Source organism: Cornus florida, unplaced genomic scaffold (assembly GCF_030987335.1).
Source record: "Cornus florida cultivar Cherokee Brave unplaced genomic scaffold, ASM3098733v1 CherokeeBrave_3.0.0_Hap2_Chr11, whole genome shotgun sequence".
Lineage (NCBI taxonomy): Eukaryota > Viridiplantae > Streptophyta > Magnoliopsida > Cornales > Cornaceae > Cornus > Cornus florida.
Genome location: NW_026775581.1, coordinates 78,779,049 through 78,845,216, shown reverse-complemented (window position 1 = coordinate 78,845,216; position 66,168 = coordinate 78,779,049). Strand labels below are relative to the sequence as shown.

The 66,168-nt window shown below is 35.1% G+C and overlaps 3 protein-coding genes and 3 pseudogenes across 3 annotated transcripts; 1 reads left to right on the top strand and 5 right to left on the bottom strand.

Moving 5' to 3' along the window:
* Positions 1–23,659: 23,659 nt before the first annotated feature.
* On the bottom strand, positions 23,660–26,114 carry LOC132281361 (probable polygalacturonase At3g15720). Its single transcript, XM_059783072.1, has 10 exons — positions 26,083–26,114; positions 25,903–25,972; positions 25,572–25,712; positions 25,204–25,509; positions 25,067–25,096; positions 24,713–24,920; positions 24,528–24,609; positions 24,264–24,372; positions 23,999–24,118; positions 23,660–23,890 (listed from the first exon to the last, which is right to left on the bottom strand). Exons 1-10 carry the CDS (start codon positions 26,112–26,114, stop codon positions 23,660–23,662), a joined length of 1,329 nt encoding a protein of 442 aa, XP_059639055.1.
* A 4,275-nt stretch (positions 26,115–30,389) lies between these two features.
* On the top strand, positions 30,390–32,896 carry LOC132286584 (protein BUNDLE SHEATH DEFECTIVE 2, chloroplastic-like). Its single transcript, XM_059788943.1, has 5 exons — positions 30,390–30,534; positions 30,618–30,688; positions 30,918–30,981; positions 32,104–32,200; positions 32,498–32,896. The coding sequence occupies exons 1-5, from the start codon at positions 30,477–30,479 to the stop codon at positions 32,574–32,576; spliced, it is 369 nt and encodes a 122-aa protein (XP_059644926.1). The 5' UTR covers positions 30,390–30,476; the 3' UTR covers positions 32,577–32,896.
* A 94-nt stretch (positions 32,897–32,990) lies between these two features.
* LOC132286582 (probable carboxylesterase 17) lies at positions 32,991–34,221 on the bottom strand (annotated as a pseudogene).
* Positions 34,222–35,162: 941 nt separating this feature from the next.
* Positions 35,163–38,662, bottom strand: LOC132281360 (probable carboxylesterase 7; annotated as a pseudogene).
* A 285-nt stretch (positions 38,663–38,947) lies between these two features.
* Positions 38,948–40,266, bottom strand: LOC132286583 (probable carboxylesterase 17). Its single transcript, XM_059788942.1, has one exon. The coding sequence runs from the start codon at positions 40,119–40,121 to the stop codon at positions 39,189–39,191; it is 933 nt and encodes a 310-aa protein (XP_059644925.1). The 5' UTR covers positions 40,122–40,266; the 3' UTR covers positions 38,948–39,188.
* Positions 40,267–58,854: 18,588 nt separating this feature from the next.
* Positions 58,855–59,717, bottom strand: LOC132281359 (probable carboxylesterase 17; annotated as a pseudogene).
* Between the last annotated feature and the right edge of the window lie 6,451 nt (positions 59,718–66,168).

Genomic DNA, 66,168 nt, shown 5'->3' with positions numbered 1-66,168 from the left:
TTTAAAATTTTGGTGACTGAATGCCTGCCAACTAGCCAAAATTATAACTTGGAAAAAAGGTGACATTACATATAGACAGCGTGTGGGTATAATTGGCCTCAACTATTGTCAAGATCGATATCAAATGGTGTATGGAAGTTGTTAAAATGAGGGGATTCTCTTCCAATCCCAAGGGGTTAGATTACCAGGAAGCGGTCCAATAAAGTGTTTTCTGTAAATCAAAAGGTTTGAAAACACAAAGTGTCTTAAGACAAATTTATCAACACTTGAGGCATGAAACTAGTCGCATCTCCAACTGAATTGGAAATATTCATTCAATAGATGTATGCCTAAGGTTGATATTTTGATAATGAATTTCTCTGCCGAATTGATGACACATTTGGAGAGACCAGAGTTTGACACAAATATAAAAAGTTCAATATCATAATTGTCAAAATAAGGATAAAGAAAATGGAAAATACCTTGAAAAGTGAATCTTCATGGTAGTGAGTGAGATTTCCATCAATACATTGAGACAGCTTAGTCCAGGGATCGTTGTCCTCCAAAACTGACAGCATCTGAAACATATAGGCATTGCGTAATTGGTGGAACAAGCAAGGCATAAGCACCACAATGTGTACCAACAGAGGGATGACACCATAATTCTTTGTGCAAGTTCCTATAGCTGTTGCCAAAAGGCATATTTGGATTTCTTAACTGTGGGAAATGTGGTTTAATGAGCAAATTTTGATGGAAACAGAATGAGGGTTTGTTGAAAAAACTAGGCAGGTGTGGCAAAGTGTCTTCTATACATGGGAAGCGAGAACTCAAAGTAATGATGCAAGCAAACAAACAGAAAGGTTTGAGCTTCAAGGTTTTGTGTCGGTTGAGATCAAGGTTTTGAACAGTAATGACTGTCTTGGCTACAATGTAGGTATCACAAAGTTGCAAAAGCATGGCTTTATCAGTAATGTAACTAACAAAAACGACATTACTACATTGCTTTAGGACAACACATACTTTAAGGAAAAAGCCATTGCGAGACTCGCCTTTTGTTAGGTCACATTCTGTTTAATTTTATGTTTATTTATTCCTGATAATTTTAGGCTTTTATTAACCATGTATGAAAGTATATATCGTGATCTAAGCTTGAAAGAGTTTTATCAATTATAATCGGTTAATCTGGTAGTTATTTTGTGTTATTTGATATATAGAACTTCAATAAAATCCATAACATAAACACATTCTTATAGAACTCACAAGTGGTGTGGTCATGAAGGGAGAACATGATCAAAAGACAATTCACTTTTATGGTTTCCTGAAGGACATTATCGTGTTAAATTATTCTGAGGGGTTGGGTACTACTAACGTAGGTCACAATCCTGTGCAATTTGGTAGAACCAAACATATTAAGGCAGACATAAAATTTAATGAGAAGTTAAATAAGTTCAACACCAACTTGCTGATGTGCCAACTGACGAGGTGACAAGTACAGTTTTTCATTTTATTCAAAGCAAGCTGGACACACATGGCATTGCATCAGATTGAAGGGAAGTGTTGAGAAGTATATATTAACTAATGTGAATCACATGTCACTAGGGGCATTTTCCCTAATTCTTATTAGGTTAATATGATATAAATAATATTACTCTGTGAGAGAGAGACAGAGAGAGAGAGAGAGCCTTCACTGGCAACTCGCTTGGTAAGGCCTTTGGGGGTACTCTCCTTTAGGTATCTGGTTCGAGTCTCACCAAAAGTGGTTTGTGGATGATTGCGTGCATCTGGAGTTTGCAAACTGTCCAAGAGTCCAAAGTGGCTACCGGGTGGGTTGATTCTTCGATACCCCCCACACAGAGAGAGAGAGAGAGAGAGAGAGTAATCTATTGCTCTTCCTTTCCCTCAATCTCTCCTCTTCCTTCTTCCTCATCATCTTTCAATTTGATCATCTATGCATATTTCCATATCTTGGTTGAACAATTCGCTAACAATTCTTATTCAGCTTTGCTTCAATAAAGAGAGAGGCTGTCCTTTAATGGTTCGAACTAAATGAATGCGAAGGTCCGAAGTTCCACGAGATCAGGTAAAAGCTTTATGCCTTGATTTTCCCCAGAAGCTTATTCTTACTCGTTAATTCATTCCCAAAAATTTCAACCATTAATTTTTACTAATTTATTTTTATATAGCCAAATGATAATCCATACATGCAGTATCAGAATTGTATAATGCAGTTGATCATAAAAAAATAAAATAAAATAAAAATTGAATAAATCTGATACTTACATGTTCCACCAAGGATCGATGTTTGTCGTACTGAGCATTTTCAGGACTTGCATTTCTGGTAAGGGCCGGTTGGCCAGTCAGTAGTTCCATAAGAACTACTCCAAAGGCATAGACATCACTCTTAATTGTCACACACCCATCTCGAATATATCTGGTTTTCAGGAGTAACATAAAAGCTCCCTTATACACAGGATGATACTGATAAAATTACATCACAGGATATGAAGCGATAATTTTCTTTAATTAACAAAAGATTATTTAGAATTTTAGATAAAAGAAATGAAGTAGATTACGCACTCAGGAGCAAGATAACCAAAAGTTCCAACAATTCTAGATGCTGCTGTCCCAACTTCTGGTGAATGCTCTAGCAACTTTACCAGTCCAAAATCAGCAATCTGTTTAAAGAAATTAAATGTAAATAACAAACAGGAAGACGTTTTCTACAGTTTTTTTCTGACAAATACTACTGGAAAGGGCTCACAATCTGTGTGTTATGATGGCTAATTCAAGTGGAAAACCAGCAATCATACAGCCTGAATAATGCTAAATTCAACCCTAAAAAGACAAACATGGAAACGGAATGGCTAATACTTAAAAAATAGGATATGGACATGGCATAGACAGTAATATACAAACATAAATTTTTATGCATATTTTATCTATGATAATTAAGATCTTTATTAGTTTTCTAATTCTTATGTTAAGAAAAATATAATGTGAAAGGTTAAGTAATAGAAATTTCTTAAAAAATATTATAAATTTATTCACATTGCTGCTCTCCTACTATAATTTTTGCCATTATAATTTCATTATTATCATATAATAGAAAAACTCGTTTGCATATAGCTTCTGACTAACGCTTTCTATGCAGTTCATGTACAATGTCAAATTAACTTAAAAGAGGAAAGGTTAGAACACTTTGGGTTTGTCCATCTTGTTTCTAAATTGTTGAACATGATTCCTTTTAGGATGTGTTTGTACTATATACTCCAATTGTGAGCCACCCTATTACAGTATCTAGATCTTGCCTTCTCTCTTGAATCATTCACATAGCAACCCTATATTCCATAATACCGCAGTACGCATCCAACCTACAGGATTCCAGCTTCGTTTACCGTTGGAAGTTCTTGGCTGCTATACATTTGCCCTATTAACATTTGTAATGCAGAAAAGTTACCAAAAAAGCAGACAAATCTATTGTTACCAATTGATCATGATGAGAAAAGGCCATACACGGTTTGGTTAGTAGCATAAAAACACCACTATGGATGCATTAGAAAAGGGTCACCCAATTCAAATTGGATGCACTACATGATCAAGAAAGGCTTAGGTTAATGTAATTATAAAACAATGATGGCCTAGGAATAAGCAAAAATATGGTTGAATAAAAGAATGTTGAGCTGATCTCAAGTAGTTTATAACGGTATATATGGGTTAAGTTGATATTTTCTAGCATAAGATGCATTTGATTCCTTGTTTGGTCAAATATGACCATATTTAACTGATAGAAGTCATATCTTATACACGATGAGCTTCAGAACACATATTTAGTACCATTCAAAAAGGCCTTGTTCAAACAATACGTTTCCTGCAAAACATATTGGTTCAGTAATAAGCCATTCGTGTGTGTGTGTGTGTATATATAGGAAAGATAGGAACTGAGAAAGCCCTAATGTTTTTGTCTAAAAGCCACATGATTTCATCTGGGTTGGAGTAGTCTACCAAAGATAGAGAGGAAGGAAGAATATAGCATGGCTGGATTTTTTGGGCTTCCTGGAATATGAGCAATATTTCTTATTTGGCAGACTACAAGTCCAAATAGAAGGTTTCTCATCTTTATTCATCAGAAGCCTTTATTTTCATGCCTCCACAACTAGAAAAACAAAATTCATTTCAAATAAATATTTCCGGAGATCTTCCAGTAACTACAGTTCAGTTTTCATGCTTTACCCTTATGCCTTTCATCCCATAGGCTCTTATATTGAACAATCCAATATTTTCCACACCAACAGTAAGTTCTTACACTATACATTCTGAAATAATTTTGTTTCATAGAGTCAGAAACCCAAACTACAATCATGTTTCATATTCAAGCAATCTTGCAATGTATCACTAACTAGTCCAACTGTGGCGTTAGATATCCTGTTTGAACTAATAAAGAATGAATATATATATATATATCTTGACATTTGATATGATGTCAAATATGCAATTCACCAGTTTCATGCACCCTATCGTGTTAACGTCTGTTTTTGTCTTGTTCTTTTTTTCCCACAAGATTTGTTTTAAATCTCCTAAGCATTTAATTTGTTGAATATCACAGATATTGACAGAGAGCAAGTTGCCTCAACCAATCCAAGTTGTGCCGGAGCCTGATGATACAAAGACCAACAAACAATACTCCAAACCATAATGGTACTTCATCATGAAATACGAGCATTTGGAAGTGTGTTTCCAAGTGTATGTCCAACTTACGTGGGGTGCTGGGAGAGGAAGATCACAAACAAGCCAAAGCTTTGTTAATATTTTGCACAAAGTCGATAGTAGCAAAAGAGCTCCATGTTATATTTACCATACAGATATTAAGCATCGGCAAATGAAACTAGTGAGGGGTGATGATCCAATTCATACAGCATATTATTGGAACTTCATATAAGAAACTCTAAAGATGCAAAATACAGATAATTTGCTAACTTAATTTCTTCTATCTGGCAGACAATATTAAAGATTCAACTTATATGCTTCAGAAACTAATAGGGGTTGAGCCAAAGAAACTTTACAAGTGACACAGAGAATCGCACCTTTGCATGAAAGCTAGAATCTAAAAGAATATTGCTTGTCTTCACATCTCGATGAACATAGTATGGTCTGGTGTGCACATGTATATACTCAAGACCTTTTGCAGCATCAAGGGCAATCTGAACTCGTGTAGTCCAAGTAAGAGGTTTATAACCTGTGGATGTATCAAATATTAGCACGTAAGGAATAGCTACGATCATAATCATCATTTTTAAAAGATGTGACCAGTAGAAAAGAAAGGAAAGGAAAAAAGAAAAAGAAAAATGTGTGGCCCCTTCATATCATTATTTCTTTCACATATTTATTGATTTGGGGAGGGGGAGTAAGGGTTCTGTCCTCTAAGTAACCATTCTCAAAAAAATGCATTGGAAAACCGATTTCCTTGCAACAAGTGCATTGAATTTAACAGAACACTTCTTATTTCTTCAATTCCTAAAACAACAAACATTACATTAGGACATATATAGAGCAAATCATACTACAGCCTCTCGTATTGCTTTATTCAGTGATGTAATATGATTTAATGATACAACTTCCACTGGCAGTAAACAGTCCCTTAAACTACCAGCACATGGTTTTCAATAGCTTAGATGGAATAGAACCTCATGCTACATTTGGTATGCAGGAATGGAATGGAATGCCCATTTCACCATTTTGGACCCTTTCTTTTGTTTGGTAAGAAAAATTAAAGTTGGAATGACCATTCCAAGTTCCAGATCATTCCCTCAAAAACCATTCCAGGTCATTCCAAGAGAGAGAGAGAGGGAAAAGGGATTCAATGGCAGTAGGGAAAGTATCTAGTAATCTAAAAAGAGAGGAAAAAAAAATATATATATATATATATATATATATGTGTGGCCAACTTTTACTAATTATAGGGGTGGAGAGAGACTGATCCATCAGCCATTCTCATTAAAATTTCGGGTTTCTGACAAGCACAAGCCAGCCAAAGCATCGTGACAACAGCAGAGAGGTTGGGCAATAAGTCCTTTGAGAATTGAACGACAAATTCAATAGATTCGTGCCAAAAAATTCCATATATTTATAAAAGGTCTATTTGGATTGCTTCTCAAAAAGCAGTTTTCAAGAAATCTGAAAACATTTCTCAACTAAATGAAAACACTGTTCTCTGAAATTTGTGTTCTTTTAACTCAATTTTTCAGAAAATAATTTCAGAACACTGCCAACAAAAATTTCAAACTGTTCTATGGTTTTCCATTCTCTTAAAAGATAAAAGTGTTCCTGAAAAACTGAACCGAAGTGGGCCATAGTTACCTGAACCAGCAAGCTAGTCTGAAGTTTGAAACATGAACAATTTTTTAAAGGCCTGACAATTAGATTTGTGCTCCAAAGAATCTCCTAAAATAAGGCAGATATCTGAGGAAAGTGGGTGTGGAGGTTCCCACTGGCCCATTTCAGTACCCGCTTCCTGATCCAAGCATCAACCTCCCCATCCAGTCCAGTTCAGAAATTTGGCATGAACCTATGTTCTAGTGAGCAATTTCACCCAAAAAGAAAAAGGAAGACAACCGCCTTATTTAAAATTTTTATAATTTGTTTCCAAACTTCTACTCTACCGTGCAAAAATATAGAGGTAGCGCAAATTCTCTAAAAGAATTTCCAGATAAACCCTTCCATAGTGAAAAAGCAGTCTCAGTAGAATGGCTAATATCAAAATTACTAATTAGCCATACTATTTGCAAGATATTGCAGTAAAAACCATTGATAAGTCAATAAATTCAAACCTTTTACTGAAGGATTGTGAAGATGATCACTCAATGCACCATTTTGGGCAAATTCATACACAAGAAAGAGGGATTCTCCACCAGCTGCATATCCAATAAGTTCGATCTGTTTTTTTTTTTTTTTTTTAAAAAAAAACAAGAATATTAGTTTGTCAGAAAAATAGACTAATGATGAGCATAAGAAACCAAAGGCAATCAAGAGTTTTACATTGATCAACAGCTGTATGAGGCATGACTGGAAAAAGAAACATAAATGATTCAAAATAACATGTGACATAAGATAACTTGTACCAAGTTTGTATGATGAACATTGCAGAGAATATTTAGCTCTGACAAGAACTCCTTGGAATTTGTGTTTTTCATCTGTTTGATGGCAACATCCTGCATTAACATATAAAAAGTTATGAATGGATAATATTTTTTATACAAATTAAAAGATCAGCAAATGAAACTAGTTCCTCATACTCACAGTTCCTCTTAGTTTTCCCAGGTAGACAGATCCATATGATCCCTGGCCAATCTTCAAAGACATACTGAAGTTGGAAGTTGCATCGCAAACTTCATTGTAAGGGAAGACAATTGTTTTATCAGAATAAATTGAGGATACCATGCTTTCTTCAGATTCTGCAAAAGGTTCTCTCAAGAAGCGATTGCTTAGTACCCGAACAAGTATTCAATATATTTCACTTAAGAGACTAGCTTCGCTTTTCAAATGGAATTTTCTATATCTAAAATTTTCCAGCAGAGAAATGTTTTCACCTGTATGGAAAGAGGATGAATTGAAATAATCAGGAAAACAATGTTTTGCCCTCATGTATGCTTTTGATTGCCCAATGTCCTTTCTCTTATAGTAAAATATCCATGATATAGTAACTATAGATGATAGCAATAAAACAACAGCTGCCAGGACAATCCCAACAATAATATGGATTTGAGATTTTGATTTCCTTTTGGCCTTTGGATCTGCAGGGTAGGGAACTGAATGGAAACACGATTAGTTGTTCCTATCAGTAGGGGGAAAAACATTAAAAAAAATTATAGTAGAAAATTTTCATTCCTCACAAAAACATGAAAATAAAAGAATGTTTAAACATGAGCAACAACGAGGTGTGACTGTAATATATTAATTTGCATAAACAAACAAAATGCTTAAGAATGTCGTCTATTTGTCCAACCATCCAATAAAACCTTTTCAAAACAATGAAAAATATTCATTAACATTCACGATCTCTAAAATGTGGACCTTTCAAACATCTGGCATTGCAATGGTCAAATACCGTTTTCAGAACTAACATTATCAATAATGTGTGTGTGTGTGTAAGAGAGAGAGAGAGAGAGAGAGAGAGAGAGAGAGAGCCAAAACACTTACTGTAGTCCTCTCTATTTATATTCCTATACTCGCAAGATAATGTTACCACCTTACCCCTTTAAACATATATTACTTCTCAATAGTTGTGTGCCAGCATCCTGAGTTATATGGGGCAGAGGACTCTTTATTGTAGGTGAGGCAGGTACTCACTCTACATGACGTGTTGACGTACCATGACAAAAAAGAAGAAGCCAATATCTGTTCTTATGGTGTGAATCAATTGGTATTGTAACCAAAACATATATAAGAGACAAACTAAGAGGAAGTGAACATACTGAGCCGGCCATCTAAATGGCAACAAGCCAATGAAAAATAATTCAATTATGCAATTCTTTGGTTGCAATAGTAGCACAGAGAATCAGCACCGACAACAGTACTTCTAAGTTTCAACCTAGTTCGTCCAAAATAAGTCAGAGCAATGTAATGAAAATACCATATCAAAACTAAGAAAAGGAGTCAGGTCACTGTAGTCACTGGTGATTCAAAGAGATAATTACCAAATGATTATAGATTGACAAAGAAGTACAATCTTAACAAGACTAGACAGAAAAAACAGAGATGACAATCATTTTTCAGAAGATAGATTGAAGAAATTCATGATATGCATTGTAAAGCAAAAACAAGCAGATTTCCCTATTCAAATTAACAAGTTTGACATATTAGCCTTTTTTTCTGCTATTACTCTACTATCTCTAGATGCATCCATAACATATTCCTTTGTCATTTATTGCTATGTTTTTAAAAATATTATTTCAGTTGACTATAATATAGAAGTGCACTTTAGAGACAAAAGATAATCATTCCAAGCAAAGGAGCAAGTGTAAGAAACATCAGAGAGGTGCACAAGGACTTTATATGATGGTCTGGCACATCCAAAGATATCAAAGACATAGAAATACCAAAATAGAGATAAATAAGAAGGAAAAAGAAAGAAGAAAGAATAACTCTGACACTCACCTTTACTGTCAAGCAAGATGAGGTTTTTAAGGCCTCCTGTTCATAAATAATGCCCATGCAAAGAAAAAATAAATAATTAGACATAGAGTTGCAATCTTACAGAAAAGTTACCATGACATTGTTTTTGAAATATATTAAAAGTTTCAAGATTATTCTTTTTTGATGTTTCAAAACAGTTGCCATTTGCCAATTAAGAATCATAGAACTAGGAAAATGTGATGAAACTAAAACTCATTATGCAGCTTAGACTGCATCAATTTTAAAAATAACATAATAGAACATATAGCGAAAAAAAAAAATCCCTGGTGCTTGCCTATGTGTTAGGTATACCATACAGGTACATTTTCTAAAAATAATGTATGTGTTTAATGAGTTCATCATTCTGCAGCTATTGCCTCAAAGTTCAATACTTAAATGAGTGCTCAATCTTCACAAACACAATGCAAGTAATTTAAAGGAAAAAACAGTGACCTAAGATGGCAGATATATACAATACGACATTGATTTCTCCTACCTGATTCAGGGATGAGTATTACGTCTCCAGCATAAATAATCCCTGGATTCATCAACTTATTCAGTACTGTCGTCTTGTTGACATCAGAATTAAATCTAGAACAGATTTTAAAAAGTGTATCCCCACTTTCGATTCTATATGTTACAACATTTACATTTTTTGAACAACCACACAACAGATCTAAAGTTATGTTTTGTGATACAATCAGTGTTTTATCGGGTTTCTGCATCACAAATGATCCGAATTTCAATGAAATCCGGTCCCATGTATCCCCAGGTTGAACCATATAGTCCATGTGCCAAGTGAACTCATTGTGATCAGCCAGGCAACCACAATTTACCGAGATCACAAAACCATCAACTGTTCTTTTAACTAAACTTGAATTAATACGGAATAGAGAAGCTGTTTCTTCAAGGCTTATTGGGGCATTGGGGACATAGTAAAGCGAAGCCCTACACGATTTGGTTAATGACACATTGCAGGGCATAGGATGCACAGTAAAACAATGGCTAAAACATGCAAGAAAGATAAAAATCACAAAAATCACCATATGTTTTTTATTTAGTACAAACCACATCTTCAGTAGTGGCTGCTGAGAAAATGATGGAAAATGAAAAGAAGAGAAAATTGAAAAATCCAATTTACTAATGTTTTTGGGTATTTTAGAAACAACAACAAAATTACATTTCCTTGAAACAAGTTTTTGTCTTGCATTGAGTTTCTTTCATGCTAACGAATTAAACAGCAGAGAAAACAATCTTTAAAATTACTTTCCCTCCATTTTCAGTTCCATCCCCAGCTCTCCCAGTACCCAAACAGGAAATAACAAAGATTTGGAAACCAATAATAACAGTAGAAGTATTGTCTATACTATTATCACCAACCTAATTACACAATAAAAGCAAAGATAAACAAGTAAACTTATAAACATCCAAATTCACCAAATATTAGTGCAAAAACTAAGTAATAACAAAGATGAAACGAAGAAAACAGAATACTAACAATAAAAACAACGAAGGCCCAGTATTTTACGATATAACAAAATAATGGAAAGCTATTCTAAAGACAATTCAGATCAATTTAATGTTTTCATAAAGCATTTGCAGTGATTGCAAAAGAAAAAATAAAAAAAACATATATTAAATCAAAATAAGAATAGTATAATAGAGAAAGAGTAATGAATGAAACTGAAATTTTGAGAAATTGATAGGGTTGTGAGAAGGAATGGAATGAGCGAGTGAGTAAGAGAGAAGCAGAGAATGAAGTTTTGTGGAGTTTGATGGGAAGAGGGAAAACCCTGGAATTGGACAAATAGCAGTGTAAGAGAGAGAGAGAGAGCATTGATATTTGATGGTGAGGTGAGAGAAGACAGAGAGAGAATCCAACAAAGTAGGGATTGTGTTTGTAGAAGAAATATTGCTTTTGGGTCGGCCATTTGGAGGCCATGGCTTTGGCTAGACAATATATACAATCACATATATACATACCAGTGCCGGCTTTGTTTGTCTTTTCAAATATTTGGAGCTAATGTTTTCTCCGGTTTTGGCAACATAGTCAAGACTGATGTCACATTACACGCGATTTACGGACTATTTTTATTTTTATTTTTTTGTTTTGTTTTGTAGGTGCCATTTAGGGGTGTAACTTGGGCTTAGTTCTTCTAACCTGAGCCCAAGTCCAGCTCGACTTTTCACGAACTTACGCAATTATTTTTAAAGGGTTGGATCTGAGTTACAAAATCTCAATTCAAATTTAATTAGAGTTAGGTTTGGGTTGAAGTGCTTGCAATTCGAACACCAATTCTAATATTATTTTCATATATATATTTTATTTTAAATACTTCATATATGATATTCACCCTTTTTTTTTTTTTTTTTCAACATCCTTTGTTTAAATCTTGATTTATTGTGTATTAACATTTTAGAAAATTAAATTTATAAGAATTTGTTTGTAATTTATTAAAAATTTACAATAAATTTTTAAATTTTTTTGTGTTTAGGAGTAATTTAATCTAAAACTAACTCAACATCACATTAAAATTTTAATGTGAGATCGGTCATATTGATAACCCGAATTAACAGACTTTTTAATCCAAAATCTCAGTTCAAGTTGCCAATCCGAATTTAAAAATAGATGTATGGGTTGAGCTTTGGTTGAATAGTTAGGATTGAAGATCGGGTTATGGTTGAACATTTCATATGTCGGATTGGGTTAAAATTGTACATTCAACCCATCCGAACTGCAGCCCTAATAGATAATGGTAGAGTCAGTCCAGCACCCTCATCATCCATGGTACATGCAATGCCCCCATCCCACTATCCACTGTCCCACCCTATGAAGCACGGACACTCCTCTAAGGGGTCCGTACTAGTGTCGGACACTTTTCGAACACGGATACGAGTGTTCGAGGCTTGAACACGTGTCCGACATTTCTGTGAAGTGTTCAGAAATTATTTTTTATTGGACAAGGCTCAGACACTTGGAGGACACGAGATGGACACGGCTCGGACACGCAAGGGACACGGCGGGGTATATTTTGTAATTTTCTTAAAGATAAATGTGGTACCTAATATAATTTACTAATTTTAAAAGTTTAAAAGTAAAATTTTGAAAAAATAAAAAAACAACTACAGACAACTAAGTATTACACATAAAATTTATTTTCTCTCACTTCCTTTCTCAGTCTCTCCTCTTTTTCAATTCTCTCTACATGAACAAGACTTTTTTTTAAAAAAATTACATGAACAAGACTTTGTGAAAGACTATAAGTATATATGTTTATTCATATACATATTTAGTCTATTATAACTATGTCTTTTCTGTACATCTTCGTTTGGAATTTGGAGCAACTTTATTTTTTATTTATTTTCTGTTTTGTCTTGTCTATGTTTTTCTTATAACAAAGATGAAATTATTGAAATTGGTTCTGTTATTTGTTGTTGTTTTATTTGCAATTTTGTATTTATATATACCTGTTTGTTGTTAAGAAAATAAATGTGCAAGGTTTTAGTAATTATATATTGAATCTATATATATATATTATTTTATAGGCATATCTTTTTCGTGTCCGTGTCCTATTTTTTTGAAATTTGTCGTGTCGCCGTATCCGTGTCGTGTCGTACCCATGTCCCTTGTATGTGTCCGTGCATTATGAGTCCCACCAAACAGCTATCATGTTTTCGCTACCTACTGTAACTTATGGGCATTGTTGCTTTCAAATAAAATTCATGTTATGCACTAATTTTATATATTAAATAATATATATATATATATATATATATATATATATAATAAATAATCTATTATATAAAAGTGTGAATTATTTTTTGAAACAAATATTTAAGATTTATTATATTTTTTAATTAATTTTATATAACATTAATAAATTAATACACAATGATATTTATAGTATTATATACCATATCTATATTATAATATATGTAAATATTATATTATAATTAATTTATAATATTTTAATAAATTATTTATTTTATTACATATAAGATATATTATTAAAAAAAATTCATTTATTATAATATAATATATGTTAAATATATTATATATCGCATAATAATGTTACACATGCATACATAACGGATATACATGTGTTTATATAAATAATTGGCCGGTGAGAGCATTTTTGTCTTAGTATATCTTATTTTTGTACTTATGTTTCGGTGTTATTAGGATTTGTGATTTTAATAATTGGAAATTGCATTGTATTATCATACATTGGATATTATTAATATTTGTGAAATAATTGAATTGCATACAATTGTTCATATTTTGAAGCTTTTTGATACTAATTAATGAAAAGATTAAAAATAAAATAATTTTTTTAAAAATATTTTGTATATCTTATAGGCAAATATGTATTTTTAAACATTGTTATTGTTTTCAACGTTTGGTTAAGTGTCTAATGCAAGCTAGGGCTGTAAGTTGGGCAGACCCAGCCCAGCCCCAACCCAACCTCAACCCGAATCGGGTTGGGTTGGGTCAGCCCGAATTGTACCCAAAATGGGTTGTGGTAATAACCCAAACCGAATATTTTCGGGGTTGAGTGATAATAACCCGGACCGAATATTTTCAGGCGGGTTGGGTCGGGTTGAGTTATTTTTATTTTTATTTATATAAATTTCTTTTTTTTTTCAGAAATTTATATATATTATATATGTATATTACATATATTTGATTATATTATTATTAAAAATATATATATTTTTAGGGCAAATCATTTCAGCCTCCCTAATCGCCTTCATCTCTTTTCTGGTTCTCAACTTTGAAATTGCCCTCCCTCTCTCTCTCTGTGCAACTGCAAACTACAAAATCAACAAGAATCAGAAGTTCAAAACCCATATATTTAAGTTTATCCATCTGTCTGCAAGAATCAAAAGTTTCCATCGCCCGCTGTTCCAGTTTGGGTTCGCCGTTCACAAGCTTCAGTTGCTGTCTCTCAACTCTCAAGCTTGCCCCCCTCTCTTTCCAACTGTTAACTTGTATGTATGGGTTTTGTTTTAATTTTGGAAGTGACGGCGGCGGATCAACGGCTGAGGGCGAGGGATGGCGGCGGCAACGGCGACGGCGGTAAAGAGAGAAAGAAGAGAATGAGAGAGAAAGGAAAAAAAATATTTTTTATTTTTTATTTTTGGGTTTTGGGTTGGGTTCGGGTTAAGCCCAAGACCAACCTGAATATGTCTGGGTTTTGACAAAACCCAACCCAAATATGTACCTGATTTGTGAATTTTAAGTCCCAATTTCAAAATTTTTGGGATGGGCTTGGTTTGGGCTAGGTTAGCCCACCCAAGTTGTAACCCTAATGCAAGCTCCCAACCGTTGCCAACAGTTCCATGACACACCATCAAAATCAGAACATTTGCTCTGTGTCAAACGATGCCTGAATTTCACTCACATCTCTTCTTCAAGGTTTGATGATTTAGGACTGAGTGGTGGACCTCATAACTCACCTTCGCTCATTGTCTAAATTCAAACTTTTACGTAGCACTCCATTCGTCCCATATTATCAGTCCATCTTATAAGTCACAGTTCCCAAGATGAACTTTTAATATGGGACAGAGATAATAATATTTTCCAAATATGATTCACTTTATAAATATAGAGGTCACCAATAGGTGTAAACTATAGGTATTTAATTGATAATTTTTTAAAAATTGATTGAAATATATTTATTAATTAAAGAGTGGTGTTACATGAACGATTAAATAAGAGACTTCTTGTGCCATTGTCCACAGGACTCGCACATACACACAAGACTCTAGAAAATCTTCTTTACACTTGGAATATCATGTCATTGTTGTCATTGTCATCAATCAGTTATATCTTGTCATATAAATAAAAATACATCATTTTAGTGACTCGTGTCAGTATTTAGTTAGTGAGAGTGATACCATTTATATCGGCATTTCTGGTGCATTAAATTTTTTTCCAAAGATACCCACCTTATTTTTAACTTGGTTCAATATTTATGACTTGCCATATTAATTTTTTTTTTAATTTTTTTTTTTATTTTAAGCAATACATCACAATGTTCTAGTTCTACTACTATTTCCTCCTCTCTTACAAGGGAGGTTGAGGGTTTGAAAAAAAAAAAAAAAATTTGTTTGAATGTCCTTGTTTTAAAAAATAATGATATGTAGTTTAAAAGTCAAACTAATTCGAGTATTTTATGTGAGTATAACTTCACATTATAATGATAGCAGTCTCACTCACACATAAACAACCAAAATTGTCCAACTAAACTCTATTTGAAAATTGTTCGCGCACTCAATAAGTTTAATGGGTAATGGAAAGATTAGTTAAGGCCTTATAGGCTTGTGGCTATCTATTTAACTATCCATTAACAACTTGTTTTTTCGGGTGGTTACCAAAAAAAAAAAAAAAATGGTCAATGATTGTCAATAATTCCTGGTGACTATCAACATCAAAAATTTATTTTACTACACATTATTTAGTATAATGGTCTAAGTTACACAATCTTTCGTAACGAATATCGCTCTCACGTCTTGCGTGCGTTCTTACTCAATTTTTCATTATTTGTGATTTAATTTTATTGTTTTTGCGCTCCTGTTTTTGAATTTGCTTTCGCTCTCGCTCCCGCTTTATATGATTTAGATAATGATAAAAATTTTAAATAATAAGTGTGTGCGGAGTTGACAGGTTCAAGTTCGAAACAGTCACATTGACCACGATAATGTCAAAAGTTAATTTCTATCTCAAATATTTCCAGTATAAGATGTAAACAAAATAATGTCCTTTTAGTACACGAGACTATCATATAAGAGAAGATTTATTTAGAGGAATCACAAGCACTCAAAAGTAAATAAAATCATTCTCGGACAAATAAACTAATGCAAGTATGCAACATTCTTTGATTTAAAAAATAAAAATAAAAAATAAAAAAGCGACATTCTAAATCCAACAACAACAATGAGATACATGTAACAAATATATATGAGAAAGCCTAAAAATTCAGAACTAATTAATTGGCTCTTTCAGATTGGTCTCGACGTTCATACTTCCTTGCCCAAACATGCTTCCCATTGATCCTGAATTTTGCTATGAATCCACCTTTCAGGATCCTGTCAATGGTTGACACAGAATGAACCACCATTCGAGCAAACAAGGGTTGCTCAGCAGTGATGGTCATCTCAACCTTGTCAACACAATCTCCGAAAGAACCCACGAAAAGCTCCCTAACCTCTTTTTCCGAGACCGGGTAACCTCGTGAAAAGGTCAAGAAAATGGTCCTGTCATCCACAGGAACATTAATGTTAGTTGACCATCCCCACAGCCCTCCCAAAGGAAGACGATAATTAGGAGGCTGGGGGACAATAGTTAAACTCCCAAAGGTTGGATGAGGAAATCCCGGGACAACCAGAGGCTGTCCCGGGATTTCCAGGGGTGTTCCATCCAGAACCTGCTTTAAAATGTCCGTAAAAATAAGGGCACAGACATTGTTAAGAAAGGTCTTTATCCCACTTACTGCCGTAAACTTGTTCTGGAAAAAAATTTGCAAGGAAATGTGTTTTCCCATGGTTATACTAGTGTGAGGCATGCCACCATTATGAGCGGAGGGAGGTGTCCGGGACTCGAGAGACCTCAGGCATGACTCTGCTTCATTAGCTAGGGCATTCACCGTTGAATCAGACAGACGCAGGATTCTCATAGTGATGTGTGGGAAATTCGTCTCCTCAAACCATAGCCATAGAGCCATGACCAAGAGAGACTGTGATGGATCTCTTTTGATGTTGATGACCAGCCTTGTGAAGATCTCTCTATCAATGGAATGGAAGGCATGGAGGTCTTCAAGTGAAATTGAAGGCATTGTTTTGCTAGTACTATGTAACTGTGTGGGGTTTGTATAGAGTACGTACTAAAACCGTCTTATATAATCCAGGGGTCTTCAATATATGGAAAGCAATCAATAAGTAGATAAATTAGGCATAAACACCAATGTTGGCTAGTGTTTACCCCAAAAAAAATTTTTTAATTTTTTTTAAGTATGTAAAAACAAAACATATTAATTTTATTAGGGGAGAAAAGAAAATTCAAGACAGAATTAAAGAAATATTTAATCTCTCACATAATTAATTTGCCACGCCGTTTTCTTTTAGTATTATAATTATATTTTCCTTTTCTGTCATGAAAATGACAAACTATATATTATAGTCTTAATTTAAAATTTTTTATTTTTTATTTTTTTCTTTTCTGAACACTTCATAATTTATCATCAAACAAATAGATTCTTCAATAACACGTGTACCGGATAATGACCTTGAAAATTTTCTGAGAATGTCCCAAAGGAAATTTGAACTGTCTTAAACCTCCAAAATGTAAAATGACCACCTTCCTATTAATTTTTAATTTTTGGTTGGGGTTAAGTATTCTTGTTTAATGCAATAACAAGAAGAGTAAAAAATGAACTGAGGATAGTCATAATTGATTTAATAACTTTAGTCTCAAAATTGAAGCTGTTTATTCAACAAAGTTTGAAGGTAACATCTAGAGAGAGCACATCAGAGCTTTAAATAACTGTCTGTCAACTAGATGCTCTCTTTAAATGTCCTATCTATGGATAAACTTCACTAGCTAATTGTCTAAAAAAAATCCAACCATGCTTTGTAAAAAAACATAAAATCCAACCATGCTCAGCTTTGTAAAACTTGGTAAACCATTTGTGTTTGCTCTATTTATAAAACTCAAAATAAAAACCTCAAAATATGCTTGTTCTTATCCATTCCCATGGATTGTAAAAAACCTCAATTAATTGGAATAAGATTTGATGGGTGATTATCTTATTTACTATGTTCAAGTTTCTTCAACCCTTTTTTTTTTTTTTTTTAATTTGCATTTGACAAAAAAATTAACCTATTTAAAAATTAATTTTAGTGATTTAGCACTTCGAGCCTCAATGTCACGCGCGGTTGGTTCAAGTCTCAAAATATCACTTTTTGAAATACCAAATATTAAGACAATCTCGAATCTTTGCCTTTTGTCAATCTAATTTTTACGACCTCTTAAAGTGGACTAGATAATGCATTGCTGTCCATTTTAATATCAAAGGTCTCTATTTTGAAAGTACCACTAAATTAGAGACAATTTTACCTTTTTAATACAACACCCCCTACCAAAAAAGGGAAAAATAGCTGGCATGAGTGACGTTCAAATTATGTAAAATTAGACTAATAGAATAACCATGCACTGTTTTTATCTTTAAATTTTAGAAAAGCAGTTTATTTAGATGATATATATATTATAATAATAATAATTAATAAAACTATTCAATACTATGTCATTAAGGAGAACAAGTCAGCATTTTCCTCTACAAGATAATATCAAATTTTATCTTGATATCATTAATTAGAACACCAGAAGCATCATTATCTATTTATCCTGGCTAAATGGTTTAGTTTTGGCATCAAATCCTTAATATTTGCAGATGTAATCAAGGTGGTCCATATCAATTCTTGAGCACCAAAATTGAGGTTCGATTGTTACTGACTTCTCACCTCTCATTTTGCATTTGTTTTTTTAGGATATATGTAACAACTCACACAATATTATCTACTTTTAATTCCTCCGAATAAGAGACTTCTCAAGGGTCACCCATCTTGGTACTACTCCAGGTTAAGCATGCTTAACTTTTAGAGTTTTGATAGGTTCACTAATCCAGATTAAACACGCTTAACTCTAGAATTTTGGTAGGTTCACGGCTATCACTGTAGCGTAGTCAGAAATTTCCTTATGTGGGGGCAATCTTTAATAGCAATAAAATATATATATATATATATATATATAATTTAAACCAAAACAATATATGTAAAATTTAAAACATTGATTCATAATATTTCTATTTAGTACATTCAATTTTTCAGATTATTATTACTGTTTTAAAATTGAGTTCATGCAATTAAATATACTAAAAAAAAAAATCATATTAAATAAATCAATAATAAGATATGAAAAAGAAAAAAACACAATTACCTAAGTGTCATAATATATCACATATGTAAAAATAATTTTTAAAAAAAATCCATGATAACCAAATCCAACCTTGTAAGTTATAACCAGATAACCTAAGTGAATATGTGATTTCATTGATTTGGGTTGCAAATTAAAAAAAAAAAATCGATCGAAGTCTTATTTAGAGAATAATAATTAGTAACACAATTACACAAACTAAATTTTGAAAGACTTACAAGTCCTAAAATAATTTTGATTGTAATAACTAATAATTTTTCTAATTAAAATTATAATATCAAAGAACTATAACTCCTAAAATAATTTTGATTACCTATCTACCGCATTGCAGTACAACTGACTGAGTCTTGTTTATTGGTAAATGGTTGCTCCGCTTGCTTTGTTTGGATTGTGGAAAATATTGAAAACTAAAGATATGATGGAAACAATCCATTTGTTTGTGGTAAAGTCGAAAGTGTAATAGAATCTCTTGATGAAAGTGGGAAAGAATATAGTATTTTGGAAAAGTGGAAAAAAATATCATATTTTATGGGAAAGTGATAAATTGATAGATATATTATATATATTTACAATTGTATTATCATTATTTTTTTTTGGAGTAAAACTGGACTTTTGGTTATATATATATAGTATATATATGTGCACTGTCAAATTTTATAGGAGACAATTATACAAATATAAAAATCTTTTCATTTAAAATTTAAAAATATTAAAAGTTCAGTAGGGGCAGTTGCCTCCACTTGTCCCTCTATGGCTACGCCACTGATCACGGCTTAACTCTGGAGTTTTGGTGGGTTTACGGTCATCATGACTTTAAAACGCGTTGTGTGCTGAATCTATATACTCCATCCGTCCCATTTTACATGTTGGTTTGCCCCATCCACACCTAGACGATGTGTGATTGTACACCTGTAACTCGCCGAGTGTGGTAGCCTACTAGTGCCACCTACACACGCTCACACATATTTGCTTGCAAGGTCACCACAATCACTCTCCATTTGGGCGCATTGGGGTCCAATGTCCTCGTTGGCCACACTTCCGGCCGGGTTAGGCTCTGATACCATTTGTAACAACCCTCACCTTAACCAGACATAATATTGTTCGTTTTTTGCTCCCTCGGACCAGAGATTTCCCAGGGGGTCACCCATTCTGGTACTACTCCAGGTGGGTTCACAGTCATCACGGATTTAAAACGTGTTGTGTCATAGAAAGGTGTTGAATTTACATATAACACATGCTTCATCCACACCTAAGGGATGTGGGATTGTGCACCTATAACTCTCCCAATGTGATAGCTTACTGGTGCCACTTGCATACGCTCATACACACCGGGCCACAAGGTCGCCATGAGAACGCTAAAATGTATAACAAGGTATATATATATTGCCAAGGTAAAGGGTTTGTATTAATCCCCTTGTTACTTCTCTGGCCTTTTGAGGTTTTCCATAAAAAGAAAACAGAGGAGAAAAAAGATAATTGGATGGATCAGTTATAGATTACAATATTATAGATAGTGATAAATTAGATTTAATGGTAAAAATAAAGATTAAATACCAAAAAACTCCCTCATAATATACAAAATGTACAATTACCCTTCTATTGTTTAGAAAACCCCTTTACTTTTTTCAATTTATGCAAATAAGGACCAATCATAATTTTGGCAATAAAATTACTAAATTAACTTTACTTTATCATCAACAAAAAAATGAAAAAATATCTCAATTCTCTTCGTCTCTCTCTTCGATGTATCTCTTTTCAATCTCAATTCTCATGTCTCACAATCTTTCCTGTATAGGTACACTTTAGTCACGCACCCACCAACCTTAATAAACCCAACTATTTATAAAAGAATGAGACAATACTGCTTAATTAGTAAGGAATAACATGTTGTATTCGTGCACAAAGTTAAATTTTAAAGAAGGAATATGTAAGTGTAAAAATTTGTAGATAAAAACTCAACAAGTCCAAACAAATGAAAATACAAGAAGTAAATTTCTATCTAATTTTCCCTCAATTTTTTATATATCCTTTTTTTTTTAAATGATTTCTATCTATATTTATACTGAAAATTTGTAACTGGTTCGTAATTTTTTCTATTGATCTTCTTGAAAAGATTGGAATTGAATTGCTGAATTTTTGGAGCTGGTCAAGCAAATTCTTCCTAGTTGTTGTCTCTAGCTTTCTGCTAATACTATAAAATTTCTTGGGACTTGCTAAACAGGGTGCTCTATTTTAGAGAGAGACACTATCAATGACACAAGAAATTTTAGAGAGAGGAAAAAAATTTAGAGAGATATTATATTTTCTTATAGAAGGAGAATTCTAGGAATGGAAGGAAAAAAGAATATTTGCAAGAAAGATCATATTTATATACATATATAAGTAAAAAAAAAAAAAAATTAAAAATGATATAAAGATGACAGAATCTCACTTGACAAACCAAAATAAAATATAGTATCATAAAAAAAAAAAAAATGTCTCTTGGAAACTAATTGCTAAACAACTTTTAGAGAGAAAAAAAATAATATTAGAGATATAGATTTTTTTGGATAGTCCTTCAAGTATATCCAGATAAACTTATTCACTGTTTATATATATAAAAAGAGCAGTGATACATCTTTCGACTCCAATCACCTCCAGATAAACTTATTCACTGTTCATATATATAAAAAGAGCAGTGATACATTTATTCACTGTTCATATATATAAAAAGAGCAGTGATACATCTTTCGACTCCAATCACCGAAAAATCCTCCGAATCAGACTTGGCATGCCATGACATCCCATAAATCATGCACACACCTTTACTTTCTCTTTCTGAAGACCCAACTGAAAAAAAAAAAAAAAAAACGTCATCTCTTTCTCAATTTATTTTTCAAAGTTTAGATCTAAAAACTTCTGTCTTTTAGATTTTTGAGTTTGTTTGTATTACATAGTGATAGTAAATGTGAGGAATCCGATTGAAAATTTGATGGTGGTAGTGGTTGAAGATGATAAATGGGTTAGAGAGAGAGAGAGGCGAGACAAATGGGTTTATAGAGAAGAAAGGTATAGGCGATTCACTGCCGCCAAACTGGGAGCCAGAGGAAGGTGCAGGGGCGTGGAACAGAAAGTCGATGCCGGTGGACAAAGACGGAAGAAATAGAAAAAACACCAGCGAAGGTGAAGCAGCGGGACTGAACCGTAACGCCGGCGAACAAGGATCTCAGATGAGGGTGACGGCGGAGATGGACAGCCAGTAATAAGATGAACACCAGTAATTAAACAACCAAAATATCAGTAGTAATAAAATATGTGTATATTTTGAGTAATCTCCTCCCACCCGAAATACACAGAGAGGGTATGAGAAAGAGAAGGATTAGAGATCATAACTATTGTACTCCAATCATTATCCAATTAAGAATTTCATCTCTCTGTTGCTTGGAGGCGCGCCGCCGGAAGTCAGTCCAGAGCTTTAGTCATTACCGAAACAGAATGGACCCTCGGATGGAAGGCACCGAGTGAAGAAATGAAGAACAATGGAAGAAACAGAGGGAGAGAGAGAGAGGGGAATTGTGGAGAGAGAATGAGAGGGAGAAAGAGCCATGTGTTTTTGGGTTCGTGGCCTATCCACGTTGGAATCGGAAGATATGTCGGTAGATTAGGTCGGAAGTTGTATTATTTTTCATATAAAAATATTTATTTAGTACACTTTTGTTTTTTACACAATTTTTATACAGCGAGGGTGTTTAAAATTATGTCTTTTCTTCTTTTATAACCAACACGATAAGGCTAATAAAATATTTTTCGCGATTATTTGCCTGAATAAGTTAGAGTTCGGTTGGTTAAAAGTTAAGCGTGTTCATTAAATATATTAGTTGAGCTGGAAGGTAATTTCGTTAATAAAGAATCAAACTTGAACAATGCTAATCTCGTGGACAAGTTCAATACTTAAAAGCCCATTATACAACTTTTCACATTTATTCCGTGTGCCTAATTAGTTATTTAATTAATTGCCATTAACTCAACAGCCCATTAGACAGTTTCACTTGGATAATTAGAACAAGTAAAAGGGTAAGATTGGAAAACGGAAATTACACATTATAGTTACCAGAGCAATTCTTTCACATTAGAAATTCTCGCTTGGATCACACAAGAGTGTACTAAAATTGGAATTATTATCTGGTCGACTCTTTTTAAGAGTCCACTCTAATTACAAGAATGGACTAGTATATTAAAAATAAACAAACTCTCCAATTAAGAGAATTGGACCAAAAACGTATTAATATATTAAGATAATTTGAACATTTTGATCGAAGTTAAAATCCAAAGAGAGTCCAAAACCACATTATGAAGCTAACTCATTTCATGAAAAAGAATATATATAGAATGCTATAGAATCAAACCGTGATTATTGATGTATAACAGTTAATTAAACATGATATTGTCAATTAATTTGATAATTATTGATAATTAAGTTAGGAATTAAGTAAAATGACTTTTGTCACCCTAAATGGTGGCTAAAAGACATATATAGGGTCACTGTGACAAGCAAGGCACACTAGGTGAAGTAGAAGAAGATTTTCCATTGGCATTCTTGCAAGAGGCAAGAATCTTGGACCCTTCAATGGCTGGGGTTATGTCTATTTGCTGCATTTCAATGTGGCTGCAACCTACTATCTTGCTGCAATCCAATTTAATAGCTTCCGTGGTAGCCGAAGATCCGCGCACGTTCCGATAACTCACATGACTCACCTGTACTGCCGTCCCCTACAAAAGTATATATATACATTGTTAAAATAATGGTAGAGAACTCGACAATTAGACAAATTCGACCGATGAAATCATGTTGTCATTATTCAAATTTTGTTGACTCACCTTCTCCTTTTCGCAATGGTCTCCACCATTACAGTAGTTTTGGTTGATGATAATAGGGTTTTCGACTTCGGTGAGTGTAATATCTTCGAAGTAGATATTTTTGGCGTAACCGTCTCCACCCTTGCAAAATAAAGAAGACATGTCAAATGAGATTGTGAGAGTGTAATTATATATATATATATATGTGTGTGTGTGTTTATAAGAATTCTCTGTATTAATTAATTTCTTTTATGCTAATTAGCTAGATTTAAGTATATATCATTACCGGCCATGTCTTTATTCTTGCTCCATTCTGAGTTCGAGTGAAGCTACAATTACGAACATATACATCTTGTACATAATCAAGAGCTCCATTTCGACCTAGGCTTCCCACACTGCACGCATATGCATAATTTTTCATCACGAATTTGAAAAATTAAATATGTATAATTTTTTTACAATATATATATTTATATGAGTGTTATTCTATTCAAATTAAAAAAGATTAGAAAATGAAAAAAAAAAACACAGAAGGTGGAGTTTTAACTACCTTATACCATGACCCGGACCACAATCTACACCTATAATAGTGATGTTAAGGGAGCCACCATTCAAGGCCACACAATCATCACCTGTTATTGTTTAGAGAAATTGTAAGAAATTAAAACAGTGAAATATATATCTATATATATATATATAGTAAAACAATAATAATTCTTAGCAAATTAAAATTACCGGTTGCAATGGTAGAATTTTGAATGAGAACTTGGGTTGAGGATGCGATGTCAATTCCATCGGTGTTGGGGCTGCTTTCAGGTGCTGATATATTGAGATTAGTGAGAGTTACACCTTTGCACCCATTTATGGCTATATGATTCCTTGGGCTGTTAATGTGTTTCAGTCCATTCAGTCGAAGCCCATTACAATTGTCGAAGTATACACCCTGCAAAATTATATATCATATATATTAAATAACACAAATAAGTTTGTAGCTTACACATTTTAATATAAAATTAAAAACTCAAAATATATATGTATAAAAACACATATATATGTATATGTACGTATGTATAATATAAGACATCTTACCGTTGGTCGGACACAGTCCGCGTTAGTCACCTGAAAAAATGACAATAGTTACATTATTATCACACTGAGCATAGATATATATTCATATATATATATATATATATGAATGCATGAATATCATAATGTAGTGTACGTACTTTGGAGTTGTCAAAAATGGTATTGGGATCTATAAAAACTTTCCACCAGGGCTCACCCCGGCCATTGATCACTCCTGGTCCATTGATGATGAGACCATTCACATCTGAGAAGAAAAGCCAACTATCAGCTTCACAGTTTCTCCACTCGTGAATACTTTTTGGCGCCAAAATTGTCCCTAAAACCTGTATATATACATAATAAAAAAAATAAAAAAAAAAATCAAAATGTTTTAAGTTTCGTTGTGTTGTGTTGTGGAGGAAATTAAAATGCCAATATGCTAGTGATGATGGAAATAAAATTTCAATTTGGAATCCATAACACACACACACACGCTAAGATGTCTCTCTCTCTCACACACACACATTACCTGAATACGAACTGAAGGAGATTTGCATGGACCCTGGAACTTCACAGGTCTCAGCAAGAATGTCTTTCCCTTTGGTATCGTCATGGTTGGGGTGCCTCCTTCAACATGTCCACATAAAGCTCCCCAAGCTTGTAGAAAAGCCTTTAACAAGCACATACTAAGACTTTAGAATAACAATAATTCAGGCAAATAAATAATAGGTCTATTATTTTTTCCTCTTTTATAAAATAATGATAATAATAATAATAATTAAAAAAGGAATGATTTAGGCACCCAAAAAAATAGAAAAATACATATATGCCACACTGAAATGAAGGATTGGAGTATTTACCTTAGTGTCATCCTTTAGTCCATCTCCAGTGGCACCATAACTCATCACATTAAAAGTAGCAGCCAAGCAGCTATCGAGACCAAGTGAAGCAATGATAAAGACCAAAAATACGTGAAGTAGACCCTACATAAGAAATAGATTTCAAGTGTTCATACACAATATATATACACATATATGCACATATTGGCGGTAACAATGGTGATTGCCACCATTTCACGAGGCTCGGAGTAAACAATTTGTGAAATGTGTATGAATATTAAACAATTTGTGAAATGTGTATGAATATTTACTTCATTCGAAGGATAAAAGAAGGAGCTTACCATTGTATTCACACAACCAACTGACAAGCAAAAAAAACCAAAATTCTAAGATTCATACCCTCTCTCGTGTCCTTTATATTAAGACATTTTGGAGTCTGATCAATTACCTAACGGAAAAGAAAAATGCTATATTTCATGAATTTTATTTGGTTATTTTGTATGTTTTAAAAGTAATTTTATTAATATAGAAAAGAACTTAATATAGAAATGAGAGAAAATTAACAAAATTTATAATTATAAAATCCAAACCCTGATATTTCTTATCTAATTCATTAGAAATTTCTTATTTAAGGAATAATTTAAGAGGATTCATATATCCGATTATAGCACAATTTGCAAATTTGAAATTTCTTCTATAATTTGATTGTAAGGATATAAGTACATTTGACTAACAATTTGACACTTTTTATAAGACAGATGGAGTACATTTTATTAATATTAGTTAAATGAGTCAACATTTATATGTTTCAATATAATAACAAGATGTTATTTACGTGACAAGTAATTTTATTGATTGGTTAATTTTTTTGTTGGTTAATTAATTGGTCATATTGTAGCATGATTCGCGTGCCCAAATTCGCCCAACGACGCATCAATTGAATTTTCATAAAGTTACTAGACAAAACAAAGAAGAAATGGTATGTCGATGAGATAAAACATAGATGAATATATAGTGATATCACTATATATTCATCTATGTGGGAGACCACCCCACTTTTCTTCAACTGTTCTATATTTACCTTTTTCTTTTAAAAGAAATGACAAGAATGTCTTTGAATTCATTAATACACTATCCCTCAATCTATAATGCTAGGTTTGGTGTCCATTCCAACCATTCATTTGTTTGGTGTGCAGGAATGAAATTGAATGACCATTCCAATGAAATAAAAATTCATTCCAGAGAATGAAAATCCATTCCATTACTAAACTTATGGAATGGCCATTCCATTCCATGGTAAGATTAAAGTTTTTTGTAATATTCCTAATAAGCCCTTCATCACATTCCAATAAGGCAAAATCTTTCACATTCTATTTTTCACATTTGTCAAGATTCTTTATTAGACGTGGTAAAGGTATACTCTTTCACCTTCTCTCTCTTCTGAATATACCCAAACCTGCTATTGATAAAAAGTTATAGGACCTTCAACCAAATTGTAGGTATTAATCTCTTTATCTTCTTCTTTTTTTTTTTTTTTTTTTTTTTTTTTTTTTTTTTTTTTTTGATAAGTATGTATTAATTTCTTTATTTTCTGAGTATATTACTTTTTTTATTTTTATTATTTTTTTATTTATGTTTTTATTTTTTTGTATCTTTATGTTTAAACGTTTGTGCGATTTCTCCATCTTTCTCTCTTCTAATATTTACGTAATTAATAATCACATAAAATAAAAATTAATAATCATCTCGAGCCAAAAGTGGACTTATTTGACTTTTTGACCTTTGTCAAGTTCATCATTAGATGATTAACTAGAATTTTCAAGAAATCTACAAAAAAAAAAATTTGAATGGAAAATCTAGCAAAATACCTATTGGCCTACGACTTCAGTGCTCTAGTGGTTGATTTATTAAGATTAATATCTCATTAAAAATAATATTTAGATATTTTTCTTTTTGCAGTCATTTATTAAGATTAATATCTCATTAAAAATAATATTTTATTTTATTTTAAAATTTTTCTTTATTTTTTTCAATAGTAGTACTGGGCATCTTCTAATATTCAATAATTCATCGTCAGAATTAAAAAGTAATGTAAACCAATGAATATGACATTTTTGAGAAAAATCATTCCATTCCAAATTTAATGATAGTCAACCAAACAATAGAATGGTAATAATCATTGCATTCCATAACGATTCAACATGTCACACCAAACATTATAATGGTAATACTCATTCCATTCCATTCTTATTCTCATTCCATTCCAAGTAGCATTCCATTCCATTCCCGCACACCAAATGTAGCCTAATGTCATAACTAATACAACTTTAACCATTTTTTTTTTTACTATTTTTTTTTCCCTTTCTATTTGTTTTTTTCAGAGGTCCTCTCAAAGAAAATAATTTATTCTATACTAAAAATTTATTTTTTGACCGCCAAAAGAAATAATTTATTCCATAATGACTTTTTTTTTTTTTTTTTCCCATCTCATAGAGATAATTTTTTTTTTATATATATAATTTTTTACGAGTCCTATCAAAAGAAATAATTTATTGGATAAAAATAACCCTTTTTTGTTTTTTGGTCTTATTAAAAGAGATAATTTATTCAATACAAATAAAAAAAATTTAATCCTCTTCTTTTCATACTTTTCTTTTCTTTTCTTTTTTTTTTTTTTTTTTTTTTTTTTTTTTTTTTTTTTTTTTTTTGGGATCTTGACAAAAAATATAATTTCTTCAATAAATATATTTTTTTTGGGTTTTTTTTTTCATGTCAAAAGAGATAATTTTTTTAATGGTTGTTTTTTATTTTTTTCGTCTGGCCAAAAGAGTTAATTTATTTAATATAAATTTTTATTTCTTGGTCCCATAAATTTTTTTTTTATTCAATTAATTTTTTGTCTTGTCAAAAGCTACCTAAAATAATATTTTAAAGATTAGACATAAGGAGAAGAAATCTAAAAGGACAGTTTTGTTATTTAAAAAGTAATAATTATTTACTTGTAAAGTACGGATTAAAATTGTCATTTCATTTAATAATTATAGTGCAAATGTTGAAAAGTAGAATGTGGATATCGCTTCCCTATATATATAATTTTTTTTCTTGAAATGTGAATATAACAAAAGTTGTTCCTATGTGTATTGGTTAAACTAATTAGGAGAGATGTCAATGGGGGCAAGTTTGAAAATTGAAGAGCTTTGGTGAAAACTTGTATGGAATTTCTTTTACCAAAAAAAATATATATTATCCATCAAAAAGATCTCATGAAAGGAAATGAAATTTTAAATATTCTAAAACTACCAAAAAAAGAAAAACCCTATCAAGGACAGACCACGTGCCCTAAATTGGTGGAGTAAAAGTTTCCAATTAAGGGCACATCAGCATTTCTTTTGGGTTCCTAGTCCCACATACTGTAATTACATAACTCTTATGTGTTTTTGTTTCTGCCGCATGGCCCCATGGGGCTTCCTTTGGGCTACCGCTGTGTCTGGTTTTAATTTTCCAAAAAAACAGAGAAAAGAAATATAATTACTATTTCCCGCGAATATCAGTTTCATTTAAATCATTTACTTACCACATCTCATGGTGAAAAGCATTACTTGAACAGAGTTACTTTTCCTTCGTTTTATGGTGTTTGTATAGTTATGGGCTTGAAAATGAATACGGATTCCCTACAGGGCATTACTGTATTTGATGAGAATGTAATATATTTACATTATACGTTCTAATCCTCAATTTAATTTAACCTTATATCTTATATTTTATGAGACATTAGGAACAAATGACTTATTCAACTTGAATTAACCGATTGAAATCATCCTCAATTTAATCTTGTTGACTATAAGTAATTTTATTTTTTTTAACCTACTTTCATGCTCTGTTTGTTTCGACCTAAAATATATATATATATTTTTTCAAGATAAATTATTTTTTATTTTTTCTTTATTATTGTTTGGCAAAGATTTACTATGCTTGCTGAAAATTGATGAATAAATTATTTTTGTTAAATTTTAATATTTTTTTTATTCATAAATATTTTACCACAACCAAATAACAGAAAATAAAAAAATATATTTTTAAAAATATTTTAACGGAGCCTCAGTGCACCAAATATTTTTCCTCAATCTTGGACTCTTTTTCAAATTTAGAGGTGAAATTTAGGTGATTTTCCCTCTTATAGAATTATTTTTAATAGATAATAATAAATAATTTAAAAGTCGAATATGTTCTAACAATGCTATATAAGTAGTCGGTGCTTATTTTGCATAATTTTTTTCGCATTTTCTTATTTACATAATTTTAGTTAGTTATGTTTGATACCAGTACTTGTTTTTAATTCATAAATCTTCTATATATCATAGTGTTTCATAATTTTGTAAAGTATCAATATTATTTTCGTTATTTATTTTGAATGAGAACTTTTAATAGAATTGTTTATTACTTTAATTTTTACCAAATAAGAAATAAAAAAATGGATAAAGAATAGTTTTATCTCTTCTCTCATCCAATGGTTTTCAGATTTACGTATTTTCTAGCGGTTCCAAACGACTTAAACCAACATTTCTTTCCTCTCTCTCTCTATCTCTCTCTCCCCAATGGCGATATGCCCATGCTCTGTACCGACGAACTCCTTCATAATTACACAAAAACCAGGTCTCTATCTCACACACACATAGATGTTCAATTCCATTAATTTATTTTTCCAGTACTCTTGAGTTTGTAAATTTGGTTTTCAGGGATTTTCATAATCAGTTCTGGCAATCAGAAGCTTCTTGGGACGGTTAAGTTTTGCTCTGTCAGAGCTAAGGTTAGTGTTCACTCCCTTCAGTAAGCTTCACTTAAATTTGAACTATGTTGTTTTGCAGTTCACTCTATCTGTTTGTCAATATGCCCAATTGAATCAATAACCATATATATATATATATATATTGCTTTGTAATGACTCTGTATTTTTCATATCATGGTAGTTTGAACTTCAACTATTTTCTTATGTCTTGTATTTCAAATTTTAATTTTTTATTTATTTTTATTAATAGGCAGTGGAAAGTGACCAGGGTACAAAACCAAATAGTGTCATTTGTGCCGATTGCGATGGAAACGGTAAGTTAGACTTTTATGAGATTATGGTAGTGTTTGTTCTATTGAATTTGACTTCCTGTGGAAAGTATTTCATGTAATTTCTCACATTGTTTTAAATGGTTTCCTTTTTCAAGCATTTGAGGCATTTCCCTCTTATGCCTTCTTTGTTTTCGAGAGCTAACACACCCCAGTGGCTGGAGATAGCTAATTCTCTATGTCAATTGTCCAAAGCTCCATTTGGTTGCTTTAAGGGAATAGAAGAATAAAGTGTTGCTGGTGAGGGGTTGGAGGCACAAAATATTGTTTTCTTTCATTAATTCTTAGTAGCTTTATATTTATAAACCAGCGGAGCTAACCCGAGCAGTGGTTTTCTCAAGCCTGTCTTAGAAATTTAAGGAGTTTTAAATTATGATACAGCTTGTTTATCTATTTCTCAAGCCCTCTGATTGAACTGATAATATAATGCTTATTAGCTTATTAACCCCGAGTTTAAAATGATCTCAATAAATTAATGACCTTCGATACGTGATCAAGCTTGGGTAACTTACCTCGCGAACCAGTCACGAATGAGTCTATAACTGAGCTGAGCATTAGACTTGCTCAACTAGTTTGCTTCTTTATAGGATCCTATTTTTAAGCATTTCGATCATTCTTTGTATTTAGCAAATGGGACAGAGAGAAAAGAATATGTTCCTTATTCGGAGAAATTAAGCTGGTTGTAGGCACTTTTGTGATCTTATTTTATGCTCAACTCTGAAGACCTTTGCCTGGTTCAGCTGTTAAACGCTGCACGTGTTCAAGTTTCAGAGCATCCATTTTGTGGAATTCCAATTGTTAGGTCTGTCTTTGACGGGGATCCTTTGAAGCTAATTGCTTGAGGTTGTTTTTATCTTCTAAGCCGATTAGTTAAATTTTTACATATAAATAAATTGACTGCTCATTTTGTTACAATAGAGTATATCATATTGTCACCACTAGCGCTCCAATAACTATCACAACTAATTGATGAACACTAGAATAATATTCTGTAAAAAGCTCTTGGGATTACTTTAAAATGCGACAACAAATTCAATTTTTTGGGGTTAACAGAATCTGAATATGTGCTGGCTCTTATGGATCTATAGTTTGCTGTCAAATTTCCAGGTGCAGTTCTGTGCTCACAATGCAAAGGAAGTGGGGTGAACTCTGTCGATTTTTTCAATGGACAATTTAAAGCTGGTGACTCATGTTGGCTTTGCGGGTATACACTTTAATTCATAATTTTGTATTGCATTATGTTCATCATTGCTAATATAATCACGTCCATTAGCAACCTTCTTGTCGTATCACATAAACTCATTATTTGGATTGCGAGGAATATTGACTTCCAAAAGATAAGTTGTGTACATGGGTATATTAAATAGGGAAAAGCTAGACAACTTTAGCTACGTCTCTTGTTGTGTTAATCTGCTTCTTAGAATCGTATTAGTGGCTCACATTTCGACTTGAATAGCAGAATTTTTTGAGGTACCCATTAATCACGTCTTTTTCTTTGCAGAGGAAAGAAGGATATGTTGTGTGGAAATTGCAGCGGTGCTGGATTTCTGGGTGGTTTCATGAACACTTTTGATAGTTGAAAACATATGAGCCTAGATCAAAAGGCTAGAGTGCATGTGCCAAATTTAAAGTATCTGGTTACAGGGTGCCCTTATAGTGTTATTGTGTAGGTAGATGTTTGTCTAGGCATGTTCATGGTGCGCATATGGACATATTAAGAAATCAAATATGTAGGTAAAGTGGCACTAGATAGACAATGATGGCTCTTTGTCCTTTCCATCACATTATTGTGGAAGCACACCAATATATTAAAATTGCAAAATGTGTAATTACTCTATTAGGATTGTAAAATGTACTTTGCACTCTATTTTGAAATGGAACTTGCTCTTGTATATATAAATTTGGCAATGAAATTTGCACAAACTGATATTCAATTACTAGAAATGCAATTTCACTTCAAATTTAAATATGTTTATTGGTGCAATTACCAACTTTCAGATGCTGATAGATTGCTTAGTTTGGTGACTGCAAGAGGCTTTGATGCATCTGAGCTTCTTAAAGCTCTGCATGAACTCACTCATTTGCTTTTGGAGCAAATGGGTAGCCTCAGATTCAGGGCGTAACACATAATAAACATGAGACTCGCCCTGCTCTTCCACCAGCTTCGCTTCTTTCACCCCTTTACTCTTCAAAAACTCTGCATACATAACTCCTCTTTCCTTAAAGAAGTCCAAGCCCGCCACGATAACCACCACTGCAGGAAACTGACTCCACATCGCTGCAGACAGCTCTGCCATCTCAAAGTTGCACCCATAATAATCACGGTTTGATCCTTCCGATAAACTTAGTCTCCACGACATATCATTCATCGCTACATCCCCAGCTGCTCCATCCTCGCTCTCTCTTTTAGTTCTCCTTTCACTTCCAAAATAGGGATGAATCGGTAGCAATCCTTTGATTTTGACATGACAGGCTTTGTCCTGAATTGATCTGATAGCAACCTGGTGAACGATGTTACCTCCAGCGCTGTCCCCTGAGAGGAACACACGAGAAAGGTCAGCTCTTTCCAGCCATGGTTCAGAGCTTACATTGTGACTTAGCCATTCAAGTGAGCTATAGCAATCATCAAAAGCTATGGGAAGCCGGTTTTCTGGTGCAAGGCAGTAGTCTACAGAAAACGCAATGGCTTTGGATGCAACAGATAAATCTCCCAGGAAACAGTGGTACCCAAGCCAAGTGGTTGAGCCAACGCAAAATCCACCACCATGGAAGTAAACAAGAACCGGAAGCTGAGCAACTGATGCTGGGGTGTCAGGAAGGAAGATCCTTGCAGTTATCGGCTTTGATGGATCAAGATCAGATCCTTTGACTTAAATCTCTTCGATGATGATTCAGGGCATGCCGGGGCCAGTTCAAATGCAAACCGTTTGACTGATCCATCAGAGAAGACCTGGATGAGACCCGGTACCTCGGCTACTATGGACATTTCTTGAATAGTGATGATTCTTATGTTGAAATGTTGCACATGATATTGCAGAGATTGTGATGGCTTAAATTGAGGTCTATTTACCTACTGATTAAAATAAGGTGGTTGCTCAAAGAAAAATACTGCTATATTTCTAGAAGTTAATATATGACAATAAGATTGGTTGGTGGATTAATCATGTTAAGTGAGCTGTGGATCTTTGAAATATTCAATCTATTCATCTCTCTTAAAAAAAAAAAAATGAATGAATGAATTTTTCTTTAAGAGATGTTATTTTGTTCAGATCTCTTTTTTTATTCTAATCTCAAACCATGTGCTTTTGTTCTTTTAGTTTATTCGCTTCCAAATGTATGACACAACTTGGTTTATCAAATTGATGGGAGATCTTCTTTTTCTCCCCCCTTTCTCGAGCTTTTAGGATTTCTTTGTAGCTATTTTCTTGAGGTTGTTTTCATCTTCTAAGCCAATTAGTTTAAATTTTATTCTATAATATATATATATATATATATATATATATATTTTAAATAAATTGACTGCTCATTTTCTTACAGTAGTCTCTTATTGTCACCACAGGTGCTCCAAGAACTATAATAGCTAGTTGATGAACACTAGAATAATCTTCTGTTTAATGCTCTTCGGAAATTTTAAAATGCGAAAGCAAATACGTTTCTTTAGGGTTAGCAGAATCTGAATATGTGTTGGCTCTTATGGATCTATAGTTTGCTGTCAAATTTCCAGGTGCAGTTCTGTGCTCACAATGCAAAGGTATGGGGTGAACTCTGTTGATTTTTTCAATGGACAATTTAAAGCTGGTGAATCATGTTGGCTTTGCGGCTATCCACTTCAATTCATAATTTTATATTGTATCAGGTTCATCATTGCTAATAATCACTTCCATTAACATCCTTCTTGTCATATTACATTAACTTATTATTTGTATTACGAGGAATATTGTCTTCCAAGAGTTAAGTTGTGTACATGATATTATACAGGGAAAAGGTGGACAGCTTTAGCTAGGTCTCTTGTATCGTGCTAACCTTATTTTTGAAATCTTATTAGTGACTCACATTTTGGCTTGAGTTGTGGAGCTTTCCGAGGTACCCATTAATCACTTATTTTCCTTTGCAGAGGAAAGAAGGATATGTTGTGTGAAAATTGCAACAGAGCTGGATTTCTGGGTGGTTTTATAAGCACTTTTGATAGTTAAAAACATGGTAGCCTAGATCAAAAGCCTACAGTGGACATGCCAAATTTAAAGTATGTGATTACAGTGTGCTCTTATAATGTTATTGCGTATGTAGATGTCTGTCTATTCATGTTCGTGCTGTACATATGGACGTTTTCAGGATTCAAATATGTAGGTAAATTGGCACTGGGTAAATCTATCTAATTATTGTGGAAGCACGCCCGTTTATGAAAATTGCAAAATATTAAATTACTCTATTAGGATTGCATAGCGTACATTGCTATATATTTTCCAAATGCAAATTGGTCTGGTATAAATAAATTTGGCAACAAATTTGCACGTACTGTTATTCAACTGCTATGCAATTTTACTGCATATATTTCTTGGTGCAATTACTAACTTCTATATGCTGATAGATTTTCCTACTTTGGTGACTGCAAGAGGCCTTGATGGCATTTGAATTTCTAAAACCTCTGTATGAACTCACTCATTTGCTTTTGGAGCAAATGCGTAGCCTCAATTCAGGATGAAGCACATGATATACATGATTTTCACCCTGCTCTTCCACCTGCTTCACTTCTTTCACCCCTTTCTTCTTCAAAAACTCTGCGTACAACACTCCTCTTTCCTTAAAGAAGTCCAAGCCCATCACGTAAACCACCACTGACGGAAACTGATTCCACTCGGCTTCAGACAGCTCTGCCATCTCAAAGTTTCATCCATAATAATCACAATTTGATCCTTCCGGCACACTTAGTCCCCAAAATATATCCTTCATCGCCACAATCCCAGCTGCTCCATCCTCACTCTCTCTTTTAATCCTCTTTTCACTTCCAAAATAGGGATGAATCGGCAGCAATCCTTTGATCTTGACATGACAGGCTTTATCCCGAACTGTTCTGATAGCAACCTGGTGAACGATATTCCCTCCAGCGCTGTCCCCTCAGAGGAACACGTGAGAAAGGTCAGCTCTTTCCAGCCAGGGTTCAGAGCTTACCTTGTGACTTGGCCATTTAAGTGAGCTATATGTCACGGGCCTAGAGATTTGGCGCAGCGGCACGGCCCGTGCGGCACCAAGGCGTTGCTTCAGCTCGCGCAAGCGCCCTGGTCAGCCACCACGACCTGCCCTCCCAAGGATACATGCTGACTGGTTTCGGCCTGCCATGGCCTCGTCAGGGGAACGGCTCCAGCTCCCGACCAGTTTGTGCAGGGATGGCCAACTCCCTTCTTCATAGTCAAGTCCAAGACTAGCGACAAGCACCTCGAACTGAACCGAGTCGACCTGCCTGAACTCTGAAGAGGTACCATCCTGTGGTCCTGCACGCCCCTTCCCTGGAACCATTCCCAGTCAATGAATGTTCTTAGCCAACCAGCATGCGTATCTTCTATGCTCATGGCGTCGTTAGGAATCGGATCGTGACATTCTCCCCCACCCAAATCCTGCGACGCCCTCGTCGCAGTGCGGCGCTGACTCCGCTGCGTCCAACATTCCAAAGCCTGTCTCCTCCAAGTGGTATGCTCGCCTGCCCACTATCGCTTCCTTGTACAACCCCTGGCTGCACTCGCCCAATGATAGGGTTTCGGGCTAAAGGGACGCCCGCTTCTTCGGGACGCAACCCCACGTTATGCCGCCTCCGCGACACCCCGAGCAAACAAGCGCCCTCCGGCTGACTTGATACCCGCCCTTCACAACGGTTTGCACGCCTCTTGAACTTGCAAGAACTTTGGTGCGCGCGGCCCTCCGGCCATCCGATGCGCGCGGCCCTCCGGCTTAAAGGACGCGTCTTCATGGGGAGATGGAGGCTCTCCTCCAACAGCATTGATTACCCACCGACGCTTTTTCAGTGCACCGTCTTCATTCTCAAGACCCCCGGATCGACAAGAGGGCACACCTCTATGCTTTTCCCCAAGTCCTGCTCTGATACCATTTGTCACGGGCCTAGAGATTTGGCGCAGCGGCACGGCCCGTGCGGCACCAAGGCGTTGCTTCAGCTCGCGCAAGCGCCCTGGTCAGCCACCACGACCTGCCCTCCCAAGGATACATGCTGACTGGTTTCGGCCTGCCATGGCCTCGTCAGGGGAACGGCTCCAGCTCCCGACCAGTTTGTGCAAGGATGGCCAACTCCCTTCTTCATAGTCAAGTCCAAGACTAGCGACAAGCACCTCGAACTGAACCGAGTCGACCTGCCTGAACTCTGAAGAGGTACCATCCTGTGGTCCTGCACGCCCCTTCCCTGGAACCATTCCCAGTCAATGAATGTTCTTAGCCAACCAGCATGCGTATCTTCTATGCTCATGGCGTCGTTAGGAATCGGATCGTGACATATAGCTATCATTAAAAGCTATGGGAAGCCAGTTTTCTGGTGCAAGGTGGTAGTCCACAGAAAGCAGAATTGCTTTGGATAGATGTCCCAGGAAAGAGTGGTACCCAAAAGCAGTGGTTGTGCCAATGCAAAATCCACCACCTTGGAAGTAAACAAGAACCGGAAGCTGAGCAACTGATGTAGGGGTGTCGGGGAGGAAGATCCTAGCAGTTATAGGCTTTGATGGATCAATAATCACATCCTTTGACTTATATCCCCTAGACGATGATACAAGGCATGCCGGGGCTAGTTCAGGTGCAAAGCGTTTGATTGACCCGTCAGAGAAGGCCTGAATGAAACCCGGTACCTCGGCTACTATGGAAATTTTCTTAAAATGGGAGTGGTAATGATTCTGATTGTGAAGTTTTGCACATGAAATTGCAGATATTGAGATGGCTTAAATATAGGTCTATTTACTTACTGATTAAGATAGGGGACTTTTTGGTTGCTCAAAGAAAGTTACTGCTATACTTCTAGATGTTAGTTACTATATGATGAGATTGATTTGAAATTGCAGAGATTGAGATGGCTTAAATATAGATCTAGTTACCTACTGATTAAGATAAGGGATTAGCTGGTTGCTCAAAGAAAGGTACTGCTATATTTCTACAACTTAATATATTATAATAAGATTGGTTGGTGGTTGATCATTTAAAGCGAGTTTGATCTTTGAAACATGCAATCTAATTACATCTCTTGATTTTTTTGGAGCTAACTTCTTGAGTGCTCCAAAAACTATCATAACCAGTTGATCAAATAATCTTCTGTTAAAAGCACTTAGGATTACCTTAAAATGCGACATAAATTCTTTTCTTTTGGGATAGCATAATCTGAATTAGTGTTGGCTCTTATGGATCTATAGTTTGCTGTCAAATTTCCAGGTGCAGTTCTGTGCTCACAATGCAAAAGTAGTGGGGCGAACTGTATCAATTTTTCGATGCACAATTTAAAGCTGGTGAATCATGTTGGAGAACATTGTCTTCCAAGAGGTAAGTAATGTACCTGGGTATACTACACAGGGAAAAGGTGGACTACTTTTGCTAGGTCTCTTGTCTTGCTTTAATCTTCTGCTTGAAATCTCATTAGTAGCTCACATTCAGCTTGAATAGTAGAAAATTTTGAGGTACCCATTAATCGCTTCTTTTTCTTTGCAGAGGAAATAAGGATATGCTGTGTGGAAATTGCAACAGAGCTGGATTTTTGGGTGGTTTCATTATCAGTTTTGATAGATCAAAATGCTACAGTGGACACGCCAAATTTAAAGTATCTGGTTACAGGGTAATCTTATAGTGTTATTGTGTACATAGATGCCTGTCTAGTCATGTTTATGGTGTAAATATGGAGTTTTCAGGAATCAATTATGTAGGTAAAGTGGCTCTGGGTAAATCTATCAAAATATTGTGGAACACACCCATATATCAAAAATTGCAAAATATTAAATTACTCTATCAGGATTGCAAAGTGTACATTGCACTATATTTTCCAATTCAAATTGGTGTAGCATAAATAAATTTGGCAACAAATTTGCACAAACTGTTATTCAATTGCTATGCAATTTTAAAAATGCATATATTTCTTGGTGCAATTACTAACTTCTGTATGCTGACAGATTTGCTTACATTGGAGACTCCAAGAGGATTTGATGGCATCTGAGTTTCTAAAGGCTCTGTATGAACTCACTCATCTGCTTTTGGAGCAAACGGGTAGCCTCAGATTCAGAATGAAACACATGATAGCAATGATTCTCACCCTCCTCTTCCACCAGCTTCACTTCTTTCACCCATTTCTTCTTCAAAAACTCCGCATACAACACTCCTCTTTCCTTCAAGAAGTCCAACCCCGCCACGAAAACCACCACTGCCGGAAACTGACTCCACTCGGCTGCAGACAGCTCTGCCGTCTCGAAGTTGCATCCGTAATAATCACGGTCTGATCCTTCCGGCACACTCAGTCCCCAAAACATATCACTCATCGTCACAAGCCCAGCTGCTCCATCCTCACTCTCTCTTTTAGTTCTCTTTTCACTTCCGAAATAGGGATGAATCGGCAGCAATCCTTTGATCTTGACATGGCAGCCTTGGTCCTGAATCGTTCTTACAGCAACCTGGTGAACGATGTTCCCTCCAGCACTGTCCCCTGAGAGGAAAACACGAGAAAGGTCAGCTCTTTCCAGCCACGGGTCAGAGCTTTCCTTGTGACTTAGCCACTCAAGTGCGCTATAGCAGTCCTCATAAGCTATGGGAAGCCGGTTTTCTGGTGCAAGACGGTAGTCCACGGATAACACAATTGCTTTGGATGTAACAGATAATTCTCCGAGGAAAGAGTGGTACCCAATCCAAGTGGTTGAGCCAACGCAAAAACCACCACCGTGGAAGTAAACAAGAACCGGAAGCTGAGCAGCGGATGCAGGGGTGTCAGGCAGGAAGATCCTAGCAGTTATCGGCTTTGACGGATCAATGATCACATCCTTGGACTTAATTCCTCTTGGTGATGATTCAGGGCATGCCGGGGCTTGTTCAAAGGCAAAACGTTTGACTGATCCGTCGGAGAAGACCTGGATGAGACCCGGTGCTTCGCCTACTAAGGACATTTCTTTCTTGAAAATGGAAGTGGTGGTGGTGATTCTGATGGTGAAGTTTTGTACATGAAATTGCAGGGATTGTGATGGGCTTAAATAGAGGTCTGTTTCGGCTACTGATTAAAATATCTGTTTTTGTTTGGTGGTTCAATGAAATGAAAGGTACTGCTACATATGACGATGATAGGATCGATTGGTGGTGGGTTGATAATGTAAAGCGAGTTGTATCTTTGTAATATGTTGGGAATTTTTAATATTTTTATACAATCTTATTTTTAAATTCATTCACGTAATCGTATTAAAATACTACACGTATATATTCATATCACAATTTAATCATAACACAATATATATAGTATAAATAAAACAATATACTGAAATAATAGGTCAGTAAAATATATAAAATCAATAAGGGGAGTAAAGAAACTTTTGGCCTATGTAATAGAGAGACACGTAGTATGCGTTGTCCTAAAGCCTTTACAGCTCCCTACGTGCAGGTTGTGATGATTATGAAAGGTTCTAAGATACAATTTCACAGAGAGACGAATCACTAAGTCTTTGTGTCATATTGCCCATAAATTCAAATATATATATATATATATATATATATATATATAGATTCCTGATCTCTTGCTTCCCATGGAGTAAGAAAAATAATCCACACTTTTTATATAGACCGTTAGATTGTCATTTTACAAACCCACCCATGATCTTTCCTTTTAACACTAAACCACTACCACCCTATTTTTAGTTTCTATAATTAATTTTACCATTACCATCTACTATAACAATAAAAATTAATTCCCGTAACTTTACTTTTATTTGTCGTGGAAGAGTTTACTTTAAGGCTTTGAGGATTAAATGTTTTTAAATTTTGTTAAGTTTCATCCCTTTACGAAGAGATTAAATTTTTTGTTTTCATTTTATTTAGTTTAAGCTTTAACAATTTTGAATAAAGTCAATGTCATGTGATTCCATTATTCAGTTGTATGATATATATTGTTATTCACACATACACGCACAAATAACTATAACAATAATACTTCTTTCCATGAGAGCTTTGGTTCTGAAACAACATAAAACACCTCTAAATCCTGGAATCATGCACACCGCTTAACATCTCAGCTGCATCTTTCCTAATACATTTTCAGACCTCCCCTTGAAAACCCACATATACATATTCTCCATATCATGCTGAACCATGAAAACATCAAGCTTCAAGTCTAATTTATCATACCTACCAACCCCATTTCTCTCCCAAGTGATCTTACTCTTTGATTTCTCATTCAAAGTTGGTTTAAAATAAAAATGGAAGAAAAACTAGGCACCCCAGACACTATCAAGCTTCTTAGCAATATACGGGTATTGTTTTTCTTTCAAAGAAACATTTAAATAAAAACAAATTTATTAGTAAAATATATGGGAATTAATTTTTTTTTCAAAGGTTTCTATTTTTATTTTGATAATTACCTTTTATTGTTACAGTGGGTGGTAAAATTAATTATAGAAACTAAAAATAGGGTGAGAATGGTTTTGTGTTAAAAGGAAAGGCCATAGGTGGGTTTGTAAAATAACCGTTAGATTTAATCTAACGGTCTATATAGAAAGTGTGGATTATTTTTCTTGCTCCATGGGGAGCAAGAGATCATGGCTCTTTCTCTCTCTCTATATATAAAATTTTGGTGGAATGAAATAGAGGTTTAAACAGAAAGAAATATAAATGATGAAAGTAAAAATCGTATTTAATCTATTATAATAACCGTATATTTATAGGCCATTTTCACACCCTTAGCCAATAGACACAACAAGTCATAAGGGGTCACACCTCTTGAAAAATAAGTTTTAAAACTTTTATATTTTATTCAAAAAACCTAACAATTCCTTACAAGTTTTTAAAACTTCAAACTTTAAAATAGGATATAAAGATATAAATATAGATATATGGAAAAATAAAATAACTTGGCAACTAAATACTATGCAATAGGTGCAAGAGTCTTTCAGACTTGAACTTGCACTTAGTGTTACTGTCACCATCTGAGGAACCCGAGATACTAGGTCTTGAACTCGACCCATTGAATCAGACTTCAGCATGTAGCACACAAAGTATTGACTTAAGACTTGGTTAGCGGTATAGCGCTATTAATGGCCATGTGCTCGTATCTTGATTCTCATTAGAGTTACTAAAGAACAACCCAATTCTCATAGTCGCGGCCTCACGGCTATTCTCACTTAGGTGAGTCCTCCAAAGGTACATGTGACATATACCTTGCAAGAGTTTGCTTGCCCCGGGCTCATTCAGGGCAATGCCCTTCCTAACGTCACACTAAGCAGCATTAATGCCATAGGGATGGGTATGAGTGGATCTTCATAAGAAACCTCCTAATAAGAAAGTACTGCAAATAAGTCACGCAGTACGGATTGTTTCTACCCGTTGAACCTAATTCATGGGATCTCCAATCACAAAGGACGGGTTACTTCCGAAAGGTGACTCCCTTGGGGCTTAAACCCATCCCCCTCCACACTTTTAGGACTACGCTCCTAGAAAAATAAGACATCCTCAGTCTCATTATTATTTTCTTTCTCTAGAGAGTTCTAGGACTACACTCCTAGAAAAAAAAAAGACACTTGGTCTTTTTATTTTAATTCATCTTTGTAGTGCATGCATCTTCCAACTTGAATCACTAGCCATTGACTTGAATCAACTGTTAACCTGTCTCAAAGGCTAGAACAACACAACGATTAATTCATAAATGTTTTCTCTAGAAATAAAATTATAATCACTCCCTCTGTATAGAGTAGCACACTGAAAATATCTAACTCATGCCAAAGAAGAGCATTCTCATCATCATAAAAATTCTCACAATAATGATACATATAATTTTGCCCTATATATACCCCCACATTTCAAGAGTAAAAAAAATCTCTCAACAATATTCACTACCTTCAAAATCCCTTTATATAATATGTAAAATCTTAATCATATGCCAATTTAAGAAGCGTCATCGTCTAGAATTTGGTCTTCTTTAATTCATTAATTATCCATTCAATAGCATAAATATGATATTAAATTGTGCTGAAATAAATTTCTACAACCATAAACCCAACTGAAGCAATAGAGACAATTGAAAGTTATGTTGACTTAAATAAGTTTTAACCCAAACAATTACTTATCTATCAACTTAGTGGTTTGAATAATAACTTGACAAGTACAAAGGATATACATAGAAATCTATGATATCAGGGTCTAAACTTCAATTCAAATAGAGTTTATGAAAGTAAATTTAAACAAAATATCTCAATACCAACGAAAATGATATAAAATTATGATTAATTTATTTGATTAAGAGAGCCATGAAAATAATCAGTATAGGAGGATCCCCTGTTTCTTCTTTAGCATTTCTGTTTACTTAGATATGCTATTATTCACCATCTTAGTAAATACAATTATACACAAACTTTTAAAATCTTGAAAATAAATTTTCTCTCTCCAAATCAAATAATTTGGTGAAGTTTGAATTTATTATTATTATTTTTCCAAAGAAAATTAATCAATAAAATTTTAACTTTAATAACAGTAATAAACTTCCTGAATATCTATTTATACAGTTTGTATTTTTGAAGACTTGATGTTTCATTATTAAACTAATGTTAACAAAATTATCACAGAGGTAGAGACCAAAATACAAAAACATCTTAAATTTTTTTTTATACTAAATGGAATGGTGTCTGCCAAGTCGCTTAGAGTCAGTCTTTCAATAACGTTGTAATTACTCATAATAAAATAATTTTAATTTTAATCAAATTAAATAACTATATGAATATATAGAGATCCAATAGATATAGATCAGACCAAACTTTCTATAAACTTCTTCAGGTTATATATTTTTGCTAAGAATAAGAGACCTGACTTTTACTGTTCATTTTATGTGAGGAAGAAAAATGAAAAACTGTTTTAAGTGCGGTTAAAACTTAACGTTATACTGCAGCCACTTTGACATGCCAGATATAAAAAAAAAAAATTAAAAAATAACGGCTACTCTCTGAAGATAAAATTAAACACATGCACCTTTTGCTAAAAGACACATAATAGAAAGATAGTAACCCTAATTATCAGGGTCTTCTTTGGATTTAGAAAAACTCATTTCAATAGTATAAAATTAACTAAAAATAGAATAAGAGTTCATTCATGCCGGAAAGGAGTCTAAGTTAACACTAAGTCCCTAACTAACCAATCACTAATTTCAATCAAATTATATGTGTTAATTATATATAAGCATGTAGATATATTACAATTGTTTAGAGTTATTCTACAAAGGAGACGTTCATATTTATTTATTTTTAAACATTCAAGAAAGTATCAGTTTCAGGAATTAAAACTAATGAAGAACGGATTCTATAAACTTAAAATGCTACATATATATATACATGCACATACACAAGAGAGTTATATCCAATCACATAGTCCTTATAATTAAGGACTCATTGAGTCTTAGTACTCTTCTTATTCCTAACTCTCTGAGATCCTTACAAAAAATCAGAATATGCAACATATTTTAATTTCATATAGAACACACCGACGAGAAGTAAAAGAAGTGTCATCATTCACTAGTCATATATAAAACAAATATACGTGAATCAATTTAAATGATTAAGTAAACACGCTGAAGACTTAATAAAGGCTTTAGAATGTTGGGATTTTTAATATTTTTATACAATCTTATTTTTAAATTCATTTACGTAATCATATTAAAATGCTACACTTATATATTCATATCACAATATAATCATAATACAATATATATAGTATAAATAAAACAATATACAGAAATAATAGGCTAGTAAAATATATCAAATCAATAAGAGAAGTAAAGAAACTTTTGGCCTGTGTAATGGAGAGGCACGCAGTATGCGCTGCCCTAAAGCCTTTACAGCCTCCCTACATGCAGGTTGTGATGACTATGAAAGACTCTAAGATACAACTCCAGTGTCCTCTATAGGCATGTTCACAGAGAGATGAATCACCAAGTCTTTGTGTCATGTTGCCCATAAATTCAGATATATATATATATACATATAATATTTTGGTGGAATGAAATAGAGGTTTAAAAAGAAAGAAATATAAATGATGGAAGTAAAAACCGTATTTAATTTATTATAATAACTGGTGTGTCGACGCACCATAAGCTTAAAAAGTGTGAATTTTAGACGAGGGCCAAGAGTTTTACATTTATAAAAGCCACTACTACCTTTCATTATAAATATAGCTAGGGCGAGTAGGGATCGTCCCAAGGGATTGTGAGGGTCAACAAGGTTGTGGAATCGTTATTAGGGCTAGTAGGTCGAGTGATCAAACAATTGGTTGGTTGGTTAATTAGATTAGAGAACAACTAAATTAAACTAAGTGATAACAAAGGAATGCAATTAAGAGTAAGTAAGAGAGAGAAGAGTCTTGGGGTTTAGAGATCACCACCAAGCAATGCTTTTCTATACCCTTAACAAGTGACTAATGAGGGTAATGTGTGTTGCAATATTGGTGTGTGTGTGTGTTTGGTTGATTCAACAAGCAAGGATGACTAGTTAAGCATGTATTGTCTAAACATCATGTGACAGGCATAATAAATCTAAGCAATGAAGCATATATTGTCTAAACAACATGTGAAAGGCACAATAGATCAAAATAAGTCATTAATCCTTTCATTAAGCTCACAATCCAAATACAACACAAAGTTAGAGACATATGCTACTTGCATTCAAAAGCTTGGATCATCAAACAACAAGCATGGAGTGTCCTCCCATTTAACACTACACTACAACTACACTACATCTACACTACTAGCATGGAAATAAACTAGGGGAGAGGCACAATCCATCAAGGAATAAGTATGAACCATCAAGAAAATCACAAGAGCATTATATTAAGCACTATGTTTTGACAATCTCTAAATCTATAGCATTAATACACATAGACATGCATCAATAACACAAAATCTAGAGACAAGCACATGAACATCTATTCTAGCATACATAGACATATGGATAGAATGAAATGATCAATTGAAAGCATTTAACCACATAAATCATTGAACAATCAAGATCTATATATATCAAAGTGTCAAAACATTAATTACAACACTAATCCCTCAATAATACACAAGATGAAGATAAAGAAAGCATGCTTGGGGCTAACTCTAGCCCCAAGAGGATGTCTAGCCACTCATGGTAGTGTTGCTCCAACCCTCAAGGGCTAACTCCATGGAAGAAATCCGCTCCTTGTTGATGAAGAACTCCAATGGTGTCTCTAGCCTCCTCCTCTTTTCTTCTACACTAAGAATAGCCTCTAAAGTTGTATCTACCAAATGCTAAGTATGTTTTTCTCAAAAAGTGCATCATATTCCTTTTATAGGTAGGTCAAGTGACACACCAAATGAGATAGGGTCGTGCAAAGAATATTCTCTAATGATTGGATAGAGGACGGATTAAACAAGCTGGCTTTTTAACTTTTTCGCACTGGAGGAAGTTCGATCGATCGAACCTTGGACTTGGATCGATCGAACTGGCTAAGATCCATCGAACTTAGGCTGGATCGATCCAACTGGTTGAGCTTTTTGGGAAAAGACAAATCCGAGATATTTTGGGAGATATTTTTGGGAAAAGGACAAAAGTAGTTAGTGGGTGGTACAGCTGTGGATAAGATCAATCATTTGAATAAGGACAAAAGTGTTCGATCGATTGAAGGGTGGTGTTGGATCGATCGAACTTTGGACTTTTTGCTTTGGGTCAAGGTTTGGATCTATCTTGAAGTACTGAGATCGATCATTGTTCGATCGATCGAACCTTGAAGTTGGATCGATCGAATTTTGTTGCTTCTCACCTTTAGCTTCATTTGCTTCTTTCTTTCTCCACTTTGCTCCTTTCTTTGTTTAATCCTAGAATTGTTTCAATTAAGCTCTTATTTGGCTGAGTTAGCTCATTTTAGGGATAAGTGTCTGAAAATGGAAATAATACGAAATCAATCTAAAACTAATGGAAATAATAGAATGCCTAAGCTTAAGGGGTTTAAATACGCACTTTTCAGCGTTCATCACACCCCCAAACTTAAATATTGCTAGTCCCTAGTAATGAACTAGAAAGTAAAGGAATGAAATGAACAACTATACAACTATGAACTAGAAAACAATAAATGGATAGCGCCATTTTCGTAGGGAACACGATTGCACTTAGCACATGCAACAAGCCTTTTAAACCCCTAGGTTACCCCTAGTGGACGAGTGAAGTCTCGTGAGGGTTTCCAGAAATGATACCCATAAACATTAAGCTCATTCTTTCAAGAGAGGCACCAATATTGCAAACAAGCATTGGGAGAAAACTACCTCAAGTATGCAATTTTTCAAACATTTCCAAGCAATCTCCCAAAATCTCAACATCAAGCAAGCAAGTATGGTCCTCCACACATCAAGAAAATGATCATGCAAATCAAAACAACTCTAGAATCCTTTTCAGTGGACCGGCATCAAATATGTTGCTATCTAAGCCAACTAAAGAAATGATCACATCCTTACCCTCAAACTAGCACACAAATCTAATACCGATCATCAAGACAAAAAGTGAACCTTTTATTAAAGTTTTATTGTTCTAGGATCGCTTATTCTTTTCACTCGATTTATTTATTTATTTTTATTTATTTATTTATTTATTTTTTAGGATCAAAGATGGAAGCATGGTGCAATGTGTTGATCTATTAAGCTTTCTAGCGATTCATGAGGTCGAGCGTTAGGTCAATGACTCCCAAACCAGAAGACTTTAGGGCATTAGGCATTCAAATACCCCTACGGACTTACAAACTCAAATTAACTAGGATACAAATCAAGACAAGAACCATCTAATCATTTCCCACTTCTCACCTTTTGGGAGAAGTCCTCACCCTTCTTTTTTTTTTTTTTTTTTTTTTTTTTTAACAAACAAATTCAATTATTAACCTAGAGTTTGGGCCCTCCACCTTTCGGCGCGAGAAGTTCAGTGCTTGATGAGGCTAGAATTCCGGTTACTTAGTGAAAATGGGTTATTATCCACCTTTATCAAGAATGAAAGCTTTCAATACACTACTAGCTCAATTGGGATATAACCAAATCAATAACCAACAAAGCATGTACCCCACAAGCAATTTTTAAATTTTAAGTAATATAATCCTCAAAAGATCAAAATCATAGCTAGATATGGACCAATTATAGAAATATCCCTCAAATACACAAGTCATGCTCAAAATTTTGAATTTAAAGCTAACACTGCAAAACACCATTCCCCCCAAACTTAAATGGCACAATGTCCTCAATGTGCAAAGAGAATAAAGGAAAGAGTATGCTAGTGCAACTAAGCAAGAATGAGCGGGGCTGAAGTATCCGAAGTGGGTGGCATGGCCCCCCCAAACTTGGGATGAACTGTGGTCCTGAAAATTGGCACTTGGATAAACTTATCAAATAACAAAATGGGATAATTAGTGAATAGTGGACATGTAAGTGTAAATGGGATAAACAGATAAAAAGATGAGAGAGGTATAAGGGTGGTCCTGAAAATTGGGTAGCACTCTCTCACTGAAGTCACTGTGATGCACCTAATGGAGTCAAATATACAGATATGAGAATATAATCATATGACATCCACAATAAAAACAGATATATAAAACAGATAAAGTGTAGGTACAATAGAAATATCAAAGCCGACAGACCGGCTGTAAAAATAATAGTACTGTACAGTGACAAAAATAGAGATCAGAGAGGGATCAAAAGATAGAAGGAACTGGGAACTCAGGACGATGAGGTAGGACGGGCAGGTCGGGCTCCGCGGATATCTCTGGATAGATCCGGAACATAGTCGCGACATCCGTGCGGAAGGTAGCAAAATCAGCTCTGTGGGCCGTAAGATCAGCTCGTATAGCAACAACAGTATCCTCGAGAGTCTGCAGACGTACTCCAAATCCGGGGGTCAGATCTGGAGCCTCAGGTATAGATGAATCAGAAGAAAACTCCTGAGTCTGCTCCTGATCGCGAATGGGTGACCCAGCTGGAGAGTACTGCTCTGTGTCGTCTACAGGGCACTTTAAATCAATATCTATATGCTCGGCCGCTGGATCGACTGGTGCGTCGTCCGTTGCGGGATCTGCTGTTGCTGCCTGAGCTGCTGCCTCCGCCTCCTCCTCAGCCTCTAGCTCCTCTGCAGCTACTACTGCGTGGTCCTACAGTCTAGTAATAATGGCATTGTAGCTTTTGTTCCAGTTCTTCTTTAAGAAGTGACAGGAACCTCTCTCAGGATGCTCCCGAGGATGGAATAGGGTAGCGCTGGTCTATAAGAATCTGGGTGATGAGGTGGCCGAATGGGAGAGACTTAGCCCGTCCGGGCGTCTCCTTGCTAATATATTCATCAAATAGCTTTCTCATCATGCTCCAGATGAGCGCAGGAATGGATACCCAGTGCCCGGTGTAGAAGGCGTAGAGGGCTATCAATTAATCTCCCCTCCTCTGAATCTTGTGCCTTACCATATATATGTTCCGGAAGAGCACGAAATCAATAAACCAAAGGTCATCTAGAAGGAATGTCCGAGTGGCGAAGGTCTCGCTAGCGGCATGGTGACCTGTAAAAAAAACTGCCATGTCGGCATATGAAGGCCTGTATAGCCTCGGATATGTCTCCTGAAGCTCTGGAGGACAGCGGTGTGGGCAGTGGCAAAAGCGGGCCAACGAGTCCACTGTGATAGTGATCTGATGGCCATCTATAGTAGTGACCAGCTCTGCTATGGTACGCGGGGATGGTCGGAGATTCTAGAAGAATAACCGTACCAGCCGCGGGTAGACTGGCTCTATGACTGGGGCAAGAATAGTTGCAAGGCCCCTCTGAATGATATCATGGTAAGCTGATCGGGTCAGCACCGATCTGGAGAAAAAGGCTGTGTCGAACGCTGACTCATGGTCGACTACCATATGCGCATATCTAGGCGCGGGCCTATCACGCTCTTGAGCTGGCTGGTGTGGTGGAGATGGTACTGGTGAATGCTTAGCGCCAGCATGTGGTGGAGATGGTGATGGTGTAAATGCAGGATGAGCCGCAGAGGTGGATGGAATATGGTCATCCTCAGCCTCATGAGCAGGTGACTGAGGTGGAGTAGGCTGTAGTGGCTCCTTCTGTACATGAGAGGGCTCTGCTGGCTCCTCTATCCGTGGTCTAATATGTCACTGAGGCCCATGTTGCCTGTTGGCAACGGTCTTCCTCTTAACCATGGCCTGCAAAAAGAAAAAAAGAAACTTGCAATGGGAGTTAGTGCCAAAATAAGAAATTTTAAGCACAATATAGAAACATGTATGTTAAGTAAAATAGACAAAACAGATATGACATGAATCTATGCAAGTGGCAGGATGTGAAACATGCTAAACAATGTAAGTATGAAATGCATCCAATGTGGAATATCACAGGCATTGGGCATATATAAGATAACATGAACACTAGATATGAAGAATGAAGTGTATGTGTGAGATCTGTGAAGTTCGATCGATCACAAAAAGGAGTGAGATCGATCACAAAAGTTGGATCGATTGAAAATAAGTGAGATCGATCTCACAACTTCGATCAATCTGAGACATAAGTTCGATCAATTGAACTGTGCGATGAATGTAAACAGTCACAGATCTGTGACTTTGGAAGCATGGGGCCCACATGAACGTGTTCGTGGGCCCATCAACACTACACATCAACAATAATTATCACCCAATCATGGCCTATCCTCCCAAAATCAATTCAAAAATAAAAAATATAACAACATATATACAAACATGCTTGAAGGTCATCAATGGTGGATTTCATCATAAAAATGGCCTGGATTCAACACATAGAGTATGTATGGATGAGATTGAAGCTTAACTGAACATGAGATGCTCGGATCTTACCCAAATCGAAGGGAGAGAAGTGGATGCGAAGAGTGGATGAGATCCGAGATGAGAGAGGTATATGCGAAGCTTAGACCTCGTCGGAGAACTCGCCGGAGATGGAAGAGATGAGAGTGCACAGTGGCGATGAAGAGGGAAGCAAGGGCTTAGAAGGTTGGATCGATCTAAATGATCGATCTTGAGACCCTCCAGGTCTATTTTAAAAACATTCCTGATAGAGTTCGATCGATCGAACTGAGACTTCAGATCGATCGAACTTTAATGAACTCTCCTTAAAGTATTTTTAGATTTTTGAAATTTTTGAAATTTGAAAAATGAAAAACTAAAGTTAAAAATTAGAATTAAAATAAAAAATTGTAAAATAAAATAAAATAAAATAGAATAAAATATTTTTGGATTTTTTTTTCATTTTTTTTAATTGAATAATAAATAAAATAAAACAAAATCTTTTTGTATTTTTGAAATATTTTTTAGAAATAAAATAAAATGAACATAAATGAAAATAAAATAAAAATGAAAATATTTTTAGATTTTTGAAATTTGAAAAGTCAAAATAAAGAAATGGAGAACTGAGATCGATCGGAACAAGAGTTCAATCGATCAGATAGAGAGCAAAAATATGCAGGTTTATGGTTCAAAAATTTGGCTAAGTGTTGGAACTTGAAGATCGATCGAACTTGGAAGTTGGATCGATCGAAGAAGTTCAGATCGATCTTGGAATGTTTCGATCGATGAGACAGAGAGCTGAAATATGCAGGTTCTTGCAGGCTCAAAATTTTCTAAATGTTGAATCATGAGATCGATCGAACTTTAAAGTTGGATTGATCGAAGGTCTCTTGATTAATCTAAGAATAAGTTTGAACGATGGGACATAGAGGTGATTTGGATGCAGGTTTCTGCAGGTCAAAAAATTTTCTAAGTGTTGGATGCAGAATGGAGTTCGATCAATCGAACTCAGGTTTGAGATCGATCAAACTATGCAGAATGCTTAATAATGACATGAAAGCTCATGCAATCCTCACTAAAGTTCATTTCAATGCCTATGAGAACCAAAAACAAGTATCTAGACTTCGCAAGAAACAAAATGAAAGATAATAATGGGGGAGGAATAGGGTTTTGACACCCTACGAAATGTTTTTGCTAGTCTTTAACGTCTCTAGCAAGACATTGGGCTCTTTTAGCCCGAATCAAAAATTTTATAATGCATCCCCTCCTTGTTGGGGTGATAGATGCTTTAATCTCCACCCAACAAATGGTTCTTTGAAGAACTTATTGGATTAAGCTCCAAAAAAACTTTTGATCCTTTGTCTATGCAATCATAACCTTTGGGCTTCCATGCCCTTTCAAAGCAAGAATTTGAAACAACACTTTGAGAATGCAGGGTTGAAGATGATCCTTTGGAAGTTTTGGTCTTACACAAAAGCTCATTTCCTTGACATTGAAGATCATGACATTTATCTACAACATTAACCTCTCCTTCATATTTTTCAAATGAATTGGGTGTGGGATTAAAGATATTCAACTTCACCTTTATGTGGCCAAATGAGATCTTCATTATCCCTGTCCTACAATTGATGTTGGCATTAGCGGTTGTCAAGAAAGGATAGCCAAGGATAATGGGAATTTGTTTCTTAGGATTGGGGACCGGTTCCGTGTCAATGACAACGAAATCAACCGGGAAGAAGAATTTATCAATTTTAATCAAAACATCCTCAATTATACCCCTAGGCTTCTTAATGGATCGGTTGGCAAGTTACAAAACTACCGACGTCGGTTTTTAGTTATCCTAAGCTCAATTTGACATAAACCGAGTATAGAAGAAGGTTAATACTTGCTCCTAAGTCAAGAAGCACCCGATTAATGATATGATCACCAATGATGCATGATGAAGTGGGTGAATTGGGGTCCTTAAACTTTGGAAGAGTGTTATGTTGCAAAATTGAGCTTACTTGCTCGGTCAAAACCACTTTTCTTGGTGCTTGGCTCTTGTTCTTCCGCTTTTGGGTGCATAAGTCTTTCAAGAATTTGGCATAAGCCGGAATTTGCTTGATTGCATTTAATAGTGGAAGATTGACTTTCACTTGCCTAAATATTTCCATGATTTCATTGGTGTTTGCCTTTTGCTTGTCTCTTGAAATGGATCCTTTTAAGGCATCCGGAAATGGAACTTTTGGTTCAAACACTTTTTCAGAATTTTCTTTTGAACTCTCTTCAACACAAGAAGTTTTTAAATCACTTTGTTTTAAATCATTTTTCAACAAAACTTTTTCAACATCATTTTCAAAACTTCTTTTTCAAACACATTTTTCAAGACTTTCTCATTCACAAGATCATGTCTATGCAATGAAGGAGGAATGGGATGTGAAACGGGATGGGTGACAACTTGAGGTTGCATCGGTTCACTCTCTTCATTGGACATTTCTACTTGATTGTCCACAATCCTACCACTCCGCAAGGTAGTTACCGCATTAACGTGTTCAATGGTGTGGCCTTCCGATGAGGAATGGGTTTCCATAACACATTATTGCTTAAGTGGGGCATTAATAGGCATCTTTCCCTTCTCTCTTGCATTGAGAGTGCTTGCTATTTGCCCTACTTGGGTTTCTAGCTTCGCAATAGACTAAGAGTGAGAATGGAGCAATTGTGGTTAGCCTCTAAAGTGCCTAAAGCATTTACAACTTTTTCTTCAAAGGCGGGACTTCTAGTATTTCCTTGGGAATAAGATTGGTTGGGAAAATGAGAATTAACAAATTAATTCCCTTGTGATTGATAAGGTCTATAACCTTGGGATCCTTAGTTTTGAAGTGGAGGTGGAATGTACTTCCCTTGAAAACCGCCTTGGGAAAGGTTTGAGCCATCTCCTTGGTTTTTCCAAGAGAAATTCGGATGATTCCTCCAACTTGGATTATAATGAGTACCATAAGGATTGTTCCTTTGGTTCACAAAAACTGCATTGACTTGTTCATTAGGTTCACTTTGCACTTGTCCATGAGGACAATGAGAAGTAGAATGAAGAACACTAGAACAAGTCATACATGTTTCATTTGATGCATGATGAGAATGGTTAGGGAAGGAAGATACTTGGTTCGCCGAGTTTTGGTTAATCAAAAATTGATCAAACCTTTGAGATAAAGACTTCATTTCGGCGGCTTTTTCATTTGAATGGTCGACTTGATACAGGCCAACACTCTTCCTACCTTGTGAATTTCTACCATTCTTGAATGATAATGTTCTATGCAAAGAATTTTCACTCATGCTCTCATAAAGACGCCACACATCATCCTCATGCCTATCAATGTATGAGCCACCCATGGAAGCATCAACCATACCCTTATAATTGTCCGATAAGTTCTCAAAGAAATATTGAACTAATTACCATTTGGGCATGTCATGAAGTGGACACTTCCTAAGCAATTCATTGAAGCGTTCCCATGCCTCATGAAATGTTTCTCCATCCCCATGTGAAAATTCTCGAATCGAGGTTCTCATGGCATTGGTCTTAGAAACTGGATAGTACTTCTTCAAGAACTCTTGTTGCATTTCTGCCCAAGAAGTGATTGAAAAAGGCCTAAGATTGTTAAACCAATACTTTGCCTTATCTTTTAAGGTGAATGGAAAAAGAGTGAGTCTTAAAACTTCTTTCGGCATGTCCGTATATTTTACGGTGGAACATACTTCAAGAAACTCATCTAAATGCTTGTAAGGTTCTTCACTTGGAAGTCCGTGATAGTTAGGAAGCATTTGAATGGTTTGTGGCTTAATTTCATAATGATGTGCTCTAAATAGAGGTAATTGGATGCATGTAGGTGCATTATACTCATTAGGCACATAATGGTCTCTTAAAGCAAGAGGTGGATTAGCTACTTGAGGTGCAATATGAACACCTTGGTTTTGAATTCCTTGATTGGTGATGGGAGGTTGTGGAGCATACATTGGCCTTGGCATTCCATATGGAGCTTGGCCTTGTTGTTGTGGTGGTTGGTGAATGTATGGCCTAGGCATGCCTAATGGTACTTGTATGTTCTCATTGTACACATTAGGATGAAGAATACCTTGTTGGTCTATGTGACCAAGGTCCTCAACATGATCATTATTATGGTCGTCCATTGATAAATTGGTTTTATTTGAACTTCCTCTTCCCCTAGGATTTCTAACGATGGATTCAAGATGCAAATCTAAAAGGACAAGAGTTGGTCTCAACGAATGACGTCCATGCATGCACAATGCAAAACACAACAAGCATAAAGAATGACAAACACTATGCCTTCACAACAATGCAATTAGACTTCTTCCACAAACACTTAATTCATATTCCCATGCTTTAATAATAATGATGCAAAGAACAATTAAGAACAAGCCTTCACGCGGGCCGACGATTTAACTGAGGGATTGAGTAAAGAAAGTCTCACAAAGGTCCTTTAGCACTTTAACTCCAAATTTAAAGCTTAGCTTAACAAATTTTTTTTTTTTTTTTTTAGCAATTTACTTTCTTTGCTTTGCTTGCTTGCTTCCTCTCCAACAATGCACCTAGTCAAGTAAGAACAACACAATAAGTAACCAAAAAGAAAAATAAAAGTAAAGTAAATACACGATCAAAAGAGTACTAATCCTAATTGATTCCACAAATCCGACGTTGCCAAATCAAATCAATCAATCCCCGGCAACAGCGCCAAAAACTATGGTGTGTCGCCGCACCACAAGCTTAAAGAGTGTGAATTTTAGGCGAGGGCCAAGAGTTTTACATTTATAAAAGCCACTACTACCTTTCACTATAAATATAGCTAAGGCGAGTAGGGATCGTCCCAAGGGATTGTGAGGGTCGAACAAGGTTATGGAATCGTTATTAGGGCTAGTAGGTTAAGTGATCAAACAATTGGCTGGTTGGTTAATTAGACTAGAGAGCAACTAAATTAAACTAAGTGATCACAAAGGAATGCAATTAAGAGTAAGTAAGAGAGAGAAGAGTCTTGGGGTTTAGAGATCACCACCAAGCAATGCTTTTCTATACCCTTAACAAGTGACTAATGATGGTAATGTGTGTTGCAATATTGGTGTGTGTGTGTGTGTTTGGTTGATTCAACAAGCAAGGATGACTAGTTAAGCATGTATTGTCTAAACATCAGGTGACAGGCACAATGTATCTAAGCAATGAAGCATATATTGTCTAAACAACATGTGAAAGGCACAATAGATCAAAACAAGTCATTAATCCTTTCATTAAGCTCACAATCCAAATACAACACAAGGTTAGAGACATATGCTACTTGCATTCAAAAGCTTGGATCATCAAACAACAAGCATGGAATGTCCTCATATTTAACACTACACTACAACTACACTACATCTACACTACTAGCATGGAAATAAACTAGGGGAGAGGCACAATCCATCAAGGAATAAGTATGAACCATCAAGAAAATAACAAGAGCATTATATTAAGCACTATGTTTTGACAATCTCTAAATCTATAGCATCAATACACATAGACATGTATCAATAATACAAAATCTAGAGACAAGCACATGAACATCTATTCTAGCATACATAGACATATGGATAGAATGAAATGATCAATTAAAAGCATTTAACCACATAAATCATTGAATAATCAAGATCTATATATATCAAAGTATCAAAACATTAATTACAACACTAATCCCTCAATAATACATAAGATTAAGATAAAGAAAGCATGCTTGGGGCTAACTCTAGCCCCAAGAGGATGTCTAGCCACTCATGGTAGTGTTGCTCCAACTCTCAAGGGCTAACTCCATGGAAAAAATCTGCTCCTTGTTGATGAAGAACTCCAATGGTGTCTCTAGCCTCCTCCTCTTTTCTTCTACACTAAGAATAGCCTCTAAAGTTGTATCTACCAAATGCTAAGTATGTTTTTATCAAAAAGTGCATCATATTCCTTTTATAGGTAGGTCAAGTGACATACCAAATGAGCTAGGGTCGTGCAAAGAATATTCTCTAATGATTGGATAGAGGACAGATTGAACAAGTTGGCTTTTTAACTTTTTCGCACTGGAGGAAGTTCGATCGATCGAACCTTGGACTTGGATCGATTGAACTGGCTGAGATCTATCGAACTTAGGCTGGATCGATCCAATTGGTTGAGCTTTTTGGGAAAAGACAAATCCGAGATATTTTAGGAGATATTTTTGAGAAAAGGACAAAAGTGGTTAGTGGGTGGTACAACTGTAGATAAGATCAATCATTTGAATAAGGATAAAAGTGTTCGATCGATCGAAGGGTGATGTTGGATCGATCAAACTTTGGACTTTTTGCTTTAGGTCAAGGTTTGGATCTATCTTGAAGTACTGAGATCGATAATTGTTCGATCGATCGAACCTTGAAGTTGGATCGATCGAACTTTACTGCTTCCCACCTTTGGCTTCATTTGCTTCTTTCTTTCTCTACTTTGCTCATTTCTTTGTTTAATCCCAGAATTGCTTCAATTAAGCTCTTATTTGGCTGAGTTGGCTCATTTTTGGGATAAGTGTCTGAAAATGGAAATAATACGAAATCAATCTAAAACGGTAAAGTAAGATAGATAAAGGTACTAGAATGCCTAAGTTTAAGGGGTTTAAATATGCACTTTTTAAATCTCATCAATAACCATATATTTATAGGCTATTTTCACACCCTTAGCCAATAGACACAACTAGTCATAAAGGGTCACATCTCTTCAAAAATAACTTTTAAAACTTTTATATTTTATTCAAAAAACCTAACATAATATTCTGTTGAATATTGTGGCTTAAATTGAGGTGATTAATTGCACCGTCAGTTTGTCATCATCAGGGGATGGCAATTTGACCCGCCCCTGTGGTTACCTGCCTCGTTCCATCATGTTTTTGGCGATTTTGGGGGATCGTTTAGCTTATTTGGGCGGGAATAGTTTGGTGTAACAAAAAGCTGCGTGAGTTTGGTGCGGGGGCAGGGGGAGGTCATCCCGTCCCGCCCCGCCCCATTTAGATAGAAAAATTATTTAAATACTCTTATTTCATTAGTATATATATTTCCCAGTATATATATTAAGTACTAAATATAACAATATTAAAGTTACAAATGAATTTGATTAGAAGGAAAGTTGCAATGGTAAAAAAATTGAAGATGAGGGAAGGAAAAAAAAGAAAAAAGAAAAAAAAAAGGAGCAAATCTATTTCAACAATAAATAAATCATGGTTTTAAACGGGACGGGGCGGGTACCCGTAGAGGTAAAAATGTTAAACGGTTGCGGGGATGGGGTGGAAAGTCCCCCTGTTTTTGCTGTTTTGGGCGGGGATAGGGACAGAGTTTTTAAACAATTGCGGGGGCGAGGGAGGGTACACCCGCCCAAACCCGCACCCGTTGCCATCCCTATCATCAACTTGTCCTCCAAGGTGATTAATCAACAAGTTGTGGAAAAGTTTTTTCTTTGTGTGCTAGCTATCCATGCGTGGTCACCAAGTTGAAGCAGCCTCAGTACTTAATCAGCATGCATTATTTGGTAACCTATTTTGGCTATAAATAACCTATGCTCTCCATGGTGTTTTAGCATCCAAAAGTCATCAATGAAGTGTGTTAGCTTAATATCAGTAAAAAGGAAAGATGTGTAATTTGGGTTTCCATAGTGAAATATTGTTCTGTCTTCTCCCTGTGAACGTAGGCATAGCTGAACCACGTAAATCCTTATCTCATTTGTGTGTGCATTATTTTATTTTCTTGTCATTAATTTTTCTCTTATTCTCTCATCAAATCCTATTCGATACTTATTTCATAACAAACTAGTATCAAAGTTTGGTTCGTGTATTGTGTACAGATACTATTCACATGTACGGTACTATTTCACATACACTATTCGGGTACACTTCTTTCACCCCTCTCTTCTTCATAAACTCTGCATACATAACTCCTCTTTCCTTCAACAAGTCCAAGCCGGCCATGATAACCACCACGTTTGGAAACTGAGTTCACTCGGCTGTAGACAACTCTGTCATCTCAAAGTTGCATCCATAATAATCATAATTTGATCCTTCCGGCAAACTTAGTCTCCAAAACATATCGTGCATTACTACATCCCCTGCTGCTTCATCTTCCCTCTCTCTTTTAGTCCTTTTTCACTTCCAAAATATGGATGAATCGGCAACAATCCTTTGATTTTGACATGACAGGCTTTGTCATGAATTATTCTGATAGCAACCTGGTGAACGATATTCCCTCCAGCGCTGTCCCCTGAGAGGAACACATAAGAAAGGTCAGCTTTTTCCAGCCATGGATTAGAGCTTACCTTATGACTTAGCCATTCAAGTGAGCTATAGCAATCATCATAAGCTATGGGAAGCCTGTTTTCTGGTGCAAGTCGGTAGTCCACAGATAAGATGATGGCTTTGGATGCAACAGTTAAATCTCCCAGGAAATTGTGGTACCCAAGCTAAGTAGTTGAGCAAATGCAAAATCCACTACCATTGAAGTAAACAAGAACCGAGAGCAGAGCAACTGATGCAAGGGTGTCAGGGAGGAAAATCCTAGCAGTTATAGGCTTTGGTGGATCAATAATCACATCCTTTGACATGTATCCCCTATATGATGATTCAGGGAATGCTGGGGCTAGTTCAGGTGCAAATCGTTTGACTGACCCGTCAAAGAAGACCTTAACAAAACCACCCGGTGCCTCGGCTACTATGGACATTTTCTTAAAAATGGGAGTGGTAGTGATTCTGATTTTGAAGTGTTGCAGATAAAGTTGCAGAGACTATGATGGCTTAAATAGCTATTTAGCTACTGATTATAATAGGGGACTATTTGGTTTCTCAAAGAAAGGTACTACTTTATTTCTAGAAGTTGTAATATGACAATAAGATTGGTTGGTTGGTTGATCATGTAAAGAGAGTTGGATCCTTGAAACATTTAATCTAATCATGTCTCTTAAATAAAATAATAATAAATTTTACTTTAAGCAATGTAATTTTGTTCATATCTCTCATTTTATTTGGAAGAGGATAGATTTTGGATCTCTCTCTTTTTATTCTACTCTCAAGCCATGTGCTTTTGTTCTTATAGGTTCTTCACTTGCAAAAGGTACAATAGAACTTTGTATATCAAGGGAAGGAAAATATTCTTCTTCTTTTTCTTTTTTCAATCTTCTTTTTTCCTTTCTTGTGCAACTTTGATTTTTTTGAAACTAAATTCTTGAGTGCTCCAAAAACTACTATAACCAGTTGATTGAATAATCTTCTGTTAAAAGTACTTAGGATTACCTTAAAATGTGACAAAAATATCTTTTCTTTTGGGATAGCAGAATCTGAATTAGTGTTGGCTCTTATGGATCTATAGTTTGATATTGTTGAAAAAGAAAGATTCAGTAGTAATACTACCAAATATTATTAGCTATAAATATAATATTTGGTGGATATTTGCTGTAAATAAAATATTGGTCAATGCTGTAAATTAGAAAATTATTAATTAGGCCAGCTAGCTATTGTAATCAGTTTTCTGATTTTGTACTTGTATTCTCTCCTATAATGAGAACCCGCGTAAACTTGTGAATATTGTAAGCTAATATAGAGAAAAGGTTTATTCCATATTTCTTTTCCTTTCAGGTTTATATGGTATCAGAGCCACCTTAAGAAAAGAAAAAAAAAAAAAAAAAAAAAAAAAAACCCTAATTTTCTTTTCTACACAATTTCTTTGACGATCAGCCATGTCTGACGTTTCTTCCATGTCAACCTCACCTGTCACAACCCAGCCAACCAATCCTGTAACCCAAGACCACAATACCAATTCTCACTCGGTTCAGATCACCAATATTCGCCTTAATGGTGACAATTATTTACGGTGGTTCCAGTTCATTCGGATATACATCAGAGGGCGGGGAAAGATCGGGTACCTGACGAGAGACAAGAAGGCACCAGCATCGGAGGACCCAATGTACGTGACCTGGGATGCAGAAAATTCAATGGTGATGACTTGGCCCATAAACTCCATGGATAAGGATATTAGCTCCAACTATATGTGCTACTCCACGGCCAAGGAGCTCTGGGACAACGTGAATCAGATGTACTCTGATTTAGGAAATCAGTCTCAGATTTACAAATTGACTCTAAAACTTGGTGAGATTCGGCAGGGAGAAAATTCGGTCACCAAGTATTTCAATTCATTGAAGCGCCTTTGGTAGGATATGGATCTGTTCAATAATTATGAATGGAAATCCACTGAAGATGCCAATCACTACAAATGGATCGTGGAGGCTTATCGCATTTACAAATTCCTTACTAGGCTCAACGTGGAATTTGATGAAGTACGGGGATGGATCATTAGCAGGACTCCACTTCCTCTAATTGGTGAGGTGTTTGCTGAGGTTTGAAGAGAAAAGAGCCACAGACATGTAATGTTGGGGAAGAAGACTACCAACGGACCTATTGAGAGTTCTGCCCTTGTTATTGCCGAGATTGCTGCTAATAAAACAGTCAATTTTCAGTGAAAACATGAAAAGAAGCCACGGGTTTGGTGCGACTTCTGCAATAAACCACACCATACTCGGGAAAAGTGCTGGAAAATCCACGAAAAATCAACGAATTGGAAGAGTAGCAAGCGCTTGGTGACAAAAATAGGTGTGCAGTTCCTACTGCCAATGAAGTTGAGACAAGTCCGTTAAGAAAAGAGTAAATGGATCACCTTCTGAAGCTGCTGAAATTTAATTCCTCATATGATATTCTTAGTGTTTCTCTTGCACATCTTGTTGTTTAAATTCTACTCCATGGATCATCGATTCTGGAGCCTCTGATCATATAACCAACCTTTCCAATCTTTTTAGCACTTACTCACCATGTTTTGGCCTTGAAAAAAATTAGAATTGCAGATGATAGTTTTTCACCTATTACAGGAAAATGTTTGATAAAATTATCTGAGAATATAGATCTTAAATCTGTTATCCATGTTCCTAAACTAACCTGTAACCTTTTGTCTGTGAATAAACTAACTAAAGAATCTAATTATCGTGTAATTTTCTGCGATTCTTACTGTGATTTTCAGGACCGGAGCTCAGGGAAGAAGATTGGTAGTGCTAAGATAATAAATGTACTTTACTACTTTGATGGTGACTTCTCCAGTAATAAAAAGGCTCAGGGCCTTAGTAGTGTTAGTTCTAACTCTGTTTATGAACAAATAATGTTTTGGCATTTAAGACTAGGACATCCTAGCTTTCCATATCTTAAACATTTGTTTTCTACTTTATTTAAAGGTTTGGATTGTTTATCATTCTATTGTGAAAGTTGTTGCTTATCTAAGAGTCATTGTACTACTTAATTGTCAAAACCTTATACTTCTTGAAAACCATTTTATTTAATACATAGTGATGTTTGTGGACCTTCAAGAGTCACTATTATCTCTAAGAAAAAATGGTTTGTTACTTTTATAGATGATCATACCTGTTTATGTTGGGTTAATTTGATAAACAAAAAGTCTGAGGTTGAAATCTTTTAAAAGAATTTTTACACAATGGTTAAAACTCAGTTTCAAGCAAAAATTAGCATTTTTCACACCGATAATGGAACTGAGTATTTTAATGAAATTTTAGGGAGTTTTTTTTTATAAAGAAAAGGGTATCCATCATCTGTCAACTTGTGTAGATACCCCTCAACAAAACAGAATTGCTGAAAGAAAAAATAAACATTTACTTGAAGTGGCTTGTGCTATAATGTTTTCAATAAATGTTCCAAAATATCTTTGGGGGAAGTTGTTTTAACAGCTTTGTATTTGATTAATAGAATGCCTACACGTGTTTTAAAATATAGCACGCCATTAAAATGTTTTAAAACAATTTTTCCCTTATCAAGGATATACTCGGATTTACCTCTAAAGGTTCTTGGTTGCATAGCTTTTGTTCATATACCCAATAATACTCGGTCCAAACTTGATCCTCGAGCTAAAAAATGTGTTTTCATATGGTATGCTTCTAATTAAAAGGGATATAAGTGTTATAATCCTCAAACAAGAAAATTTTATGTGAGTATGGATGTCTCTTTCTTTGAAAATAAATCATACTTTCACAAAAAATTTCTTTAGGGGGAGAATGAGGTGATGGAAGAAAATTTCTGGCATTTATCTCTTACTCCTTTACCAAATGTAATTTGGACTACTTCATCTCATCCTACTGTTATTCCCAAAATTCAAAGTTAGGAATAATGTGATAAAACTAATGAAAACAATTAAGGGAATCCTAGTCATATAGTGCCAAACATTACTGTATCTGAAATAGGAGAAAAATCACTATAACCGGGCACAAAAGTTCCTATACTGAGCCTATTCCTCTTAGAAATGATCAATCTCGACCTCCAGAAATTGGACCTCTAGATATCACAGGTAGTTCTGTTCCTAACTCATCTTAAGTTCTTGTTGCTTCTCCTAACCAAGAACTATCAGCCCTTAATATTCCTATAGCTATTAGGAAAGGTATTAGAATCAAATATCCAAATCCAAAATATCCCATTGCCAAATACCTTTCTTATGAAAAACTCTCTCATACTTAAAGGGCTTTTACCTAAAAAATCTCACACTTTTTTGTCCCGAAAAACATTCAGGAAGCTATTGATGATCCGAATTGGAAGTTAGCAGTGATGGAAGAGATGAATGCTCTTAGAATAAGTGGTACTTGGGAGATAATTGATTTACCTAAGGAGAAAAGAACAGTAGACTGCAAGTGGGTCTTTACTGTGAAATGTAAAGCTGATGGTAACATAGAGAGGTACAAGGCAAAACTAGTAGCAAAAGGGTTCACCCAGACCTATGGAATTGATCATTTGCAAGTTGAAGCAATTGATGCGGACTGGGCTGGGAGTGTTATTGATAGATGGTCATCTTTTGGCTACTATACCTTTGTTGAAGGTAACCTTACCACCTGGCGGAGTAAAACACCAGATTATGGTAATAAGAAGCAGCACAGAGGCCGAGTTCAGATCAGTTGCTCATGGAATTTGTGAGGTGTTATGGATTAAGAGACTATTAGAAAAATTAAAGGTCTCTAATCTGTTGCTTATGAAATTGTATTGTGATAATAAAGTTGCTTTATCGATCGCTCATAATCCAATGCTTCATGACAGAACAAAACACGTGGAGGTAGATAAACACTTCATCAAGTAAAATCTAAAAAATGGATTGATCTTTATGCCGTACATTCCTACTACCGAGCAAGTTACAGATGTGCTTACAAATGGACTTCCTACAAGACAATTCAACAGACTAATTGGCAAGCTGGCTATGGAGGATATCTTCAAACCAACTTGAGGGGGAGTGTTGAAAAAGAAAGATTCGGTAGTAACACTGTAATGTTTCTGATTTTTATTATTTTTCATTTTATGGGATTTTCCTAATTTTTTTTTGGGGTTGTCTCGAATTGCATGCTGGACACTGTGGGGTGTGCCATATGTGTTTGGGAGTTGGTTGAAGCATTTCCTTTAGTTCAGGACTCTTAGGAATGTATGGGTTGTCATTTTTGTATTTTTCTGTTTTTCGAGTAGGGAGGTCCCAGGTAGGACCTGCTACCGGGGTGGTTATGCATAACGGTTGTGTTTCGGGGTTATTGCATTTCATATTATTATTTAATGTACATGCATGTGGCTATGTGTTTATATAGGTGTTGTAATGTATTTGGTTTATGTACATTTATATAAGTATACGTTAAAAGATATTTTTATGGCCGTGGACCCCACCATTTATTTTTGGTCTTATATGATGACCAAATCATATAACCATTTTTTATTTCCTTCTTCTCCCACAGCTTCCATCTCTCTCCATTTTCTATTTATTTTTTTTCTTTTCATTCTTTCAAGCCAAGATCCACACAAACCATTGAGAATTTGATTTTGCTACTAAAGGCAAAGTTGACGAGCGCGTTGAGATTTTCGTTTTGATCGGAGCAGAGTGCTATTTGGCCACCCTTTGGGATTTCAAAAATTGGGTGAATTTGGGCCTTTTTCTTTTAAGTGATGTAGGGGTGTTCTAATCCACATCATCTTTTATTTTAGTGAATTTTCTTCCTTTAAATTGTTTCAAAGCATACTTCAATTAATTATTTTGCTTATGGTATTGAGGGCTTTGTGTATCAATGTGATTTATGTGATTAGTTGGTTGAAAGAATATGTTAATTGGATTAATAAAATGAAGCATGTTAAGCTAAAATTTGTGTTTGCCTTGTTTGTGCATAAATGCAGAGATTCTATTTTGTCAATACATGAGATGATTCTTTGTGAACTTTCTTGAAAGCATGCTATATATATTGTTGTGGTTGATTGCAATTTATGAAAAAATTGTATTTATTGTCATGGTTAAGGATGGCATGAAGCTTTCATGCATTTTATTGGGAATGAAAGGGAAATGTTATTTTATAAGCAAATGAAATAAATTTCAGGAAAATTATTTTATAAGCTAATCCTTCCCTCGTGGCGCCATAGAGGTACTATGGGTCGGGTTGCATTAACAGTTTGGAACGGTGAAATGGAATTGTTTCAAAAAACAAGGAGCGACATTGGGATGACATTACACTTCATTGGCATACATTGTGTAATTTGTGATTGAATAGCCTGTACACATACTTGCTGTAGTTATTGATGCTGTGATATCCCCTATGGCATGATCCTGTGTACTTGTACCCTATCCCTTGTATGGATTCACGAGGTCATTAAGAGGCGTGTCTTAGACACTTCTTACTGAGCGGTTGACTCACCCCATTATTATTATTATTATTATCATTTTTCAGGACTCCTAAAAGAAGTAGTGGCCGACGCAGCCTTATCCACCGCATTTGTAAGTCTTCTGTGATGTTAGTAGTATGGTGCACTATTGTAATGTTTTCGATTTTTACCATTTTCTATTTTCTCGAATTTTCTATTTTTTTTAGGGTATTTTCGTCTTTTCTCATTTTACGTGCCGAACACCGTGGGGGTATGGCGGGTGTGTCTAAGAATTGGTTGGAACATTTCCTTGAGTTCAGAACTCTCATAAATGTGTCGGAAGCCATTTCGACATTTTTTCAGTTTTTCGGACCGGGAGGTTCCACGTGGGACCTGCTACTGGAATTGTTGCGCACGGGAGTTGTGTCACGGGTCAATTTGATTTCTGGCATTTTTATTGTTATGCATGACCTT

Coding starts and splice junctions, on each gene's coding strand:
- LOC132281361 (XM_059783072.1), bottom strand. CDS start 26,114: ATGGTGGCAATCACCATTGTTACCGCCAATAT. Junction 25,097..25,203: donor CCATTTTTGACAACTCCAAA/GTACGTACACTA, acceptor TCATTTTTTCAG/GTGACTAACGCGGACTGTGT. Junction 24,119..24,263: donor CAAGAATAAAGACATGGCCG/GTAATGATATAT, acceptor TTATTTTGCAAG/GGTGGAGACGGTTACGCCAA.
- LOC132286584 (XM_059788943.1), top strand. CDS start 30,477: ATGGCGATATGCCCATGCTCTGTACCGACGAACTCCTTCATAATTACA. Junction 30,689..30,917: donor TTTGCTCTGTCAGAGCTAAG/GTTAGTGTTCAC, acceptor TTTTATTAATAG/GCAGTGGAAAGTGACCAGGG. Junction 30,982..32,103: donor TGCCGATTGCGATGGAAACG/GTAAGTTAGACT, acceptor TCAAATTTCCAG/GTGCAGTTCTGTGCTCACAA.
- LOC132286583 (XM_059788942.1), bottom strand. CDS start 40,121: ATGTCCTTAGTAGGCGAAGCACCGGGTCTCATCCAGGTCTTCTCCGAC.